The 72,089-nt window shown below is 39.3% G+C and overlaps 1 protein-coding gene across 3 annotated transcripts; it reads left to right on the top strand.

The window, feature by feature from the left end:
• The first annotated feature begins 18,166 nt into the window (after nucleotides 1-18,166).
• Nucleotides 18,167-69,500, top strand: AGTR1 (angiotensin II receptor type 1). 3 transcript variants are annotated; one of them, XM_043991727.1, is made up of 3 exons: nucleotides 18,167-18,647; nucleotides 42,026-42,090; nucleotides 66,640-69,500. In XM_043991727.1, the coding sequence occupies exon 3, from the start codon at nucleotides 66,700-66,702 to the stop codon at nucleotides 67,777-67,779; it is 1,080 nt and encodes a 359-aa protein (XP_043847662.1). In that variant the 5' UTR covers nucleotides 18,167-18,647; nucleotides 42,026-42,090; nucleotides 66,640-66,699; the 3' UTR covers nucleotides 67,780-69,500. The 3 variants fall into 3 exon arrangements, with proteins under 3 accessions (XP_043847662.1, XP_043847661.1, XP_043847663.1); XM_043991726.1 differs by lacking the exon at nucleotides 42,026-42,090 and having other exon boundaries at nucleotides 18,168-18,647; XM_043991728.1 differs by lacking the exons at nucleotides 18,167-18,647; nucleotides 42,026-42,090 and adding an exon at nucleotides 64,660-64,675.
• Nucleotides 69,501-72,089: the final 2,589 nt, after the last annotated feature.

The raw sequence follows: 72,089 nt of genomic DNA, 5'->3' as shown, positions 1-72,089 counted from the left end.
TAGGGTCAGTCCCAGCACCCAGATCCTCTCATTAAGACAGTCAGATTAAACAAATAATTACAGGCTCCTGAAGTATGATGACCACAGACAAATGAACATTGGAGTGATTTACTGATCTTTGCCCTATTCCCAGCCTCCCTTGTGATTAAGCCTCTTTGGACAAGATTAAGTCAGGGGGCAGTGGAGCCACAGCCTTGTAATGATTTTTCTCCTGAATCTTCCTTCTCTGTCATTCCAAATACTGTTGATGCCCCATTTTCCATTCCTTATTTTCTCCCTTCTGCTTCCCAAAACACAACCTGGTTTGTTAATCTTTACGTGTCTAATTGCTCTCTCCAAGCACTGGTCTCAGGCCAGATCTGCCCATTATTTTCCCCATCAATAATTATGGGACAAGGTTCACAGCTGAGAATGAAATAAAGAATCATTAAAGCAAATGGGGTGAAAATGGGCAGGTGACAATAACTCTGAGGAAGGAGAGTTTCACCCAAGACCAGACTCTTCAAACTCTTCCCCCTCCCCCAACTACATAGAAATTGTCCAAGAAAATTCACTCTCCCTTGACTTTATCAGTCTTTGATGTATTGGAGGATGAGATATCCTCTATATTAAAATACTCTAATGTACTTTCCTCAGTTCTTCCGTTGATGTATTATCATGTAAAGATTATATAACAATAATCCATAATTCCTCCTTCTATCCTAGTAGAATAATAATAGTATGTTTGAAACTGCAAGTTCATTGGTATAGGGAAATCCAGGTGGTGAAACTCCCTCCACTAACAGAGTAGCAAATGTTGTACAATTCATAGCCATACGAAGTTACCTGGGGCATCTGTGAGGCTAAATGATATGCTTTTTCTCCCAAAGTCAGGATGGATCAGAAATAGAACTGGAGCATGAACCTTCCTGACTCTGAGGTTGGTTTGCTATTCATTACACCACACTACCACCTTCTCCTCCTCCTCCTCATTTTTGTCATCATTTTCATCATAAATAAATAAATGCCTCACATTGACATAGCACTTTGAGGTTTATAAAGTATAAAACGCAATACACTTGAGGGAAAGAACATTTTCTTTCTGTCTTTAAATGTTCTGCGTGTGGCACAATAACTTGCACACAATAGGGCCTGATAAATGCTTCCAACTTGGGTTAGAGAACTTAGTAATGAAGACTGAGTTCCCTGAGATTCAGCCCACAGTCACACAGTTAGTGTTGCTGGCACTAGGTTTAACTTTCAATGGAGAATCATGGTAATGTTTCTGTAAAACTGGTGGCACATTGACTATTTCTTTGAGGATCAATGAACATTATTGAAACATCTCTATGCCCCTGAGAGGCAGAAGTACACATAAAGGAGACAAGAAGACCTAGAAATAAGTCCTGTCCAGAGTACAAACTGTCATGTAACTTATCTCTACCCTTAGAAATTCTCCACTGGACTTGGAGTCAGGATGGAAAACCAGGGTTCACTTCCACTTGTGACTTTTCCACACTAGGAATTGCTTGCACCAGTGAAATTAAAGGTCCAAACCTAAATAAATAAATACATGAAGAAAGTAAATAAATAGGTAAATAAGTGCACAAATAAATAAATGAGCCAAGTACAGCCTACCAGCATACTGAGACAATCGTCATGATGCCATTATCTAGAAATGTCAAAGAATCACACTGAATAGAGCAATTAATTCACAGAATCTCAGAATTAGAAGGAAGCATTGAGTCTACACTGAATCAGAAATGCTCTTCCAGCATAAACAGGTAAGGTTAAGTATGGATCCTTCTGCTTTTCATTCTTATAAGGCATCTTTAAAAGTCAAAATAAAAATAAAAATAAACAGAGCTCCTTAAAAACAAAAGAAAATTTCAAAATACAGCAGTGCCACAAATGGATTTGCATAGCAGTATACTTTAAAACCCATTAAAATTGCTTCCCTTTTCCCCTAGGTACAAATGTCTACTGTAATGTGTTATTAGCACAAATTGTATTTAAATTTGCTCTCTTAAAAAACCCCATGCTTTATGTTAGAAGGGGACAGTCTCTAAATGATTAACTATACATTAGTCCCATACCGATTTCAGACACTATTAAGCAATGCAAACAACATCTTGGTGGTTGAGAAATCGCCCCAACCACAACTTAGCCCACAGAATCTACTAGAATTGAAAATCACAACTGCTTTGTGCCATCTATTAAAAAAAGAAGAGGAAAAATCAGTTCGAGTTGTTAAGATAGCAAGTATGCCTTTTGAATCAAAGGGAAACAGAATGGGTTTCTTCCATAAAATTAATTTTTCCTTCAGTTTTTTTGAACTATAAAAAGGAATAAATGTGTGAAGTAACCGTGGATATTTCTGATTCAAGCATTTGGAGAAAAGCAAGTTTTCTTTAACTACAAATAAACATGTTCTTAGAGGCAACTGGACTTCCTACTTCCTTGTACTTTAAATAAGCTTATAGAGACTAGGAGAGGTTATAAGACAGAGTGGATGAAAAGCTGGCCATTGATTCATTAAGAGCTGAGTTCAAATCTTCCCTTTTACTCATTCTGACTTTGTGACTCTGAACAAGCATTTTAAACTCTAAGTGGCAAGGTAACACTGTAACTGTCAAAACAGTTCCAGATCTTCATTTCTTCCCTGAGATCACAGAAGTCCAAGCCTAGCTCCAAGAGAGACCCTCAAGCTGCTTGCATTTCACTAATTGGTACTTGAACTCTTAATAGTTGGGGCTCTCCACTCATAGCTCCATCCTCAAATGGTTCATTTTATAACAAATTACCACATATGCTTTCCTTCCATCCTCCATGCCCAAAGCACAAACACATAAATACACATGTGTATCTTAAGAAATATGTAGGGCAGCTAGATGGCGCAGTGGATAGAGCACCAGCCCTGGAGTCAGGAGTACCTGAATTCAAATCCAGCCTCAGACACTTAACACTTACTAGCTGTGTGACCCTGGGCAAGTCACTTAACCCCAATTGCCTCACTAAAAAAAAAAAAAAGAAAAAAGAAAAAGAAATGTGTAGCTACAACCTCAAAATAAATCAAAATATGATCATGGTTTTAGTGATTGTCATTTGGGATATTAAAAGTCACCTGGACCAACCTTCATTTTGCAGATGAAAAAAGGTGAAGCTTGGAAAGGTTCAGTGCAAAGTCACATAGGTAGTAAATGGAAGACATGAGATTTGAACCTGAGTCTTCTGACTCCAAATCCAGGTTGCCAGTGTCCTTCCTAAAATGTGTAACCCAAGAAGTGAACACAGTGCTCCAAATGTGGTTTGACTGGAGCAAAGTACAGTGGGATCGTTATCTCCTCATCCCTCCTCCTCTCAAGATAGCCTAAAAATAGCAGCCTTTCTGGCTCGCCATAAGGTCAGATAGAGTTTAGGGTCCACTCAGATTTCCAGGTTGTGGTTGTTTGGGAGTCATTTTGCTTTTGTTTTCAAATAAAGAAGTAACCAGCTATGACCTTCCCTCTAATCTTTTATGTGCCTATGTTTATCCCTCTTAAATTTCTTCCTAATGGGATAGCTCAGCTATGTTAAAAAAAATCTAGGGGCAGCTAGGTGGCACAATGGATAAAGCATTGGCCTTGGATTCAGGAGGACCTGAGTTCAAATCCAACCTCAAACACTTGACACTTACTAGCTCTGTGACCCTGGGCAAGTCACTTAACCCTCATTGCCCTGCAAAAAAAATATATATATATATATATAGATTCTAGTTCCATTTCTGTAACGAACTGGTCAAGCTTGGACCAGACACTTCCTCTCTCTGGGCCTTCATTTCTTCATTTAGAAAGTAAAAGAGTTAAGCTAAATCATACCAATGTCCAGTTCTGGTTTTTTAAGGAACACGTCAGAATGAAATAGTGGCAAGAGCATTGGATTTGGAATTAGAGAAGCTGAGTGCAAAGTCAGGCTCTGCTATTTGAAACCTTTGTCATCCTAGATAAGTCATTTAACATCTGTGCTCTGGTTTCCTTGTGATTTAAATGAGGAAGTGGATTTGATGATGTCTAAAGTCCTTCTAGGTCTCAAACCCATAATAATGGCTAAGTTCCCACCTTTAAAAAAAAAAGGCAAGTAGTTCATTGCGTCTTACTTTAGTCAAGTAATATTTTTTTTCCAAAATTTCCCATCATTTTGCTTTACGTAAAGATCTCATTTGGTCAGTCATACCATCTGGCTTTGGTTAATTGAGGAACACTAATTAGGTGCAGTGATACCTTGATTAATTAATCCTCTGGGGATGAAGTGCCTTCTATTCCAAGTTGGCCACATTGAGCTAACAAACAAAAAATCTTCATAAATCATGGGAAAGAGCGTTGGCGTACTGCAATGAGATTAAGAGTAACGCTTCTGCTTGGACAGTATGGTGCCGCGTGTGACAAAAATACCTTCCTTCACAGCTTTCTTCTGCCAGGCCACAATTAAAGGTAAACAGTGGCTGATCCTAGGCAGGACTGTGAAGGAAGCAGTTTGGCTTCAGGCCCGCGGGCTATGCCTTTCTGCAATGCTCCCCTCACCTCTTCCTCAGACATCTCCTCCACCTTCAACCTCTCAGGAGCCTCCTGTTTGCTAATCCTCTCCTCAGCAACAAGACACAAAAGCAGCTGATTGCAGAAGGAGCCCAGTATGATACTGGAATGGGAGTTAGGATAAACTTAGCTGTGTGACCTGAAAAAAGTCCCTTCTTTCCCGTTTTCAGTTTCCTGACTGGATCAAATGGTCCTTAGTTCCCCCTAGCTCAGACTTTACCTTGAATATGGAGATGCGTGTGGAGACATAAGGAACATGGAAAATGGAGGCATAAGATGTCAAGATTATCAATTGTCATGCGGAATGGACAGCACTTCTAACTCCCTGCATTTACAGATGAAGAAACCGAGGCTCAAAGAAATTAGGTGATTCTCCCAGGATCACATGGTAAGTCTTAGAGGCAGAATTTTTTTTCGTGTTGTTTTTGGTGGGGCAATGAGGGTTAAATGACTTGCCCAGGGTCACACAGCTAGTAAGTGTCAAGTGTCTGAGGCCGGATTTGAACTCAGGTCCTCCTGAATCCAGGGCCGGTGCTTTATCCACTGCACCACCTAGCTGACCCAGAGGCAGAATTTTAATCAAGGTTCTTTAACTGCAAAGTTAGTTCTCTTTCCACTGTGCCTCTCTAGAAGCTGCCTCTCTGGACCTGAGGTCAAATCCTGGCTCAGATACTGACTAGCTGGGGGACCCTAGGTGAGTCATGTAACTTCTCTCAGTTCCAGTTTCTTTCTCTATAAAATGACGATAATAACAGCACCTATTTCATAAAAGTGGTGGTGAGGATTGAGCGTACATATGCATTTATATATACATATATGTTATATTATATATGCACATACATATGAATACATGTATATATTTAGCTGTGACAATGATTTCATATAGCAGTATATAAAATATGTATAGATGTATATATGTGCATTTATTGTATATATGTGCACATGCATATAATATATTCTCTCCGACTGTACCTCATGCCTGGAATGCTCTTCTTCCTCACTCAATTCCACATACTAACTTCCTTCCATTGTTGTAATTCAATCTTGTGTGACTCTTTGTGATCCCATTAATTTGTACATGAGGTTTTCTTGGCAAAGATATCCTTTCTTAACAGATGAGAAACTGAGGCAAATAGGAGTTAAGTGACTTGGACTTGCCCAGGGCTACACAGTTAGTCAGTGTCTGGGGCTAGATTTGAACTCAAATCTTCCTGACTCTAAGCTTGGTGCCCTAGCCATTGCACCACCTAGCTACCCTGGCTATCTTTAGTTCCCAAGTAAAATCAATTAACAATATATTTTAGAAAATGCAAACAATGAGATTTGTTTAATGAGTCAGTGTATATTGTTTCTAGAAAAAAAAACCTGGCAGAGGAAACTATACTTTTCCATTGTGCTTCATAATGAAACTATTTTAATAATTTTCCTCACTTTTTAATTCATAGGATTATTAATGTGTTGAAAAAAAAGCTCGTATAGTTGTTAACGCTTTACTTTTTACAAGCTACCTCTGATTTAGCATTTTTAGCCCATTTAAAGTAATTTTAAATGAAAAGCTAATTTCCCTTTTCTGGGAACCATTTATGAATATTATCCTCACCATAAGATGTTTACTTTTTATGAATAATATGTTTACAAGAGATTCTATTTAAGTCAGAAGCACTGAAGAAAATAGAGAATGATGAATGGACTTCAAAGATAGTCAAGGAAATAATTATTATAATAATCATTCCAATCTTCAAGATGTGCCAAAGGGGAGATCCAGGAAATTATCAGGCAGTTAACTTAACATCAATACTGGAAAAACGGGAGAAGAAATAATGATGGAATTGATCTGGACAAGAACAATTTAATGAGCAATGAGCTGCAAGGTTTCAGGAAGACAAACCTGGGAGTTTAGAAGTATAAGTCCAAGCAGAGGGAACAAATGGTTCTTATTTTTTTTATTATCATTTAAAATATAGTAACAATAGCTACATGCAAGGCAGCATATGGATAGGTCATCAGATTTGGAATCAGGCAGACTAGGGCTTACATTCTGCCTTTAACAAAGAATATCTCTGAAAAAAGGGAAAAGGCTCTTAAAGGTTTACAGTCAGTGCCCCTGGGCAACTTTCTGTAACTATAAATTGTATTGGAGTTGCCAATTTGCATTTATGAAGGGACTTTCCATACTTAAAGTTTCCTATATGGATGAAATCAGAGTTGTGTTAAAATTGTATCTTGGTCTGGTTCCCTGACCACCTCCCCTCCTCAACCTTCTAGTCAGAGTAGTAACTTTATAAGTAACCAGTATTTTTTTTTTTGGTGAGGCAATTGGGTTAAGTGACTTGCCCAAGGTCACACAGCTAGTAAGTGTCAAGTGTCTGAGGCTGGATTTGAACTCAGGTCCTCCTGACTCCAGGGCCTGTGCTCTATCCACTGCATCACCTAGCTGCCCCTTAAGTAACCAGTATTAGAGAGGGGGGGAGCAATATCAAGAAATATAATTAGAAAGGAGAAGCTGAAGGTCACTTACAAACTACCCCAAAGATCAAAGAAGCATAATTTTTTTTTTATGATTGCATCATATATTGTTCAAAATTTACATCTTGGTAATATGTACTGAATCAGATGAACCCATCTCAGCCCTTCCATCAAGACTTCTGGTCCTGTGATATTTAAATCCCAGACAAATTCTAGACCTCCACAGTAAAGATAAGCAGAACATCAAGGTGCTGATAACTTTGAGATATAACTTTGACTTTGCATCATAAACCACCCTCAACCTTCTTCCACTCCCCAAAAGAATCCATATGGACATATGAGCGAGTTTTTCATGGAACCATATTCCCCCAAAAAATATTTTATGAACCTATGCTATAGAAGTTTCTGTATTCCATAATGTGAAAATAAAATATTTATTTGACCCAATTAATTAATATTAAGCTAGCCATATGTGGACTCTTCACACATGCTGTCTTTGTCAATACCTCCTAAAGGTGAGTGACTATATAGATTTATGACCCCCTGACAATTACCCCAAGCATAGGAAGGCTTCTTTTTTGTTTTTGTGGGGCAATGAGGGTTAAGTGACTTGCCCAGGGTCACACAGCTAGTCTTAAGTGTCTGAGACAGGATTTGAACTCAGGTCCTCCTGAATCCAGGTCTGGTGCTTTATCCACTGCGCCACCTAGCTTCCCCATGAAGGCTTCTCCTGGCAGAATGGGTACATAAGAACAATGTGTTCCAATGATATCTGCAATCTTTTTTTTTTTTTGGTTTGCTTTTTGCAGAACAGTGAGGGTAAGTGACTTGCCCAGGGTCACACAGCTAGTAAGTGTCAAGTGTCTGAGACTGGATTTGAACTCAGGTCTTCCTGAATCCAGGGCCAGTGCCTTATCCACTGCGCCACCTAGCTGCCACAATATCCGAGATCTTAATGAATCCCCTCATACTCAGCAACTATTCATTCATCCGTTTCTTGAAGACAGTCACCTTCTGAAGCATACCTATCCCACTTTTGTTCTGTTCTGATTCTTTGGAAGATGGTCTATCCAGCAAGCCTATATCTGCCCTTTTGCACCTTACAACCATCGTTCCTGGCCAAGACGAGCCAATCTAATAATTCCTCTTGCACATGACAACCCCATGACGTTATTTTCACATTACAGAATACAGTGGATTCTATGGCATAGTTTCACAAAATATGAAACCTCATGTTCAGCAAAAGAGACATAAACTTGTTGTGTGATCCTGGGCAAGTCACTTAACCCTCATTGCCCCAACCAAAATAAAAAAGAGAGAGAGAGAAATAAAAATATCAAGGATCATCCTTGCCCTCTAATATCTCCCATTAATTGGGGGCACCTCTGCACTGATCAGAGACCTTTTGCCTTTGTTGGATAATAAAAGAGGATAAGTAAGGATTGGGGACAGTTATGGATATTGTAAAGGCTGACTGAGCCCTAGAACTATAGGCCAAGTAAATTCCTAACGTCACAGCCTTTTGAGTAGACATACAGAGTCTGCGATGTTTGAATGAACCTTTTGATGATAGAGAAGAGGTTGCTAACTTCCCCTTCCTACCAAGCACAACTCCATCCTACTATTTTTCCTGATGCACAATTTTCATATCTGCCCTCAAAACCAATCCTTTCTGTTCTCCCACCTCTACATGTTTAACTATTTTATGTGAAACTTTCTTTTTAAAAATAGAAAATTTAAAAATTGAGTTTATCTTATGCAGCAACGGTAAATAGGTTTCAGAATGTGATGCATTACTTCACTATTATTACTGCTTATGTGGTTGTTCACTGCTTTATGAAAAATTATCAATTAAGGATTTTATTGTCTCTGAAATTTTTTCAATGCTTTCCTAAGATTTACTTAGATCTTTAGCTTTTATTAGAAGGGGGAATCATTCCATTACTGTATGAATCATTCTAAAGCTACCTATTAGGGATTTTATTTTCTCTAAAAAAAAATTTCTCCCTTTCCCAAGTCTTTCCTATATCTGCATTAAATCAGATTCTTTACCTTTTCTTTGAAGGGTTATTTCAACTATTCTATTTGGTATAATGGAGAGAGTGCTAATTTCAGAGTAAGGAAGGCCTGAGTTCAAAGCTCGCCTTGGAAATTTACTAGCCTTTGGACCCTGTGTTTATGATATTACCTTTCCCAGCATCAGTTTTTTCAACCAAAAAATGAAAATAGTAACAACACCTACATCAAAGATTATTGTAAAGATTAAATGAGATAGTGTGTGTACGTATGTATATATATATATATATATATATATATATCAGAAATGTTAAAGCACAATATAAATGCTAGTTATTACTAGATTTAAAACTAATTCTACTATTAACTTATTTCTTCAGGTATTCTCCTATTAGAGATTTTAGGCATTTACCCATTAGAGAATACTTTAATATTTATCAATGCTTTCCCAAGATTTCTTTCCGGTCAGATTATCTTTAGCTTTTGGTAAAAAGGGAAATAAGTCCAGTGCTTTATTTAATGCACCTTCAGCTTTTCAATCTAATATCCTCTTTAGATTTAAGATTAATCATATAACTATCCTTTATTACCTTCATTTTTTACATGTCTTCTTTATGTTTTCCTAAGATATCTCTTTCCTCAAAATCCTGCCTTATGCAAATCTTGGCTTTTGCCTCTCCTTTTCACTTGGCATGTTCTAGTTGGTGTTATGGTGATCTTCCTTGGAAGACCAAGATCTTAGAGGGCAGGAGCTATGTGGTTATCTTTAATATTTCTTTTATTGTCCAAGACAATCTCAAAGGACTATTGATGAAACATACTATCCACCTCCAAAGAAAGAACTGATATTGATGGAACAGCCTGAAGCATGCTCTTTTTCACTTTCTTTCATTTTTTTCTTTTAATCAAGTTTTCTTGTACAAAATTACAACTATGGTGATGTTTTACATTATCATACATGTGTAACCCCTATCTGGTTGTTTGCTGCCTCAGGGAGGGGGGAGGGCAATGAGGGAAAGAGGGATAAAAATTGGAACCCCAAACTATAAAATAAAATGTTTATTATAAAAAATATTTTTTCTATAAAAATCCTTCATTGAATTTAATAAACACTAAATAAATGCTTATTGAATTGATTTGCTCCTAAAATCTGATTTGTTTTTTTTTAAATCTTCTTTTCACCTCTATATAACTAATATTTAAATAATCCTCAGTTTACTATTTTCTTTAAGGAGAAACCAGTGCATACCACACTATTTTAGGTTTTTTGAAAATATTTTATGGTTCTTTTCACCTTCTGCACTTTTTAGAATATATTCAAAGATCCCAGGGCTCTGTTAATCTGTACAGTTATGGACATGATCATCCCACACCTCTAAGAATTAAGATGATGGGAAACAGAACAAACTGTCTAATTTACAGCTATTTCTGTACAATGATTGTAAGTTGTCCAAAAATGTTATCATTGACAAATAGGAAGATGTAGGGGGTGCGGGAGCAGGAAGACAGCTGCTTATGCTATTACATTACCTTCTAATAATATTCTGTGAAATCAAGGAATAATAATATACTAGTTGGATGTTATTTTAAAGGTGACTCAGATTCCGAAGTCCACATAATTTATCATCCTCAGTTCCTCACTTTCACTCATCCCCCATAGCCAATCAGCCATCAGATCTTGCTATTTCTATCTCCACAGATCTTTCACATGTATCTCCTCTCCATTCATGTAGACACCACTCTAGTTCTTGTCCTTATCACCTCTTTCTTTCCTGGTATTTCAATAGTCTTTTAACCTCCACATACTCACCAAAGTAATCTTCTTAAAGAGTAGGTCCGACCAAGCCACTCCCCTGTTCAAATAGTCTCTAATGGCTTTCTGTTACCTTTGTCTTTGTCGGATGTGTAATTTCATTGGTGTGAGGGACTATCTTCTCAGGCAATGGAGATCTATTGCCACTGCCCTGTATGGTTAAGTGATTCCACAAGGGTAGCACAGCTGGTGAGTGTTCAAGGTGGGATTTGAACTCAGGTCTTCCTGACTCTAAAACCTGCTTTTCATTTCTTTTTCCACGATCCATTTTACATGATCTCTAGAATCAAATGCAAATTTCTCTGTCTGACATTTAACCCTTTTCAGAAGCTTGCCCCTCTGGTGTCCCTATGCATTGCTTCCCTTCAAATACTCTGTTGTCTGCTCTTCCTGATCTAGTTGTTCTTCCTCACACATGACATGACATTCCATATCCTATCCCTGGGCCTTTGCACTGGCTATATCCCAAACCTGGAATGTTCTCCCCTCTCCTCATCTTCAGCTCTAGTTTCTGGCTTCTTTCAACTCAACTGAAACACTATTTTCTTCAAGAAGAATTCCTGGTCCCCTCAGCCACTAGCGCCTTTCCACTCAGAGTTGTATCTGCTTTGTATAGGATTTGTATGTACTTAGAAATGTTCGCATTGGCTTCCCCAACATAATGTAAGCTCTCTGAGGGTAGGGACTAGTTCATTTTGGCTTGATATATACCCCCAGGTCCCAGATCATATGCTTGTTTCTCAATTGATTGGGCTATTTCTACATCCTGACCTACCATTTATGATGCTTAAAACTATAAGTTTGGGGAAAATTAGTTGGGGTTTCTAATATAGTTGTTACTTATAAATTAGAAGCTTTAGCACTAGTTTGGGGCACTAAGCATTTATTAAAGTGTGTTAGATATTAGTAAAGACAGAGCACATTGGCTCTGAAAGATAGGAAAGCCTAACTAGGATCTAGGGAAGAGAATAGAGCTCAGCCTGGTCTTCTTCTTCCTCCAAGTCCTCTGCCACCAAGAGTGCATTCAAGAGAGCCTGACTGAGAGTAGCTGTGTGGGGAAGCTTTTTCTGGGTCTGGAGGAGAGGCAGTCCTTACACACTGCTTCAAGCTAATTGGTTAGCATCCACCAAATCCATTGGTTCACTGGACTTGAGGGTGGCTCCAGTGTTGAGGTCACAGTTCACACCCTCTAGAAGGCCAGGCAGGTGTGGTTTTAATTGAATTCACTTTAAGTGAGTTAATCAGTGAAGTCAGTCAATCCAATCAACCTTGATCCAATCAATCCCCTCAGCTGGGGCCTTTGGGCATTCCCAAAACCCTATTATTTTCTCACACATTTCTGTGCCTCTGCAGAGACCATTCTGGACAGAACAAAACTGTGTAGAACAGATGAATTCAGGTTCATTTTCACATACCTGTCAATCAATTTTTAAAATCTGTTGCCTAGTATAATGTAAATTCCTAGAGGGTAAAAACTGTCTGACCTTGATTTTGATATCCCCAGCACTTGGACAGCACTTGGGTACATAGTAGGCACTTGATAAATATTTATTGATTGATTGTCCTTTTGATAAGATATACTATACCAAACATCTATCTATCTATCTCTTTATCTCTCTATAAATATATATGTGTGTGTGTGTGTGTGTGTGTGTGTGTGTGTGTGTGTGTGTATATATATATATATATATGGCAATTGGGGTTAAGTGACTTGCCCAGGATCACACAGCTAGTAATAGTCAAGTGTCTGAGGCTGGATTTGAACTCAGGTCCTCCTGACTCCAGGGCCAGTGCTCTATCCACGGAGCCACCTAGCTGCCCCTAATATTTTTACCTCATGGGGGGGGGCATTGCAATGAGGGTTAAGTGACTTGCCCAGGGTCACACAGCTAATAAGTGTCAAGTGTCTGAGACTGGATTTGAACTCAGGTCTTCCTGAATCCAGGGCCATTGCTTTATCCACTGTGCCCCCTAGCTGCCCCTATATATTTTCTTAAAATAATAAATGTATTTGAATACTTGTACAATGCTAAATACAACTTGACATTCAAATTTTATAACTGGCAAACCGTGCCAACCATCTTTCCCACCTAGTCATATCCAAGGTGGATCTGCCCAGAAAGCCACTTGACTGCCCTCCATGGTGGACAGTTGACAATGTCCAACTGGCCAAGGAAGTGATTCATCCTAGCTAATTAATTGGTTTTGTTTGTTTATTTGTTGCTAAAGAACTCAAGCTGGCTGCATTTGGCCCCAGGTCAGATAACTGGAGCTTGGCCCTGGGTCAGGGTGTGTACTAGATGCCTAGGCTCTAGCCTGAGAGCTAAAAAGACACTTTTTAGTTGGATTCACAAGCAATTCTGATCATAGGGTTACAAGGACAGATAGTGACTAGGCTTAGGCTAAATGGGGATTCAAAGGTGAAGTAATAGGTCCATAACACAGAGATAAACAAAACTGGGTAAAAACACTGAACTGCCAAGCAGGATGACAGTCTTCCCCACACTATCTCCACTACTCAGCTTTATGAACAGCAGCTGCTCTTGAAGGCAGTAACAGATAGTGGGACAAGGGATAATTGGGGAAGACAGCTGCCTGCAACATACTATAGTATAAATTTGTTTTTAATTTTTATTTATTTATTTATTGCGGGGCAACAAGGGTTAAGTGACATGCCCAGGGTCACACAGCTAGTAAGTGTCAAATGTCTTAGCCTGGCTTTGAACTCAGGTCCTCCTGAATCCAGGGCTGGTGCTTTATCCACTGCGCCACCTAGCTGCCCACCTAATGGGCGATTAGATGCCACAATGGATAGAGCACTGGGCCTGGAGTTGGAAAGACCTACGTTCAAATCCAGCCTCACACACTAGCTGTATGACATGACCCTGGATAGCTTAACCTATGCTTGCCTTAGTTTCCTTATCTGTAAAATGGGGATGATGATATGTCTATAAACAAACAATTAGGCCAGTTTGACTTTCAGCCATTAGAATATGAACTCCTTGAGGGCAGGGACTGTTCTTTGCCTTTCTTTGTATTCCAGTGTTTAGCACAGTGGCTGGCATGTAGTAAGTGCTTAATAAATGCTTATTGCCTGACTTGAATGGAGAATGCATGGAAGAAGAAACAGGAAATGAAACTAGAAAGGTATGTTGAAGCCAGATAGCAATGAACCTTCAAAATCAGGCAGAAGTTTTCACATTTAATCCTAGAGGTAATGGGAGTGGAGGATTGGGGAGAGGTACTTACATTTTTTAGGGCTAGGGGAGCATTGTGGTCAGACCTATGTTGTAGGAATCAATCAATAAGCAAGCATTTATTAAGGACCTTTGGGGGACAGATGGTAGAGGAAAGAAACTAGAAGCAAGGAGACCAACTAGGAGGCCTAAACAAGAGTATAGATTGTGTGGCTGGAGAGAAATAATGAGGGATATAGTAGAAGTAGAATTGATAAGACTTGGTGACCAATAGAATATGGTGGAGATGCTAAAAGAGATGAAAGAGTCAATGAGATATCCAAAGTCACAAGCCTGGGTGAGTGGAAGAATGGTGCTACATTTGACAGAGTTAGGAAAGTTTGGATGGCAGATGGGTTTGAGAAAAATAGATTGCATTCTATTTTGAAAATGATGAATTTGGGAATCTCATGTCCCTCAAGCAATTGATAATGTAGAACTGAGGAGAGAGACAGCCATTGAATCTACAGGAGCTGATGAGATTACCAAGGAAGAGATTATACAATGAGAAAAGAGCTTGCCTGTACCACTTCTTGGGGTAAAGATATCCATAAACTAATGCAGGACAAATGTCACAAACTAGAATGTGGTGTTATCTGTGTGTGATCACACTTTCCCCCTATATAATTCATTATTACTAAATTTATCTTTTAAAAAAAGGGGGGAGCATTTACTGCTGGTAGAGTTGTGAACTGATCTAACCATCTGGAGAACAATTTGGAACTATGCCCAAAGGACAATCAAATTGCAGATCCTTTGATCCCATAATACCGCTACTAGTTCTGTATCCCAAAGAAATCATTAAAAAAGGCAAAAGGACCTTCATGTACAAACATATTTATAGCAGCTCTTTTTATGATGGCAAATAATTGGGCATTGAAGGGATGTCCATCAGTTAGGGAATTGTTGAACAAGTTGTGGTATATGATTGTGATAGAACATTATTGTGCTATAAGAAATGTCAAGCAGGAAAGACTTACATAAACTGATACAAAGTAAAGTGAGCAGAACCAGGAGAGCACTGTACATAGTAGCATCATTATTGTACAGTGAAAAACTGTGAATGACAGCTATTCTCACCTGATCCAAGACAATTCCAAAGGACTCATGCTAGAAAATACTATCTACATCCAGAGAAAGAACTGATGTAGTCTGAATGCAGATCAAAGCATACTATTTTCTTTACTTTTGTGGGTTTTTTTCCTTTTGGTCTGTTTTTTCTTTTACAACATGACTAATATGGAAATATGTTTTACCTGATTGCATATATAGAATCTCTATCAAATTGCTTGCCATTTTAGGGTGGGGTGAGAAAAGAGAGGGAGAAAGAAAATTTGTAAGTAAAAATAAATTTTTAAATGAATGTTTAAAATCATCTTTATATGTAATTGGAAAAAATAAAATATTATTTTAAAATAAATAAAATTAGTCTGGGTAAAAAAATGGGGGGGTATTAAATTAAATTTAAATATTTCAGACAGAAAAAAATGTCCACTATCATGGATGATGTCTAGAATGACTACTCTTACACTTATCACATTATTACTCCCATTGTTGTTATGTGTTTATGGTTATGAATTACCTTGACCAAAAGCCTATAAACATTGAAAATAGAGATCATATATTATTCCTCTTTGTATCTCTTAGCACCAAATTAGGCATTCAATATAGTGGGGGATGACTTGGAATGAACTTATTTCTAAATGCATGAATTTCAAACATGAATTGCTAAAGCACAATTAGATGATCATAAAGTTTTCCCCAAAATATGGGCCTTACTTGGAAGACCCACAGAGGTTGGTGGACAGGCCTGAATAACAGGGAGAAGTCATTATATTTCATCTTACTAACATGTCATAATGAGTTGATGCAATAGAAAAATCAACTATTTGAAAAGTCCTATTTCTCTGGCTAATGTTTCTATTGATTTCTTGGAATTTCCTTCTCATCTGCATATTTTCTGGCAGCATAATATCATTAACTGTGAGACCCCACCCTTTTGGGAGGGCTCACCCATCATAACTCAGGATCTAACTGAAAAACATCCTTCTTCAGTAATACTGTCATTGGAACAGAAATGAACTAGAATCCAGGGTTCACTATAACGAGGAATTGGTAGCACCAGTGTCAGAGTAGTGAACGAGTCTGGCTGTTTATTTTGGTAGTCACATTACCCCGCTGAGAATATAACCTGACCTAATCGGCTTCCAGAAAGATATTGGGTGACATGGGACCAAACCCTATGAAGCCATGAAGCAATCCTTAAGAAGAGTTGAACTGAAAAAACCTGACCAAATAAACAAATAAACAAAATGTCAGCATCCAGTGTTGCACTCCTGATGGAGAAAAACAAATATTCAGAGAGGAAGCTATTCTATAAGGGGGAAAACGGAGGAAAAAAAAATCTTTTCAAATCTCTTACTTTCCCAGAAAACTTTGGTGTTCTTGGTTGCTGGGAAGCGTGGGAAGTGGAAAGGCAAGACCTGGTTAGGAAGGTTGTTTGTTTAAAATTTACAATAATACTTAGAAATGGGATACTTAGGGCTGGATACTTAGCACCAGGAAAGCAGCACGGTTTTCTAGAAAGAGCCCAAGGCTCTTCCTTGTAGGAAGAAAACCAAAGATCTAACATTATACAAATTTAGATCTGGAACTTTAGAAATCCAAATACACTCCTGTTCCAGGTTAGGAAAACAAGTCCCAGAGAAGGGAAAAGACTTCCCCAAGGTCACAGAAATCTATATTTATTTATGCTCATGTTGTTTCCTCTGATAAATCCTAAATTGCTGGAGGGCAGAAAAGTTGGTTTTATCTTTTAATGGCTGGTGCAAAGAAATCACTTATTAAATGCTTATTGTTTGAATAGTAAGTAGAATGCTGGTTTTCAGACATCGAACCAGTGTTCATTGCATTGTACCACACCACTGCTTCTCAGATCTATTACTTGGAGAGACAGAGAAGCCTCCTAACAGGGCCTATCAAATAAGAGCAATTCTTCCATGCCCTCCAAGCCCAGTACACAGCATTTCCTCAGTCCTTCACAGCTATGGAAATACATCAAACAGCAGACTGGTGGGAGTGGGAAATATTGTAAAGTATCCCAGAATCATTTTTAAAGTGTATTGAATTCCCTGATTTAAAGTGCCACGTATAAATAATGCTAAAAACCCCATTCAAAGCCTCTAGCATTTTCAATTTTTCTAAGAATACAGGAAAATATAAGTCTGCAACACAGAGGTTTTTACATTAGTCTCTTGTAGCTATCATTTTTTTTAAACTTCCAGCTCAAGAATCTTTTGATAGCTTACCCTTGTTTCTAAATGCTTCAGGTCTCTAGAGATGCCCAACATCTATTCTTGGGGAATTAGAAAATTAATTTGGCCCTACTTTTTAATAACTTGGGAGGAGGTAATCTCTTTTGATTCCCCCCCCCCAACATCAATTAGCACTTTGCCTGGGTTTATCTTTTATTAATTTCTATTATCAAAGAGATTGACTGGACCTGGATGCCCATTAGTACACAAAACTCACTCGATCAATTCAAGTTGGCATCTTCTCTGCACCTTAGTGTCATAATTGATTTCCTAAAGGACTAGGAGGTTAAAGGACGACCCCAGGGTCAGTCAGCCAGTACATGAAAAATACTGAATTTAAAATAGGTGCTCCTAGGTTCTAATTTTTAATAATAATTTCTATGTCCAAGGTGATAATGTGCGGGTACAGTGCCCAAGGGGAATAAAATTAACCGGCCGCTCCAATCTCACACTTAGAAAAGAAAATCATCAATGCAGCCTGGCTTAAAGAGAGGAAGGGAACAGAAGGTCCCAGCTCTAGTCCGGAAAGTTTCGGCTAAATATTGGGAGGGAACCTCTAGAGACACGGTGTACCATAGACATCCCCAGCAGTCCCCGTTAGATGACCCCGCCAGGTTGGCGGATGTGATTAGATGAAGCGCTGATTAATGAGGTGGCTCGGTGCTGCGATCGCCTTCTGGGATGGTCCTGGAGGGGCTCCGGGAGGAGGTGGGAAGGGGGAAGGGAGGAGGCAGTAATCCTAAAGCAAACCCGAGCCGCGCCCCTGGGAAGCCGGCAGCGCTCCACAGCTACGCCCCTCTCTATAAAGGGATGCAGCAGTGGCCGCCTTGACAGCCCCTGCCCAGAAGTACTTCTAGATCAGGCAAGGCAGGGCTGGGCTGGACTGGGCAGCGTGGAGCGGAGGGGAGCGGAGCCACCCCTGCCCCTGGTCGGTCCCAGGCAATGATCGATGGCGGGGAGCAGCCTCCTCTGCCCCGCGCCCGTGTGAGGGGGCGAGCCCAGAATCCCTGCTGCTCATTGCACAACCACAGCTGGCAACTAAGCAGCCCGAGCCTCTGCCACCGCCACCGCCGCGCGGGACCCCTGGAGCCCTGGAGTTTGTCCCTTCGCTCCCCGAGAGTTACTTTGCAGGGAGCGATCTGTCCCAGAGAGAATAACTGACAAGCCGCGGGCGCCCGGGGCAGTGAGTGGAGCCCAGCCCCGAGCAGGGGCATTGCCAAAGCTCCCACTTGGTTTCCTGTCTCAGAGCCAGGTAAGGAAGGTGTGGGGTGGGATCGTTTGCCCTTGGATTGCTTCTCGTTACGCCCATTTACCCTTAAGGAGAGGAAAACCAAAACTTACTCTGGGTTTTAGAAACAAAGTTGCTATTATTTTTTTTAAAAATCATCAACTATGTAATAAGACTGAAAGGAAAAAGACAAAAAGTGTGGCAGAAACTGGGCGTCGAGGGCTGAAGCTGTTTCTCCCACCACCCCCTCCTCTCAGCTAATTCCTGTTGTCTAACCTCACCCTCTGAGCCCTTCATTTTTTGCTTTGGAATAACAGGGCAGTCATGTTTTGCTACCTCAGAGAAGGACTTCTTAACCTGGACAGACTGGTAGAGTTCAAGGGGACCATGAACTTGGATGAGGAGAAAAAAATAACATCTTATTTTCACTAAATCTCAATCTGAAATTGAGCATTTCCTTTCATTATTTAAAAACCCTATTCTTAGAAGTTCAGACATAGCCTTCACTAGATCACACAAAAGTGGTTAAGAATCTCTTCTCTAGAGGGAAGCTGTAGATCAATTTCCCTCCTCACCCCCACAAGCTTCTAACTTTTAACTTGCTAATATTCCACAGAGCTGGATATGAAAGATATGCATTTTATTTCTCACTGGGGGCCACACGGTTACAATCAATCAACATGTACTTACTAAACACCTATCATGTACCATGCACTGTGCTATAAAAATATAATTTGTATACTTCTTACCTGGATTACACTTTTCCATCCTTGGGTTGGTCTTTTATTCTCTCAATTTACAGGCAGGTCATTAGCATACCTAAGGCATTTATTTATTTTTTTGTTTCTTTGTTTTTAAAGCTGGGTCTCCCCCATCTCTCTTAGGCTATTTTTGTAGGCCAGATCCCACAACTGATAAGCCTGGGAGCTTTGCTCTGTTTCTGATCTGGGCAACCAACTTGATCTCAGGGGCTCAATGTATTAATGCCAATTTAAGGTGACCACCTGATTGACAATAATCCACTGATGCTTAAGACTCTTGAACCCAAGAGATGTGCTAGCCTCAGTTTCCCTGATAGCTGAGATCACCCCTATTGTGCCCAGCCCAAGGCTGACTATTGGCAAGAACTGGTCACTTACCCAGGCTTAATATGGTAGCCCTTGTCTCTGCTCTGCCTAACTCTCCCACCAATCTTTCACTCTTTAGCCAGATTTTAACACCCACCAGAGTTGTGGGTTTAGATCTTAATTCCCTTTACCTATTTATTGAAAGAGTATGGCACGGTGTAAAGAATGATGGATTTGAAGACAGAAACCAAACTCTCCCTGTGTAACCTTGGACAAGTCTCTTCGCCTCCTTCAGCTACATTTTTTTTAAAAAAGGAGTGGGAGCAGAATGCCTCCAAAGTCCCATTGGCTCCAAATCTGTGGCTCTTACAAGGAAAAGGGGCTCAAATTTCCTTTGTTTCCCCCACATTTCTGGGCCTCATCCCACTTACTTGGGCTACATTCCTCACCTATCTAGGGTTCCTCATCGGTAGAGTCACCCACAGAGTCTTCTACTGCTTACCTTCAGGAATATTCACAGCTTTTTGGCAGCTGGTGGTAGTTAGCTCTTGACCTAGATTTTGTACCGCCAGAGTTGAAATCCAGCCTCAGATTCTTTCTAGCTGTGTGACCCTGGGAAAGCCACTTAACCTCTGTCTACCTCAGTTTCCTCATCTGTAAAGTGGAGATAATAATGCACCTATGTCCCAAGGTTGTTGTGAGTCTTAAATGAGATATTTGTGGTTTAAAAAGAAAAGCACTTAGCAACGTACCTTACACATAGTAGGTACCATATAAATGTTTATTCTCCTCTTTTGTCCCCTCCCCAACTTCCTGGCAACAACAAGCTTTATCTCTTCCTGATAGAGATCAACAGCCTCTGTGCGTTTGCTCTCAAAATTACTCTCAGCAACATCAGCTAACAAAGTTTCAAGGTCTATGCAGTCAGTTGGTTCTTCCTGGGAATCTCTAGACTCACATTTCTCTGAACGCTATCAGGATAAATCAGTTCTCCAGATGCCCTTGCTATAGAGAGAGCTTGATAGTAATCCCCAGCTCCACCTAAATGCCTTCTTATCCTGTCTGACATCATATAGATTTATTTTCTCTAATGACTTGCGAATTTACCTTAAATGTAATGATTAGAAACGCTCTGTGTATCTATTTTTCCCACATAGGAATGGCTGGTTGTGTTTATTTGGTAATGAAATATTTCAGTATTCTATTTTCCTCCGGGACTATCGCTTGGGGTTTGGCTGTATTTTCCTTTTAAAGTTGTTTTGGGGCAAGATATTGACAGAAGAAATAAGGCATGAAGTTTCTCCCATTCTGACATACTCACTTGTTTCTCCCTTTTGCCTCCATTAGTCTGGTGACTCCCATGAAACTCTGTAGGTGTTTCATCTTCAAGATGTCAGGTTTAGTTATTTACATACACTTTGGTCTTTAGATCCCCAGGTCTTAAGTCACCATATATCAACCTCATTTATAAGGCAGAATGTATATATCGCCTCCAATGATGCAGATTATAACCATCCATCATAGGATCTCAGATGTTAGAGCTGCACGGACAACTGAGTCCAAACCTCTATTTTGTAGATGAGAAACCTAAGGCACAGAGAGGTAGGTAGAGTGACTTGTCCAGTGTCACACAGCTAAGTATCTAAAGCAGAATTTGAACCCAGATTTTCCTGACTCAGAATCTAATGCCCTATCCATTACACCAGGATTTCCCAACCTGGGATATCCATACTCTAAAGGCATCTGAGAAGCTTGTATTGGGGAGGGGGTTAAGGAATTAATTAACCTATTTTATTTCTTTGTGCATATAGATTGAAAATCTTTTCCTTTCACATCAAATCTCCAATAATTTATTTTATTTCATACTAAATGGGGATTTTCCAAAAGCCAAGGGCTACAGGAATCTTTGTCTTATACTTTTCTACCTCTCAACCCATGTACATCTGCCCATCCTATGTAACTGTAGTCTACATCATCCATAAATTCACTGCTGGGGGCCCTCCTTGAGTTCTCTGTGCCCACTCAGATGTTTTCTTGATTTGGCTTTCTAGATAAGGAGTTCTTAACTTGGAATCCTACAGATAGATTTCAGAAGGTCAGTGAACTTGGATGGGAATTAAATTACATATTTATTTTCAATAACCCCCAACTGAAATATAGCATTTCTTTCAGTTATTTAAAAAAATATTATGCTAAAAGGGGATCCATAGGCTTTACCATACTGTCCAAGGGGTCTGTGCAAAAAAAGGGGGAAGTCTTGATCTAAATACTTGTCCATACCTATCCCTTTAATCAATCTTAACCCACCCACCCCCACTTTTAAGTCTTCACTTGCTTAAAAGGACTGTTCGTTTGATGCAGAATCATTGCCTCATGTTATCCAATAAACTTCTTAAAGTTCCATCATTGTAAGCTCTGGTTCAGTCACCTCTTTTTTATTTTGTTTTCTGAGACACCATCCTACCTTTCTGTATTTTCTCTATTCACATCATCAGTGGCCTATATTTCTGGTTCGACACCCATCTGGTCTTACGTTGACTAAGCCATGTCCTCTACCTTGACAAATGTTGCTGCTGCACATTTAAAAAAAAAAAAAAAACAACTTGCTTCTTTGGAAAGCTTAAAACTTATTTCTGTTATTGCCTGTCCCTATGGCTTCACACTATGGCTTTCTTGTACCAGCTTTCTGTATCTCAGCTCTAAGTTTTTGTGGTGAGAAAAGAGTCTCTTTAAAAGAATTTTCATTTATCCACTTGTTTATGGATTTACCAAGTTTCTGGACCCTCTTTCCTCAATGCTACATGATTCTTGGTATTTCACTTCCAAATAGGAAGAAAAATGTTTCCTAATGGCTGAAACCTAATATATAATATCTCTTCCATCCTTTACACCCATATGCATACAGCATATGAAGGAGATTGAAGGTGAAGAGGGCAAAGAGAGGAGGAGATCGTGAAGAGACAAGAAAAGAAAAGAAATTTGAACCTATTGAATTGGTGACAGATAAAATAGTTGCCAAGGGAGGCATTTGAAATACTTGGTTAAGATGAATGTTATCAATAAAATGCCCACATAATTTACTTTTTTGAACCCTATCAAAGTGGGAAACTGAGAGATAGCTATATTTTGCTTTCAAATCTATTTCTCCCAGATACAGATAGTAAGGCGTAAGACATATTTTGATTGTTCTAAGTTCATTTCTCTGTTAATGTTCTTATTGTCTGGTTGCCAGAAATAAGTCCTTGTCCACATGGTACGTAGTTATATGAATACCTATCTCTTTTCTCTTTGCCTGCCCATTGTGCCCATTGCTGATGACCTCCAAGGACTCTCTCAAAGTGGGGATTCTTTTTTTTTTTTTTTTTTTACGGGGCAATGGGGGTTAAGTGACTTGCCCAGGGTCACACAGCCAGTAAGTGTCAAATGTCTGAGGCCGGATTTGAACTCAGGTACTCCTGAATCCAGGGCCGGTGCTTTATCCACTGCGCCACCTAGCCGCCCCCCAAAGTGGGGATTCTTAACAGGGGGTCCTTAGGAAGGGTAAGAATATAGATTTCAGGGGGTCTATGAACTGGTATAGGAAAAAGTATACCTTTTTTTCACTAACCTCTAATTGAACTTTAGTATTGAAATTTAGCATTTATTTCTATTTGAATATACACCATAAAAATGTTATGTTAGCAGTGCTATAATCAATCTCCTTTTTAATCCTATGCATTTCATTTTATGTATTTACAAACATTCTGAGAAGTGGTCCATATATTTCACAAGATTGCCAAAGGGAACCACATCATGGACACCTGTCTCAAAGTGGTCTTTTTTTTTTTAATCCTACAGGGTCTTCATTTATTTAAATTGTTTAAGTCAGAGGTGTTTAACCTAGCATCCATAAACACTTAGATTTAAGCAGATCCATTAGCTTGGATAGAAAAAAGTTACATTAAAGGCAGATTTATCAGGCAAGCCCTGACTGAAAAAGATGTGAACTGGCCTTGTAACCTTCACAAAATCTCTATGGGTATTCTTGGCCAGTAACTTTATTCTGAGAAGGTGACTACAGGTTCCACTAGATTGCCAAAGGGGTCCATGGCACAAAAGAGATAAAGAACTCCTGATTTAAGTTAAAGTTGTCTCAGACAGACAGACAGAACAGAACAGAAACAGAGATATTGATAGAGACAGAGACAGAGAGAGACAAACAGAGAAAGAGATCGTGTCTCTGGCCAAGAGGACCCATAGAGATTTTGTGAAGGTTCCAAGGCCAGTTCACATCTATTTCAGTCAGGGCTTGCCTGATAAATCTGCCTGTAAACTCATGGCCATATGAAAAAGCTGCCTTGCTATCACATTAGAAGAAGACATAGGAAAATTTCAAGGAAAGTTAGCAAAAGTCACTGAGCTGCAAGGTTGTCAGTTCACTGTTTTTGAAAGACTCTCAAGGTGAGCCTTCAAGAAGCCTTTAATGTTGGCTAAAATCTTCTTTGCATATGAGTCCACTTTTTAGGGTTGTGTTCCTTTTATCATTTTATTTCTCCGTCAGACTGGGGCCACAAATAGCATTTTCTTCCAGTTCTGCATCCAGCCTGGCATTTTTTGTTGTTTTTGTTCTTGTGTTCTGGTCTCTCCTTTTCTATAGAATCTGAATTTCACTTTACTTCTATAAATTAGCTTCTAATATTTAGACCTTCAAAACATAGGAAGTGCTTATCAGAATCGGAGCTGGAGTCGCAAGGATCCACTCAAAGACCACTGTCATTATTGACTGATCTTTAAAAAAAGAGAAGAACCCAGTAAAGAAACTTGATATGTGTATGTGTGTATGGGTTCTTCTCTTTTCTTTAAATCATCGTGAAGTCACAAGGAATTTCACAAGCTTAGTTGCTCATTCAGTATCAAATTCAACTTGACAGTTGGGAATACCAATAATTTTTTAAAGTGTTTATATTTCTTCTTTTTACAAAGGAATGACTCCTAAGCCTTAGTTGTTATTATTACAATAATATCCAAGTACATTCTCTTTTTATTTTTTGTCCATTTCATTCAATGGTAGATTTTCACGCAAAATAATTCCCATTTGAAGTCAAACAGTCACTGAAAAACCAATGAAGGTCTCAGAGAACAGACAATGGCATATCTTCCCCTTGATAAGAGAAAGTCAGGAGACTAGAGGAATAGAATGTTACAAATATTGTCAGATGCGGTTACTCTATTAGATGATTTTGTTTAATTGTGTGTTTTTTCCTTTATCACAAGGAGGAGCTCTATTTGAATAGGAGATGAAGTTATTAAGACAAAGATAAAAGATATCAATAAAATTAATTTTAGGAAAAAAACAACTTTTTCATAGCAAAGCTCTTTTCTTATGTTTGCCACACTTCTTATTAGAATGTAACTGTGCCTCTTTGAAAACTTCATTTTACTTTAAAGTAACAGCTTAATTCTAACACGTTTTGCTCCATAAACAGGGAGGAGAGAGCAACTTCTTTTAAAGAAATAAACGTATGTAACTGATTGTCCTTTTGCTAGTAACACTTTTGCATACAAAAAATAGGTTTTTATCCGTTGTTTTGTTGGCTTCCTATAACTTGACACTATGGGATATGTGTGAGATGCCGGCATTCTCCTCCTTACCTCATTGGCTATAGATCTCAACTTTTAGTTCAAAGCCTTGATCACAAACATAAAGTAGCCTAATATTGAAAACTGAAGCTTCAGCAAACTGTTTTAGGGCGGGGACTTGTAAAATCCACTTGAATCTACATTTCTATAGCAAGCTAACTACTTGAGCTGTTCAGAAGCCATGTGTCACCACTGGAAATAATGCTCTGTGTTTGTTTCCTGCATTACATTTAAAGTTTGTGGGGAGTTTATGTAGGTAATTCCCTCCCCACCCCCCAAAAAAACTGACAAATGAAGAAGAGTTTTAGTGACTTGAGTGATAAATGGAAAAAGCAAGTTGAGAGGAATATGCAGATGAGTTTTCTCAAATTGGACTGACAGTGATTATTAAAAGTGATCTTTAGAACTTTTCTTTGGATATTTAATCCTTCATTTTAAATCCTTTTTAAAATAATCTCATTACATTTCTTCCTATTCTGTCAGATAATTTAAAATGTCCATCACGGTCCACAAGTGGTCATTGAATTCCTAGTAAATGTTGGGTGTGGTGCTAAGCATTGTGGACACAAAAATCCAAATGCTATGACTCTTTGAGGAGTTTAAAATAGTTCGCAAAACAAAATATGTTTTTATGTCCATCTAGTATCCATTATTATTTTCTATAACTTCTATTCAATAAGAGTGTTTGACGCCCTGTATCATCAGGGATATAAGTATTATGCATATTGATATGGATTAATTTCATTTAAATTGATATGTAAACATATATGGAGATACTCTCACACACACACATATATACACACATATACATATCAAGTTTCGTTACTGGGTTCTTCTCTGTGCATAAGTAGACATTTTAAAAAATCTATTTTTTAAAATTAGAAACAGTTTCTTACTAGTCAGTCCTCTGAGTAAATGGCAGCCCCCATTTAAGGAATACCCAAGCACTTAGCTATTTATATCTACCCATAAAGACACATCTCCATGCACCCAATTTCCTGTGGTTTTTATAGGGTACATCGGTATAGGATGGGAGACAGGCAGCATGTCTGTTGTCCAAACAGTAGTGTGGCTAAATTAAAAAAACCCTTCTCTACAAGTTGGTCACAGAAAGAGAAATCCAGGCATGGAAACTTATGAAGCTCCTATGTTATGATCTTGAAGGGCTTTTATCTAAATCAAGGATCCTCATGCTGAAACAATCAGATCCAACAAGGCTTGGATCCACACCTTGATGCAGAGTAGAAGTTTTGTTTTGTTTTGTTTTGTGGGGGATTCAAGTCCCATATAAGCTCAGGAGGCTGAAATATTCCTGAGTCCCTAAGGGTAACCAGGATAGACTCAGGAAAGAAGGAGGGACACTCAAAGGAAATCAAGTGTTAGCTCTCCTCTTATCACTCATGTTTTCTGCTGCTTAGATCCAAATCCATAGATGGACAAGCTGGAACAGGACCAGATTTTGTTCTGAAGGTTGAAAACCCAACCGAACAAGCCTAACCCCCTGCTAATCAATCTAAGATAATAGATTATGGAAGAAGAAGAAGGTACTGGGAGTGAGGGTTCTTATAGTTCATGATGAAGATGAAATTTAAAGTGTAAATATATAACAGTCAACAAGCACTTATTAAGCACTTACTGTGTACTTGGTACTGTGCACTAGAGAGATACAAAGCGATTCTTACCCTCATGGAACTTACATTCTAATTGTTGAAGAGAGGGAGAGAACAAGAAGTACATAGTAAATATATACATGATAATTATAAGGTGAATAAATACAAATATATATGTATACACATACATAGTAGTTAAATATAAACTAGTTTAGAAGAGAGGGCACTAATAGTTAGAGGGATTCAGGGAAAGTTTTCTTCAGAAGATAGTACTTAGACCTCATCTTAGAAGGAAGAGAGGGACTCTGGGAGGCTGAGGTAAGGAGGGGGTGCATGCCAGGCATGTGAGACAGCAGGACAAAGGAAGAGACAGGAAAGAGATGGCATGTCCTGTGCTTGAGGAAAAGAAAGAGGGCTGGTTTGGGTCCACCTATGTTTCACTTTTTTTGGGTTGTGTGTTGTTTTTTTTTGGTGAGGCAATTAGGGTTAAGTGACTTGCCCAGGGTCACACAGCTAGTAAGTATCAAGTGTCTGAGGCCAGATTTGAACTCAGGTCTTCCTGAATCCAGGGCTGGTGCTTTATCCACTGCCACCTAGCTGCCCCTATGTTTTACTTCTGACCCTGTGTCCTGCCAATTACACAAAAACCTTGAGGGTGGCTATCATGGCTTATGAGGACTAAAGCACAAGTGATCATCTCTGCCAGGACTTCCAAAAATGGATTCTAGCTCTCAAATCTTCTCTCTCTAGTCAGCTATGTTAAGAGAGGCAGAATAGTGTAATAATGGCTAACTCTTCTATAGCGCTTACCATATGCTAGGCACAATGCTAATATGCATTTTACAATTGTGATCTCATTTGATACTCACAATCACCCTGGGAAGTAAGTAGGCAAGTCAGCTAATCTCTCTTACCTTCATCTGTAAAAATGGGACCAGTTATAGCACCTATCTCCCAGCATTGTGCTGAGGCTCAAATAAGATAATGGATATGCAGGACTTTGCAGACCTTCATATACTCCATTTGTTATCAAATTACCCATTTTATCATCACACTTCTTTTTTAAACGTTAATGTCTTGTCATTTGTTGCTGATGCATTACATAGGCTTTCAAGATCTATGAGGTACCAAAATTAGAATGTTCTATTGAGTTACCTTTCACTAATGTCCAAATCCTTTCTATTCAAATTATGTCTTTATCCACAGAGTATTTAATCTGGTGATGTCTCCCCAGTCCTTAAAGTAGTGGCAGTGTGACAATTATCTAAGGGTGGAAAAGCATGTTAAGTGACTCCTGAGTAATAACTATTTAGTCACCCGGTGCCCTTTAGCCTACTTAGGCAATTAAATAGATAGGAAAGAGGGGCATACACCCAGCACACTCTGAAATCATCACCAAGGGCCTCAGGTCCTAGCTTGAATACATTTTATGATGTGTGGCATGCTATAAGTCAGTCTTGTTCTTCTAGAAGGTCATTCTAGAAAAGACTCATTGTAACTATCTGCAGCGTTACATGGCAGAACTAACTACCTTCTAAGTGAAACTGATGCATGATGAAGTTCTTTGGGTCATTAATAAATAAATCACTGGAGAAGGGTACAAATCAGATTTTCTTTTTTTTTTTTTTTAGTGAGGCAATTGCGGTTAAGTGACTTGCCCAGGGTCACACGGCTAGTAAGTATCAAGCATCTGAGGCCAGATTTGAACTCAGGTACTCCTGACTCCAGGGCCGGTACTCGCTAGCTGCCCCAGATATACACTTTAATGAATATTGTCCCCTAACAAATAATGCCATAATGAAATTTCAGTATATGTTGCAAATGTAACTGCCCCATAATCCTTTAGGCAATTTCTTCCTTTATTTTTAAAATAATAATGGGGCTATATATAATGGAATTATATATTCAGGTTGTATGTTGCAGCAGAGTTTTAGCATCTCCTGGATTCAGAGGACCTGGATCTGAATTATTATTTTTCCACTTAATTTCTGTGAGACTTTCAGCAAAATATTTAATTATTTTTGGGTCTCACTATCCTCATTCATGAGTTTAAGGGGTTGGATTTGATGGCCTCTGAGGTGTCTTCCAGCTCTCTGTCTAGGATTCCATGATGTCTTGGTGGAAAATAATGTTTCAGTAGCAAAAATGTAGTAGATGCTACCTAGGGTTAATGGCAATCTTGCAGCCCATTGGCCTAAGCCATTGATGTCTACCCAAAAGTTGCAAGACAAACTTGATTATTAGGGAAGGCAAAGCTATTTGAGGTCAGACTTTAGTAAAAATTTAAAGGGATAGGGTTGAGCTTGTACCTCATTCAGAAATCGATTCTGCTTCATAAGTAGATCAAAGGGCATAGGATCATCAAGTGACAAATACACAAGAATCCCTTTACATACCTTTTCCTTTCCTAGTTATTCTCCCCCAAGGGTACAGTCATCACCTTCTGGACTGGGAGGAATCATTGGACAATAATAATGCATGTAGAGTGGATGTATCAGAAGCTCGCTTAAGGGATCATTTTTCATCCAATATAACATGAAAGCAGTTTGCCGTAGTAGAGCGAGGCATCAAAGTTCAAATCAAAAAGATCAAATCTGATCAAAAAGATCAGAGTTCAAATCCTCCTTCTGTTCTAGTTTGTCACAGCATTCCACTGACCATGGACAAGTAATCTAACCTTTCATTCCTTCCAGACAACCCTATAAGACTGAAATACAGGTGAATGGTCAATCAGCATCAATTAAGAGAGTTCCCACATTGGGATTTCATACACTAATGAAATCAGGTTCAGACTTTTTAAAAAATCATATTTTGTAGATTTGAAAGCACATAAAGTTTTTCTGTGAATTTTTCTCACACAACTCTTATTCAGAATATCAGAGAACCTTAAGCAGAATTCTATCAAACATTGGGCTAAAAAATTAAATGTCAATCTGTGACTCTATTCCTTGGCTTATAGTCATTATGGCAGACAAGACTAATGTTTTTAAATTATACTATATTATTTTCACCAGATGCAGTATGCCTCTCATAGCATTTTTCCCATCTAAGTTGTAACATTTTGTCCATAAAGTATAATGAAAGCCAGGTCTTTTTTTTTTTTTTTTTTGGTGAGGCAATTGGGGTTAAGTGACTTGCCCAGGGTCACATAGCCAGTAAGTGTTAAGTGTCTGAGGCCGGATTTGAACTTGGGTCCTCCTGCCTCCAGGGCCGGTGCTCTATTCACTATGCCATCTAGCTGCCCCGAAAGCCAGGTCTCTTTAGCCAGTCAACAAAATCTCACTCATTCTAATGGAGTGGTTCCCAACATTTTATTTTTAAATTTCATTTTAATTCATTTTTGTTTGTTTTTAGACAACATTTTCCAAATATATGTCTTTTCCCTATCCAGTAACCTATAGTGAAAGGGGGAGGGACTAGACTGGACCAGTGATTTCATTGGGATATTGAATTCTCAAGTGAAAGGACTCCCTCCATCACTATATCAGCACCTTCTGTGTAACTCAAAAGAAAATAATAATGATAATAATAATAAAGAAAAGGAGAGGTAATAGTTTATCAAACCAGTCAATGCTCAGCCTGATAGTATGTATATGCAATGTTCATGCCTATCATCCTTTACCTTTTCAAAGAAGGGAGAGAGAGAGATACCTTTTTCCTCATCTTTTCATCAGTGATGAGTTTGATCATTTTAATTACACAGCATTCATTGTGGCACTTCTTCTGTTTTTCCATTTACATTGCTGTGGTTCTTGTGTATATTATTTTCTTAGTGTGGGCTCTCTTTTTTCCCCTCATAAACAAATCGTCTAATCCCAAGCTTGAGAACAGTTACACCATTAGCATCTAATTGGTTGAGAAAACAGTTAATGACCAAAAAAAGACTGAATTCTATGATGCTTTTCAAGGTTTTTCTGTTTACTCATCATGGCAGCACACACATACCATCTGAAAAAATAGAAATGCACGTGTGTGATATTATTAAATCTATATCAGATATATTTATTTATTTGTGGATTTTCAAATCCTTTGCAAAATCTGTGGTCCCTCGGGGATCCAAAGGATCAAGATGGGGACTGTACTGTTGACACATTACTAGAGGAATAAGTTATACGAAGTCAGAAAATATTGTCTTTGAATTTACTTTTGATGTTACTTTTCTATGTTCATATTGTATTCCCCAATTGAATGGAAGTGACTTGAGAGCAGCCTACATTTATTTTTGCCTTTTGTATTCCCAAGGTATAGCATATTGCCTGGCATAGTAGAAATATAATAAATGCTTATTGAATGACTCAAAGCACAGAATTTTGTTTTTCTGCTGATAGATAAAAGAACTCAGTGTTAAATAAATAACTATCTGGAAAATGGGGGGGCGGGGAAAACTAGGTGGTTGACATAGGGTTTTCTCTTTAGAAAATGAATATGTTCACCATCTATCCTTCCACCAACACAAATAGGTTGGGGCAACAAGCATTTATTATTACAGATAATAAGTAGAAATAAGATGGGACAACAAATATTTGTTGCTCTTTGCCAAGCACTGGGTACATAAAGATAAAACGAAACCGACTTCTTGCCTTCAAGGAGTTTGTACAAGGCAAATAGCAAGAACCTTGGAACTTTTGTCCTTCTAACTGATATTCTGCCTACAGCAAACTTCAAAACATCAAAGATAACATCAGTTAGCTAGGATGCTTTTCTCTCCAGAATTATAAAAAACCTTTATAATCAGTTTGGAGAATTCATCTACTTTCAATATACCTGCATTTTTAGGGGGCAGCTAGGTGGTGCAGTGGATAAAACATCAGCCCTGGATTCAGGAGGACCTGAGTTCAAATCTGGCCTCAGGTACTTGACACTTACTAGCTCTATGACCCTAGACAAGTCACAAGCCTCATTGCCCCGAAAATAAAGTATATATACATACATATATATGTGTGTGTGTGTATATATATATATGGATCTTTGATAGATAAGCAAACTTTGAGTAGTTTTTTCAAAAAGGAATGCATACTGACATGGTTACTAAAGCATCCTGGGGCATTTTTAGAACTGACCTTACTTACTAACTATCCTGGAAGTTGACTTGGAAGACCATCCAAAATTTTGACTTTGGTTGTTGACCGCTGTAGGACTCTGAGCCCTAGCTGATTACCACAGTGCTGTTGATTTAATCCAGGGTGATGCAATTCAAAGGGTTTAGCTCATAAAGCCAAAGGACCTCTGTTGAAATCCGTTTACAGCAAATGAGGAAGATCCTGCTAATATATTTTAACAGAACAGATGAAATGTTCTCCGTCGCAGTACAGACTATATTTTTATATATCCCCTTGGTTTTTAGGGGGTGGGGAAGGGACATGCCCCTTCAAAGAGGTGGCAAGTTCATGGATTTCTTAACAGAAGCCTAACCTATTTAACAAATCTTGTTTCCTTTCACAACTTGATTTTTCCTCATAAAGTCTACTCCCTTTGGAGGTAGGGGGAGGAGGGAGGAGAAAACTCAGATGGGAGGAAAAGGAAGGATTAAAATCTCTGATTTCATTGTTGTGAGGAACTCTTGACATGGAAATTCCCTCCATTGATTGAGAGATTAAGGGACTTGATACATGTCAGAGCTAATATGTATCAGAGGCAGAATTTGAACCTCTGAGGCTGTTTCTTTTTTTTTTTTTTGGTGAGGCAATTGGGGCTAAGTGACTTGCCTAGGGTCACACAGCTAGTAAGTGTCAAGTGTCTGAGGCTGGCTTTGAACTCAGGTCCTCCTGACTCCAGGGCCGGTGCTCTATCCACTGCACCACCTAGCTGCCCCTGTTTCTTTACCTATTTATACAAGATTTCCTGATACATTCTCTCTAAGGATTGGGAAAGCTAGGTGGCACCATAGTGCTGGGCCTAAATTCCCGAAAGACTCATCTTCATGAGTTCAAATCTGGCCTCAGACCACTTACTAGCTTTGTGACCTTGAGCAAATCACTTCACCCTGTTTGTCTCTATTTCCTCATCTGTAACATGAGCTGGAGAAGGAAATGGTAAATGACTTCAGTACCTTTGCAAAAAAAAAAAAAAAGAGTCATGAAAAGTCCAACACAGCTCAAAAACAACAAATCTCTCTGGCTTGTATCTTTTACCCCACCTATGTATATGTATTCATATATAAACTAATACTAGGGTTTTGTATCTGATGTATCCTCCAGTAGATCGTTTTTGCTTTTTGTTTTTGTTTTTTAGTTTTGCTTTTGTTTTGAAGTCAAAACTTCTTGCTTTTTAAAAATGATCAAAATATGTGACTTTGAGGAAAACATTTGGGTCTCAGTTTCCTTATGTATTGTAACGATTGGAATGACGCCACCTGCTGGAGACTTACTGTAGAAGAGTTCCACCCATGAAGCGAAGGTCTTTGAGGGCAAGACCAGGAGTCTTTTCTTTGGAAAAGGAAGTGATGCGGGCGAGTGGGAGGAGGAAGGAAGAGACTAGCGCTCAGTCTCGCTCTCTTTCCTTTGGACTCTGGTGGAGAGCGGAGCTAGAAATGTGCTCTCCCTTTAATAGATAGGAATCTAGGCCTTTCTCTCTCTCTTTACTAAATTCTTATTCTCCTTAATAAATGCTTAAAAGTCTAACTCTTGCTAAAGCTTATAATTTATTGGCGACCACTCATTAGATATTTTAGACAGTTCAGCTAGAATTTTAGCCCTTAACAGTATAAAACAGAGGTCGAAGCAGAAGGTGACCCTTGAGTTCCCTTCCAGCTTTTAATCTGTGCTGTTCTTTTCAGGCTTGTAGAAAACTTAATGGGAGGGGGAAGCTAGGTGGTACAGTGTATAGAGCACCAGCCCTGGATTCAGGAGGACCTGAGTTCAAATCCGGCCTCAGACACTTGACTCTTACTAGCTGTGTGACTCTGGGCAAGTCACTTAACCCTCATTGCCCGGAGGAAAAAAACATGGGAAAAGATACAGATTTACATCTGTCTCGATATCTTTTGTGACACATATTTCAATATTGTTTATAGGCAAGGCAAGGAAGAATTTAGCATAATTTTAAGGCGTTGCTCATTTGTTTCACTCATTCTTGCTTTTATTTCAAACTACAAACTTAGATATGAATATGAAAATATTATTATAGTTGGATGATACTTTGAATTTATATAATGCCTTAAAGGTGGCAAAATCCTTTCTGCTTTTATCATTTGATTAGATATGCAGAGAGCTCCCTTCCAACTAGTATTGATTTGACTGATGTATTGCTTAGTATCATGAAAGGAACAATGGATTTGGAATCAGGGGACCTGGGTTTGAAGCCCATCCTTGCCACTTATTAACTTTGAGACTTCAAACCCGTCAAGCCAGTGCTCCACCCTTTGGCTTCCTCCTTTGTAAAATGAATTTTGACTAGGTGATCTCCAGAGACCCTTCTATTTCTGAATCTTGCGATCTTAGATTTCTACTTTTAAAGGATTTTCAAAATTTAAAATACATTTGCATTATTTTGTTCAGGGTTCCATTTTCCCTCTATGACATAATGGAGAAACAGTCCCCATTATCATCTCTACTACTATACATAATAGTGGTTTAATTTAATCATCAGCTATTTTTGTTTTGTTTCGTTGGGGGTTTTTTCAGGGCAATGAGGGTTAAGTGACTTGCCCAGGGTCACACAGCTAGCAAGTGTCAAGTGTCTGAGGCCGGATTTGAACTCAGGTCCTCCTGAATCCAGGGCCGGTGCTTTACCACTGCGCCATCTAGCTGCCCCCAATCATCAGCTATTTTTAACTAACAAAATTCCTCTTTTTTTTTTCCTCATGTGCCATTGTTGAAGTTCTTGGTCACCATATTTACACCAATATGATCCCATTAATAAAATGTCAACCTCAATTACTTTTCAGTCACTCATACCTAGTGGTTCAATTACATTTGGTTCCTGGACTAATGGTTGTGTGTTATTCAAGACAAGAAATTAAAAATAAATTTATCTCTGAGTCACTGAAGCATTAAGGGTTTGAAATATCTAAATAATTAGCTGAAGGGGGAAGGATGTGTGTGAATTCTTTTTCTTCCAGTCTCTGGACCCATCATCTAATGGATTACTCTGTAACTTTTTCAGTGTCAAAGTGTGACTAGGCATAGAAAAAAGATCTTAGAATGATGGGCATTTTTGTATGTGACTTGTAACATCCTATAGATGGGAGTGCAGAGCAAATTCTAGCAAATTCACCTAATGGGAAAACATATTTTTGTTGTTGTTCTATAAACAGCCCATTCTAAATAACCTATAAATATAATAAAAGTGCTTTGACAGGGCTGCCACGCTTAATATATCTGTGCTCTAATGGGTAGATAGATTGCTAGATTTGGAGTCAAGAATATCTACATTTGAATCCCGCTTCACTCACTACCATTGCGTCCCTAGGTAATAACTTTCCCCAGCTTCCTCACAAGGCTGGTGTGAGTATTCCCTGAGGCACTAGGTGGCACCATAGTGCATAGAGCTTAGGACCCAGAGTCTGGGAGGCTACTTCAATTTTAGCCTCAAACACTTAGATGATGGGTGACCCTGGGAAAGTTACTTACCTTCTGTCTATCTCAGTTTCTTCATTTATAAAATGGGGATAAGAAGAGTACCTACCTTACAGGGTTATTACAAAGATATAATGAGATGATGTTTGTATAGTGCTTTCTAAACCTAAAAGCATTTACCATATGCTAGGCACCAAGAATTCAAAGACAAACATGAGACAGTTCCTCCCTGCCTTTAAGGAACTGAACATTCTGCCTGGGGAGACATCAGATACAAAGACGAGGAAGACACAAGTTAGGTGACTTGCCTAGGGTCACACAGCTAGAAAGGGCCTGAGCTGGATTGAACTCAAGTTTTCCTTACTCCAGGTCCAGTGCTATATCTAGCTATTATAATGATCAAAATGAGCTAATCCATGTTAAAAGTCTTGTACACATTGAAACACTATATAAATAACAACTAGCATTACTGCTGTTGCCATTACACATCTTGTTGTGTGTGAGACTGATTCTAAACATTTGCTATGCATATTTAAAGAATTAGAAATCTTCAAAGAACTCCTGGCTTCCAAGTTAAGAAGTACTTTGTTGGGAACTTTTATATTGTGGAAGAGTAAGTATCATCACTTCCTAATAGCCAAGTGGTCCCTTTAAATTCGTATTAAGGCTTTACTACAAGAACATCCTGGCCTCTGAACCCACTAATTGCTAGATGGTCTGGCACATGTCACAACAGGAGATAGAGTTAATCTTCAGGGCATGTAAAAAATTAATGCATGTTTCTGGTCCTTTGGCTCTTGCCCAGAAATTGAAAAAATTCTAAAGCCGTCCCTCAGAGCTTCATCAGCTTCTGAATGGCAATCTCACCACCGTTATCCCACAAGTAAACATTCTAAACAGGACCCATGTGGCTAAGAACTAGGAGAGTGTAGATCACAGAAAACTCTGCCCCTGTTCTGTCATTTCCCACTCTTTGTGACCATTTGGAGTTTTCTTGGCAAAGATACTGGAGTGGTCTGCCATTTCCTTCTCCAGCTTGTTTTACAGATGAGGAAATGGAGATAAACAGGGTAAAATGACTTTCCCAGGGGCAGCTAGGTGGCGCAGTGGATAGAGCACCAGCCCTAGAGCCAGGAGGACCTGAGTTCAAATCCGACCTCAGACACTTAACACTTACTAGCTGTGTGACCCTGGACAAGTCACTTAATCCCAATTGCCTCACTAAAAAAAAAAAAAAATGACTTTCCCAGGGTCACATAGCTAGCAAGTGTCTAAGGTCTGATTTGAACTCAGGAAGATGTCTTCCTGACTCCAGAACCAGTACTCTATCCACTGAACCACCTAGCTTCCCCCCCCCCTCCCCCTGCCCCCACCAAAGAACTGAATAAATATAAATTAAATAATAATAATAAAGTAACAAAATAACTGAATTCAGTTTTTTGACTGGGCACATTTGAAGGTAAATAAGGCAGCCCTAGGCAGACTTTAGAAAGAAATTAAACTTTGTTTCTGAGGCCTCTAATTGTTTGACAAATATGTATTTAATGTGTACCATATACTTGGCACTGGATATTCAAAGAGAAAAATGAGGCGCTCTCTCTCTCTCTCTCTCTCTCTCTCTCTCTCTCTGCCAGTAAGGAACTGAACATTCTGCTGGGGGAGGGTTAGATGACTTGCCCAGGGTCACACACCTAGTAAGGGTCTGAGGCTGGATTTGAACTCAAGTCTTTCTTCCTTACTCCAGATCCAGAGCTCTATTCATTTCACCATTCAACTGGAAGGTAACCTCAGAAAGAAAAGTCCTACCACTAAGAGGGCAAGAAAATATTGAGAAAGACCACCTGTAGAACATGTGATCTGAACCAAGTCATGAAGAAAGTCAGGGTGGGGGCAGCTAGGTGGCACAGTAGCACCGGCCCTGAAGTCAGGAGGACCTGAGTTCAAATTCAGCCTCAGCCACTTGACACTTACTAGCTGTGTGACCCTGGGCAAGTCACTTAACCCCAATTGCCTCACAAGAAAGAAAGAAAGAAAGAAAGAAAGAAAGAAAGAAAGAAAGAAAGGAAGGAAGGAAGGAAGGAAGGAAGGAAGGAAGGAAGGAAGGAAGGAAGGAAGGAAGGAAGGAAGGAAGGAAGGAAGGAAGGAAGGAAGGAAGGAAGGAAGAAAGAAAGAAAGAAAGAAAGAAAGAAAGAAAGAAAGAAAGAAAGAAAGAAAGAAAGAAAGCCAGGGAAGCTTTGAGGCATTTATTAAGTGCTTACTAGATGACAAGCTAGCATTATGCTAAGGACTGGATCAAGACTATCCTTTCTCTAATCCATCCTCCACTCATGTGGAAAAAACAGTCTTCCTAAGACATAGGTCTGACCATATCCAGCTCCTTGCTTTGAAACTATCAGTCGCTTTTCATCGTCTTTAGGATAAAATGTAAACTTCTGACCTTGGTATTTATGATGCTCCAAAAGCCAGTGCTCCCCAACCTTTTCAGCCTTGATTTCATTTTGCTTCCTTCATCATCTGTACATTCTAGTCAAACTGAATTATAAGCTATAGCCCAAACTTAAGTGCTCCAGGTGTGCATTTCAGAGACTCCTCCCAGAATCCCTATCTTCCTTCGAGTCTCAGCTCAGGTGATGCCACTCAGGAAATTTGTGGTAGCTTGTTTATAACTTCTGTCTTTTCATCCATTGTAGTGGTAAAGGTGAAAGGAAACAACTTTAGTTTATTGTAAAAATTAGAAAATTACATTTTCAGATCATCACCAAGCAACTTGTCATAGGTTTTTTTTTTCTTTTAAACCTCAGATATTCTATTGTTGCAAATCTCTAGGGAAGGCAGTTCCACAGCCTTCCTTGACAGCCCATTCTAATATTAAAGAACCCTAAAGCTAAATAGAAAGATTCATCACCGAGGAAATTTTTTATTTGATGTATGTAATTAGTTTTAGTTAACTTTATTAATAAAATGTCGCAAATCAATTAGGTTTGCAATAATCAGAAGATGAGGGCCCAAGAGGTGTTATAGCTCTCACAACAGGGAAAGATGGAATTCCGTTTAGTTGGGTAGCAGATGTAATTAGATTTGATCTGAGGGATGCCACTGGTCTGAACTCATCACTCTCTATCCTTGGGCACATTACCCAGTCTAAGTGGGTACTTACAAGGGTTAGATGCCGTTAAATAGTGAGACTTAAATTTTGGACTTCTTTCTTACAGTGTTTTACAAAGGATGCTCTTTACACTAAAATAATTATTTCATGCCATAAATTTTTCACTTCCCTCTCCAACATGAAACAAATGCTCCCCTCAGTTGGATGCTTTATTTCATTAAGGGACTTGGGGGAGGGGAGATACATGTAAAGTCTCTATTCTCCTTTAGACAGACCATGAGCATAAGCTAATGTAGACATCTCTCCACATGCACACTTGATCCAGGGGTCCACGTGCTGGATTTGAAGGCAGCAGACCTGGGATATGATCCCTACTCCATCACTAATATCTGTGGAACTTTGGGCAAGTGGGGGTGTCAGTTTCTTCATCTGTTAAGTGGAGTTGACCCTCTGAAGTCCTTTCCAACTCTTAACATTTTATCCTGAAAGTACATAGAGGTACTCCATAAGCAGAAGTGTGCTGGTTAATGTTTAACAATCAGCTTTCTAGAGGGAAAATATATGCTTGGTACACCTTTAAATTAATCTGTATTATTAACATCCACACTATCCTGTTCTTACGGCAACAAAACAATAAACCAAGCCCTAATTTGTAGCATTTGCCCATTTCTTTTCCAAGGTATAAATCCTCACACTAAATATTTAACAGTTGGCTCTCACAAGGCAGTTTGAGCTGGTTCCATCAAATCCCTGCCTAAGCTCCCATTCAAAGTACATACATCCAAAGGGCTTTTCTTCTCTTGAGCCTAAACACTGGCAAAATTTTGGCATATTTCTTACTGAATGAATAACTCCCCCTGACTTTGCAGACCTAGTAACAGAAGGATTTTCAGGGCTTTGGGAGTACAACTAATGCACTATAGTTGTTGCTGTTGTTGTTGTTGTCGTTCAGCCATTTCAGTCGTGTCTGACTCTCTGTGATCCCCTAAAGGGTTTTCTTGACAGGGATACAAAAATGGTTTTCCATGTCCTTCTCCAGCTCATTTTATAGATGAGGAAACTGAGACAAAAAGGGTAGAGTGACTTGCCCAGGGTCATACAACTAGTAAGTGCCTGAGGCCAGATTTGAACTCAGGAAGATGAGTTTTCCTAACTCCAGACGTGAACTGCACTACTCAGATGCTTTATGATACCCCCTACCTATGTGGAATAGATATAACTTAATGTCAGAGGGTTTAGAGGATGATCAAATGAGTAAAAATCTCTGCCCCAGTAAAGTGCTATATAAATATAATCTTTTTTTATTGTGACAATTATTATAACTTGGTGCATTGAAACAGCCCAATTTCAGGGAATGAAAGGAGAAAAAGGATGTCCAAAAAAGCTGAAGAGGTTTGACATTTAGCTGTCTTGAAAACATAGTGGCCCTAGAGGAGACATGGATCTCAGATTTAAAAGCTATAGATCTGAACTGGGCATATAAAAACAGGCACTTGGGTTTTTTATGACAGCAATACAAGTTGACTTGGTTTAGAACCCTCAGCCTTCCCCACAAATATTCTATGCCTCACTGACTTTCTGTCTCCATGTCCCCAACAACAGAATTCCTCATCCATAAAAGATCCACCAATGAAATGGTAGCTAGAGACCATTTGATTTTTTTCCCTGGGTTTTAGTGAGGTTTTTTCTTCAACAAATATTTTGAATATTAGAGCCAGAAGGGAACTTAGTCTTGTCCATCTTGTCCAGTGCCTCCGTTAAGGATGGCTGAGTCCCATAGAGATGAAATGACCTGGGTCCCATATTCTATAGTTGTCTATAGCTGAAAACTTCCCCAGTAAAAATTATCAGAGGAAAGACCTCTTAGAACTTCACTGAAGGTAAAATCAGTTCTTGGATCTACCCATCATCCAAATGAAATCTGTTTAAGTCTAACCAAAGGAAAATGTTAAGTGTGGCCGTCATTTCTCAGTATAATGGGAAAAGAGTAGTGAATTTGGAGTCAGAAGATGCAAGTAGAAATGAAGGCTTTGTTACTTAACTGTCTCTGACCTCGAATAAGTTGCTTCTCTTCCATAGTTTTCTCATCTTTAGAAATTATCTACTTTTTAATCTAGTTGGAATAGATAGCTGTCTCTTACACCTCTAATAATGACTGAAGTGCGCAGGCTAGCCAATTTGTTCGTTGCACATAAGGACATTATGATAGTGGGAATACTTCAAATGCAACTTAAAAAAAATTATTCTGAGGAACAATAGGAACGTTTTTGTAGGGTCGGGTGTCTCTCCCCCCAAACCCCTACGCTGTCTTCCTTTTCTACTAATTGTCAAGATTTTCTAATGAGGAAAAGGAAATCCAGGCGTATTTAACAATCTGTGTTTGCAGGTTGGAAACCAGAAAATGAAGACTAATAGTTTCTCTCCTGCTAATTTGATTTCTGCCTCTTTTCTTGTGCCAGGCTAGGCAAGGGGCCCTTAGTTACTGTTTCCTGCAGATGGAGACAGGAATAAGAGGAGCTGCTGGGCTGGTAGGTCTCCCTCCCAAAAGGAGGCCAGCTGGCTCATGGGGCTCAATTAGAGACAGCCCCAACTGCAAGAAATAGAAAGTAATTGGGAGCACAATGAGAACAACCCCACTTCCCATACGCCAACAAGGCAGCGACCCAACCCTTCGGAAGATGGCTGGTGTAGGCAGCTATTAGAAAACTGTTGACTCTTCCACATATTCTGCCTGATTTGGGCCACTGAAAGTTTTGAGAACCATGTTCCAGATCAGTCTAAATTGAGGTCAGTAAATTCCTAATGGAACCTAAGTCATATGTAATCTTCTATAGTAAGCACAGTTGCATTACAGGCATAACAGGCTTTCCTGGGAAGCAGGGCTACCCTGGACAAAATGAAATGGGGGTAGACTATGCCTTCAATCCCATCCTTTTTCATCATCCTTCTGGATCTCTTTCCTCTCTTTCTTCTCTTCTTCCCTCACTCCTTTTCTTTTCTCCCCTTACCCCATAGTCTAACTTGCCTGGTTCTTAACTAGCAATTACATTGGAGAGCCCTATAATTAACCAATTCATAATTAACCAATTCAGACTAACTCCTTAATGACTACTGAGGCTTAATGACCTGCCCCTCCCAGGATTATTTGCATTTTAAAGCAAACATTGCTTCCTAAACTAAAAGAATGTATCTAATGGTGGAACCTCAGGCATTGAGACAGAAGGAAGGGGAAGATGTTGCTTTTGACTTTCTGAGCATCCCTCCAATCACTGCCATGCATAAGGTCATCTGGAAAACAAAAAGTAACCCTTTGAGAGAAATGTGCCACAAGAAAAGCTCAGGATTTTCAGCTACGTGCTATTAGAAAAGAGGTTTTTTCTCTCTTGTGCTAAGACCAAAAGAAGTTGGCCTCTGATAGACTGGGGCTTAAAACCAGCCAGGTCCCCTTCTCTCTTTCTCCTGTGATTCCTCCCTATTTTTACAGGACAGAAGAATAGGGAAGGAACTAAATCTCCTAAAGTCAGTGGAGAAGGAAAACAACTAATCATGGTAAGGTCCTAATGAAAATAACATTTTAACCGAAAGAAATGATCATAAAATTCCTTTGGATCGCTCATAGAATTGAGAGCTATAAGGAATTCCAGAGCTCACTAAGACCAACCTGCTTATTCTGTATTTAGCCTCCGAATCTACTTGGTCTCCTGACTCCCAACCCAATCCATTCTTCTACGGCCCTCATACACATTAAAAAACACCTGAACAATAACCAATTAGCTTCGGTGATATGGGCTTGGGCACGTTAAATAGCAGTAAGGGAGTAATACTGTTTACAGCAGGGATAAAAATTTAATTCTGGTCCCTTGTAGCCCAGCAAAACTCTAAAGTTGGTCCAAACTAGATTAAAATACAATTGAGAAAAGTTTACCAAAATAAACAAAGATGCAAGACAACATAGGTGATGTTAATTTGTGGCTTTCTAAGCCAATATGCAGTGGCAGGGATCCCTTTCTATTTGAGAGTGACACCATTGATATATATGATCATAAATGAATGATGAAACTTAGGGAAATTCTAAGCTTTCTGAGAGCCTATGTGATATTCCACAATCAGTCAACAAGTATTTATTAATCATTTACTATGTGCCAAATATTGTGCCATGCAACCATAGTCTTCCACCTTGGAAAAGTAGGCAAGGAAGTAATTTCCTTATTGAAATGCAACCAATCAGAAACAAAGATAGAAGGGGAAAAGCAGAAAGCTGACCTCATGTAAATCAGGACATCCTGGGTCTCCCTCCCTTATAGATTTGTCCAATTGTATCAAGCAGAAAAGCAGTGGAGAACATTTCTAAAATTGGACAAGATTCCTGTCTCTCAGCACTGTGTAAAAAGATTGAATTTCCTTTGGATTACATAGGACAACACTGGCAAGGGAGCTGGGACAGGCTGGGTTTCTCTCCCGGTGAAATATTAGCTTTGGAAATGAAGCCAGCTCATCTGCTAAATGGCACTTGTAAATTGTCCTGTTTTACTAAAAGCGTCAGACTTTGCAAGCTGCCCTCGATCCACTTGTCTTCCTGGAGGTATTGCCGGCAGAAACATCTCGCAATGCCTTCTAACCAAAGAGAGAAACCTTTTAATTTTACACCTTACCTGGCAACAAACGGGGCTGGAGCCACTTACAGGGACTATGAGAGTTTATGAAATCATATGGCAGGCTCTGGCATAAGACTCAGACTCTGACAGCCTTAATGTCTAATAATTTTAGCATTACATTTACCTGTGAGAAGGAAGACATTTATGATCGAGTCCAGCCTAGGGGAAATTACTTGATCAGGGGGACATAGTGTAGACTGAAAGCCAAGAAAGAGACTTTGAAGACAGACATCTGGTCTCATCCCTTTATTTTACACTGCAAATGGAGGCCCAGAGAGTTGAAGTGACTTTGCCCAGTGTCACACTGCTAGTAATGTCCGAGAAGGCATTTGACTTATAGTCTTACTGACTCCAAGTCCATTTGGAGGCCTCAAATAAGCTGAGCTTTGAACAAAACCCCCGGTCTGACTGCATCATTGCCTGGAAAAGTCATTGCAGTATAGTGGATAGGGCAGTAGACCTGAAGCTGGGTGGACCTGGATTCCAATCCCACCTCAGATTAGTTGCACAGCACTGAGAGCTAGTCACTTAAATTCTTTGTGCCTTGGTTTCCTCATCTGTAAAATGGGTGAGTTGACCTAGATGGCACGTAAGGCTTTTTCTGGTTCTAAGTCTATGACCTTGTTCAAGAAAATCCAGTGTAGGGGGCAGCTAGGTGGCGCAGTGGATAGAGCACCGGCCCTGGATTCAGGAGTACCTGAGTTCAAATCCAATCTCAGACACTTGAAACTTACTAACTGTGTGACCCTGGGCAAGTACTTAACCCCAATTGCCTCACTAAAAAAAAAAGAAAGAAAGAAAGAAAGAAAAGAAAAAGAAAATCCAGTGTTTCCCTGTTACCTCTAAGATCAAATACAAACGCTTCTCTGATTTCAGTTCTCTCACAGCCTGACTCCAATCTGCCTTTTCCTTCATTATATATTCTTCTCCTTCACACTCTACAATCCAGATGAACTGGCCTTCTCATTCTCCCCTTCTATGGGAGCCCTTCCCCCATACTGAGAATTCACATTCTCCTCACTTTAGTCTCTTAAGAGCCCTCATTTCCTTGAAAGGTTGATTCAAGCAGTATTTCCTACATGAAATCCTCCCTAATCCCCATCAGCGGTCAGTCCCCCTCCCCATTTAACTTGGGTTTATTTCATATATATTTACTTATACATGCAATGTCCCCCCAATATATTTCTAGAGACTGTTCCATTTTTTTTGTCCTTGTATTCCCAGTACCTAGTACAGTGCCTTGAAGATAATAAATACTTGTCAATTAAACCTAGATCTTCTGACTCCAAGTGCAGAGTTCTTTCCACTGCCTCAAGGAATCCTCTCTATTTGCTAGCTTCCCTACAGCCTTTGACTTTTTGCTGGAATCTCTTTCTAGAAACTGGATCCTCCATATTCTAATTTGAGCCAGACTGGGGCAGACCATGTGACCTTAAAGGGACTGGCCCTTCAAGGACAGACCAACAGAGGGTGAAATCTCTTTGGCTGACAGGTTCCCTCTCTTCTAGCCCCATTGTTCTAGTAGAGGCTAACTGTTGCCGGATACTCATTCACAGACTAAAGTAATCAGAATATAAGTGCTGTTAAGATCGCCACTGAGGTCTAAATAGATGTATGTAAAAGGTCAACTGCGCCCTCTAGTGGTACATATGCTAAGCTGCCTTGACAAAGTCCCAGAAAGTCCTACTATTTCAGAGAACCATGGGATCTCAAAATCTCAGAGCTAGAAAGGACCTCAGAAGCCATTCTTGGCAAGCTAGTATCTGCACATGAATCTATCTACAACATTCAAGAATGTTCTAAGTAACATGCATATAGACTCTCCCTCAAACACCCTAACCAGTCAGTTCCTTAATCTACTTAGTTCCCATGACCCCACAGTCACACACAAAGAAGATCAGACCCTTGAGCTTGCCATCACCTGCAAATGGACCACATTCAAGAATTCTGAAAGTGCCTTCTCTGGCCATAATATACTGACTTCTCATCTTGCTCTCTGTCTTCCCTTATAAAACCTTACTTTGCACAATGACCTCCAATCTCTTGACCCCTCAATTCTTTCCCAGGCCATCTCCCTTGCACTAATCACTCTCTCTTCTTTTCCCCATCTTGACCTCTTTATGAACCAATTCAGCTCAACACTGGCTTCCTTTCTTGAATTCCTAGTCCCTTTATCATTTCTCCAATTCCGTCTCGCACAAAGCCTAAACTTGCTTTATTCCCACATTTCACCTTCTTCTCTCCTTCCCTCCTTTCCTCTTATCCATATGCTGCTGAAGGAAGATGGAGAAAATCATACAACCATTATTACTAGCTCCACCACAAATTTATATTATACATCTTCAATTCATCCTCACTGTTGCTAAGCAATCATTGTTGTTTAGTGGTTTTTCAATTGTGTCCAACTCTCTGTGACCCCATTTGCAGTTTTCTTGGCAAAGATACTGGAGTGGCTTGCCATTTCCTTCTCCAGCTCATTTTACAGATGAGGAAAACAGATTTGAGTGACTTGCCCAGGCAGTAAGTAACTGGGGCTGGATTTGAACTCAAAAAGATGAGTCTTCCTGACTCCATACCTGACACCCTAACCACTTTTCCACCTGGCTGCTTTGACAACCCTTCTACACCTCCTTTATCAATTCACTGTCCCACTCTCTACAGTGGCTCTTACAAGCCTTTCTATCCCTCCCTCCCTAAACATCTCATGGCTCCACCTTTCCTCACCCTCTCAGTTAAGAATTCTGCCTCATACTTTACAGAAAAAAAATAAGGACATTTACCATGGACTCCCTCTTCTCCATTCATCTTCATCTCATGTCATCCATGTGCCTTCTGCTACTTTGTCCTCCTTCACCCCTGAAAATGAAAAAAAAAAGTTTAAAAACTACTTCATCGAGGGGGAAAAAAGCAACATCACAGAATTTCAGAGCTGAATGGGCCTTCAGGGGCTATCTAGTCCAACTACTAGATGAAAGGAATCCTCACTATAATGTACCCAACAAGTGGTGATCCAGCCTCTTCTATATTCTAATTTGATAAGTGTTCCTTTCATTTTTTATCTTTATTATAAATTTCATGTTTTCAATTAACAAGTATTTGTTGCTCTCTCATCACCACCTTCCCCAATATATATTTTCAAAGAAGATAAACAGGCAATTTTCAAAACTATGAATAGCCACATTTTTAAAACACGCCGAATCACTTATAATTAGGGAAATGCAAATTAAAGCAACTGTGGGATTGCTTTTCCTTTTTTTTCAAGTGTTGAATATTGACCAGAAGACTTAGGAGAGCCTGGCAGCTGAAAGTAGAAGGCACAGCCTGGAGATCAAGGTGGTAGTTAGAATGAAAGTAGATGATGGGGGAGGAAGGAAGGGAAACTGGCTATACTTGAATTCTCTCAAGCAAGCAATTCAGAGATGGACAAAGACTTCAAGTCCTGATCTCCACTGAACTAGAGAGGGTATTCAGGATTAACCATTTATGGCCCCAAATATACATGTATCTGACTGGGTTAAAACTTTTTAAATCAAATATCTGAATTTTTATTAATTTTTGATTAAATATCTCCAAATGATACATGTTTGGATCTCTAAAAGAAGGTTCTATTACATGAGTAGCTAGATTAGGCACTGGTTTGTCACTGATTTGAAGATCACCACCCTTCCCTGTACTCAAACCTCTACCAGCCTGCCACTGTGTATCATGATTCACTCCTTTGAGCTAAGGTAACACCTCACGCAAGTCTGTGTTAATAACATACATGTGTTTGTGTTAATAAAATACATGTGCTTGTGTTTTCTCTGCTGGGAGACTATCTCTGAGTTGAGCATAAAGTCTTCCCAGCACTAAAGCAGACTCATTTATGAGACTAACCAGCCGTACTAGAGAACCTGCTAGATAATAGGATTCTGGTAGAAAATGGGAAGGACATGGATATTTTGGTGTGATGTGAGGAATTGGGAAAGATCTAATGCCTGGAGCCAGCATGCTGTTTAAACAGGATTCCTAGTATGAAGGGGATTTTTTAGCAGGAAGATGGAGGGGAAATGAGAGCATTAGGCACCAGAATTAGGGACAAAAGAGGCATATTAAAATAAGAAGCTATGATGTTAAACTTAGCCTCCTTCCTGGTTTTGCCTAGAACCAACTTTGACTAATGTGTTTAGTCTCTAAAATTACATCAGGCTTTTAAAAAGCAAGATTTTTTAAAGGGGATCATTTTTAATCCAATCTAAAATAAATTGGAAGAGAAAAATTTATAGCACTTCAACAATAGCAAAACAAACACAAAACCCTGCTAAATAGTAAAATGAATGTCTGTATTATGTAAACCTAGAATTAACTAAAATTAACTTTCAGTTTTTTTTCTTTTGTTACCATTAAGAAAAAAATCTATATAATTAATAAATTACACAGAAGCCTTAAATCACACTAAAAAAACTACAATATGTAGGCGTCCGTATTTTTCACTTGCAATTTCAAAGAAAACATTTATCAATGCACAAATACATTTTTCTTCATTTGCCTGGGAGAATTCGGGGAGAAAATAGTCTATTCTAGCAAAAATAATACAAGAAACGGCGAATACATTTCTGGTATCTATTTCATGACTGACCATTGATTTATAGGTTATAAGAGTCTGAATGGAGAAATGTCCAGCAATAAAAGAAACTTGAAGTAAAAGGAGACCCAAGCAAGCTTCCTTCCTAAAGGCAGCTTTCCTATATCATTCTCACCAAGTTCCGTAAGAGTGTCATACTTTTTTGTGCCTTAAAGAGATTTTTTTTTAAATTTTAAAATGTCTAATTATATTTTCAGTTTGAAGGCTGGCACAAATGCGAAGTTGGTTGGCTGGGAATGTTTTAAAAATAGGTAATACAGACCTCTAGTGGCTGAAATAGATAATTTGAAAGGGGAAAAAAAAGCTATATATTCCTTGCTTCTGATTTTAAAAGAAATGACTTTTACATTGAAAAGAGAATTTTTGTTTTCAAAATAAATGCATTAGAAAGAAAATTCCTTTAATTAATTTTTTCCGTTTCATACTTTTAGAACAGTGGCTTTACTTATCTGGGAATAGAGGCAGATTTCCCCAGCAGCCTCATCAATCTTATTCTTCAGTTTGGAGGGCAGGAGGGGAAGAGGATAAGAATCTATTTTGATTGAGAGGGTTTTCTTGGGGTTGGACATTATGTATATGCTTGTAACCTTATGGTTCAAGGTAGCGCCTACATTATCAAATTAGACTATATGAGTATGCACATACATATATAATTACAATGTGAATTGAGAACAAAAATCAACAGTTCAAGCTAGAAAATATTCAAACTTACTTTTCAAGAGAAATCTATTATAATTCATTTAGCTGGAGAAATTCCTAATCTCGGTTTAAAATTTGAAAACCGGAGTCCTGACACATATCATAGAGTTGTCTTAAACATCCTACAGACTTCCATGGTCTGGTTTCCTATTACAAAACAAGAACAAAAACAGAACCCAGCTTGGTAAACTGTGTCCAGAGAGGAGTATACATATTATCATTGTGGCCCAGGATGGGCAGTAATTTATTGTCTCTGTTCAGGCATGACTTAGATGAAATAATTAATTATGTACGGTACTTAATGAAGTACAAGTAATTAGTCTAACTAGCTCATGCCTGCATAGACTAAATAAACACACAGTCTCAAAGAAATACATACCCTTGTGATTTTGTGATTCTTCCCTTTGCCCCCCCAAAAGCCACCTGCTAAGTTGGAACTGTAATGTGTCTCAAGCTAGAGGTGTATTTTTACCTGTTTCCCCTTTTTCTTTTTAAATGTTAATTTCATTATCTGTTAAACAGCTTTCATCCTACTATTTCTACAGGCCAACTTCCTCTATTAATGTTTGTAATGTGTTTTTTTCAATTTCACAGTCCCATTACTGACACAAAATGGCTGTGTCACCCTGGGCAGATCATTTAACCCCTCCAAGCTCTAGGCAATTTTCTAAGACTAGGAGTTGTAGAGAAGATGGAAAACTGTGCTGATAGACTGAATTTCCTCACTTGAAAAGTCCTGTGCCAATGAAAGCACAAGTCCAGTTTCAATGCTTATTCCTTCAAGAATGTTATGAAAATTGCCTGATATAGTTGCGGAATGCCTTTAACTCCTCCAACTACAAATGAGATTTGTGTGGAAAGGGGATACTGCTAGTAATCACACTCTGTGTTCAGCTGTAGTGACAAAGACTCTGTGCTGTCTGTGGATGAAGGAAGACTACAGGTATTACTTTGCCCAAGAGAAATCAGAGCATTTTGTCCTAGCAACAACACTTCAGAGGTCAGGCAGGGTGTTTGCCATTAGGTGACCCAAAAGAAGCAATTATAGATGCACATCCTTTGTTAGATGCAGGCAATTAGTAATAACGGAGATAGAAGGTGTGAGTTCAAACCCTGCCTGAGACAGTTGCTGGCTGTGGGACTCTGGGCAAGGCTCTGTCTGCCTCAGTTACCTCATCTATAAAATGGGAATTCTAATAGCACCTACCTCCAGGGGTGGTTGGGGAGATAAAATGAGATAATTTTTGTAAAGAATTCTGCAAACCTTAAAAGGTCTATAAATGTGAGCTGTTACTGTGTGGTCTGGAAGGGACCTTTAGAAATGATTGATTCTCTTAGTCTTACAAATGAGGAAAATGAGGCCCCGAGAATTTTGGCCAATTCACACAGCTCATAAGTGACGTACCCTTAGTCTCTTCCCTCCTAGGCCAATGTTCTTTCCACTAAATGAGATAAAGACCCACAGACTCTGAGGGTGAAGGTGTTGCTAAGAGAGAAGGAAGGTCCAGTAAGTAGAAAGAACAATGTATTTAGAGGCAGAGGACCTGAGTGCAAATTTGGACCCAGTCATAGGCTAATAGACCTCAGAGGTCATTTAATCCAGTCTCCCTCATTTTACAGAGGAAAAAATGAAGGCCTCAAAAGATTAAGCCACAGGGGTGGTAAAAAGAAGAAACCAGATTTGAACCCATGTCCTCCATGCAAATCCAGTGGGCCTCACTGTACCCCATTTACTTAATCTCTCTAGACCTCAGCCTTATCATCTATAAAATAAAGGGATTGGCTGTGATGAGAGGTGTTAACCACTCTGTGGCCTTAGTGCTCTGGAGTGGGCTTAAACCAGATTAAAATAAAACTGAGGAAAAACACGATAAAAGATAGCTAGTATTATATTTTAAAACTAAGTCCACATGTGGCCTTAGGTTTCTAGATAAGTGGCCCCAACTTCTATTTGAGTTTGACACCATTGGACTAGGGAAGTCCCTTTTATTTTCTAGATCAATAAACCTGTGATTGAGATTTCTTTCCTAAAAATCCTCCCTCAAAAAGAAGGTATTTAACTTCTCCCTGTGTAGTAGGACCATTAAAGCACTTTATAAATGCTAGCTGTTGTTATATTATGTATGGAGACAGCTATTATTATATTATGTTACATTATTATTCCCTTTTAAACACAATTTCCTTCCCAGGAGCCTTCTGGCTAAGATTGAGAGCTGGAAGGAAGGTACCTTAGAGAGCATTTGGTTCAGATCCTTAAAATGAAGAACTTAAGGCCCAAAGAATGATTTGCCCGAGGTCACAGAGGTTACAATGGGATTCAGACTTCGTGCTGTTTCACTTCCACAGCTTCCCTTGATCTGAGAAGTCATTTCTAAACCCAGAGCCTTCCTGTTGGAGAAGAGTCTGTCCCATGTACCTGTTAGCCTTCATGAAGCATTAGCTGACATCACCATCCCCCAATTCTCCCTGGCATCTCTGAATCTGCTTGGGCCCAAGGTATACATGGATGACACCACTCCATCTCAACCTTCTACCCTTATGGGATTACCTCAACTCTGCCACAATCCCCCAATGGAATAACTCCAATAATGCTCCCAAGTGCATTTGCAAAATAATTTTAGGTTTGTCCCTGAAACCACAATTTCCTATTGCCATTTATTCCCCCAAACTAAAAATCCCCATATCCACTTAGGAAATAGGAAACATCAAGCCCTTCAGAGGAAAAGAAAACTTTAAATCTCAGTTATAAGTGTTTTCATGGAGCCCCACTTTTCATAATCAAGGTATTATGTATGAAAATCACAGCAAACCCAATCCCATCTACCTACACTTTTGACCAAATGTCAGGGATGATTGCTTGTTTGCTGGACTGGGAATAATGAGGCTTTAATGATTACACAGTAAAATTTACAAAGCTCTCTACGTAGGTTATCTCTATGGATCCTTACAACAATTCTGTCAAGGGGGGATTTATAGGTTTTTTGTCTATTTTACAAATAAGGAAACCCAGAGCTCATAGATACCAAATGAAGCCATGCTATTAGTAAGCATCAGGGTCAGGATTCAAACTCAGGGGTCTCTCAACTCAAAGTCCAGTACCTTTTTCTATGACGTAGGGGTGTATCTCAATGGTAAAGGAGCATGAGGGTGAACTTACTTCACTAATAATCAGTTCTAGTACCCAGGAAATTTTACTAGAACCCAGAGGACTGCATATCATTGGATCATTGATAGTAACAAGCCCAGGATTAAAGAATTAGTAAATGACTGCAGCAAGACACCTGACACCAAACCCAGTGCTCGCTGGCTCACTTGCGGGCTCGCTCTCTCTCTCTCTCTCTCTCTCTCTCTCTCTCTCTCTCTCTCTCTCTCTCTCTCTCTCTCTCTCTCTCTCTCTCTTCCCCCGCCTCCCTCACTCCATCTCTCTCTCTCTTTTGTTCTCTCTCTCTCTCTCCTCTTCCACTATTCAAACCAAGTGCTCCTCTACTCAGTGAGAAATACTTTGTGTATGCTCATACATCCTGTCAGTCTCATTCAATCAATCTGTTTTCTCTACCACCATAGCTACTTTGCCTATTGATTACTGAAAAGGGGGGAATAAATAATAATCAGATGTTCCACACAACCCCTACTTCCTTCCTTCCTTCCTCTGATGTCTCCAAAGATTCAAACCCCGGTCCTACCACTTATTAGCTGTATGGCCTTGGCAAAATCATTAAATTTCCCTAGCACTCAGTTTCCTCTTCTGCAAAATAAAGGGTTGGACTGAACCATCTCTAAGCTCCCTTGCAGGTCAAGATGTATGTCCCTAGCCCCACAACAACAGCAACCACAACAAAAGATATCGTTGTGTTAGCTCACCTCTGCTTATTTTCACTGCATCCATTTTAGCTCCTAATCTTATTTAAAGAAACATTTCATTCTTTAATGAACTTTGTCACCTGAGAATATTTTCTCTGTACAAGGATGAGTGTCTCGTGCATTGTCATCATAAACAGATTCAAAGGTAGTGCTACTAAGGAGAGGGCAGCAGGGAGTTTTGCAAAATAATTAAAGAAGAAACAACATAACGTAGGGGAAAGGACCTGGTACTGAGGTCTGTTTATGGAATCTAGAATTGGAAGGGAGCTTGGGGATGATCTGACCTAATCCCCCTTTCAGTTTATGTTTTTCAAGTTCAAACCTTTATGGGCATTCCCACCTCGATAAATCCCTGTAATGAGGAAGAACATTTCTTCATCTATAACTGATATTCTTAGAGAATAGAAAGCTAGATGATGACAGAGGACTGGGCCTAGAATCAGGGAAACCTGAGTTCAAATCCTGATTTAGACACTTATTTGCTATGTGACTTTGGGCAAGTCATTTCATCTCTTTCTGCCTCAGTTTTCTCATCTATGAAATAGATAGAATAATATCATCTACGGTGGTTGTGAGAATCAAATGACAAATTTATAAATTGCTTTGTAACCTTAAAGCATTATATAAATGGTAGTTCTCATTAACAATATTATTATCATCACTATACCTCCTCCTCCTTTTTTTCCTCCTCCTCCTCCTCCTCCTCCTCCTCCTCCTCCTCCTATTTAGAGTTGCCACGGAACTAAGAGGTTGAGTGAAATGCCCAAGATTGCACAATTAGCAAGGGCTTGGACTCAGAAAAACATCTTCATGAGTTTAAATCTGACCTCAGACATTTACTAGCCATGTGACTCTGAGTAAGTCACTTAGACCTGTTTGCCTTAGTTTCCTCATCTGTAAAATAAGCAGAAAAAGAAATGGCAAACTGCTTCAGTAGCTTTGCAAGAAAACCATATTGCCTCAGACAGTTAACATTTACTAGCTGTGTGACCCTGGGCAAGTCACTTAACCCTCATTGCCTGCAAAAACAAACAAACAAAAAAGAAAGAAAGAAAGAAAACCTCAAATGGGGTTGCAAAGAGTTGAATATGATTGAAACAGAACAATAACAAAAAAGCATCAATGGCTGGATTTGAATCCAGGTCTGCCCAACTCCAAGGCCTGCCCTCTATCTCACTATAACCTCTTAAAGGTCAAATATTTTTTTGTTGGGGTTAAATAACCCTTTTTTGAGCTGGCCTGGGAACCTAGCCACAGTGTATGAACTTGTTTCTATTTTGGAAAATGCACTACACAAGTAAAAAAAAATATGGAAACCTGAATCAGGATAACTTCACTCCCCTGTTTCTGGAGGAGAGAAAGAGAGACAGAGACAGACAGACAGAAAGACAGAGACACACACACACACACACACACACACACACACACACACACACTGACAGATACAGAGACAGGGGAAGGGAGAGACATAGTGGCAGAGAAGACAGAGACAGCGAGAAAGAAGACAGAAACAGAGACAGAGAGAGAACACTTACCTTCCAGAGTTCCAAGAACTTCTGCTCCTCTTCTTCATTGATTCTTTTGAATGTGGAGGTATAAAAAGGATCTGATTGGGTGTCTGAGTATTGGGGAGTATATGCAAACAGGGTGATACAGTGCATGAGCCCTGGACTGGGATTTAGGAAAAAGAGGTCCTAGACCCTTTTCTACCACTCATCAGTTGTATGACCTTGGGCAAGTCACACTTGGCCTGCAGAAAAGAAAAAGAGTAGAGAAGTATGTTCTAACTCATCTCTCCCAACCACAGCCCCAAGTTCTTGTCCACTGACGCTGTCCACCCAGAAACAGTGAGAATGGAACCGCCCCCCCAATGAAGGCCATAAATTGTGGGAAAGCTTGTATATATAAAGGAGGGGATTAAGTTTTATGATATCTGCAAACTATACGATCTGCTTATAGAAAGGGATATAGGCCATCCAATGGCTTATTCTGTTACAGCAACCACTGAAACAAGACTCTTATGAAAATAGATTTATTCTGTGTATGGGAGTTTCCTCAGATAACTATATGTGTTGTCAGAAGCCTTGTAATGTTGCTATGATAAAGGTCACATGAACTTTAAAAGTCTGCCTACAATAGAATAGGCATAGAAGTGTGGGACTCAGTTTTCCTCTACTAAATTTTTATAGAATCATAAAATATTAAATATTAAATAATAATAATAAAATATAAAAATAAAATATTCAGAGTGTTCTTGTCAGCAAGAATGTAGGGCTGTTGTATTAGAAAGGATAGGAGCAGCTAGGTGGCGCAGTGGATAGAGCTCCAGCCCTGGATTCAGGAGGACCTGATTTCAAATCCGGTCTCAGACACTTAACACATACTAGCTATGTGATCCTGGGCAAGTCACTTAGCCCCAATTGCCTCACCAAAAAATATTTTTTAAAAAGAAAGAAAGAAAGGATAGAAGGGACCTCACTAGCCATCTAATTCAAAGTGCTTCTTTTTCAGATAAGGAAACAGAGGCCCCAGACTCTAAATGATTTGCCTCAAACCGTATAGATAGTCAATGTCAGAAGTTGGGTTGGAGCCCAGGTCTTTTAACATAAGAGCACTGCAGTATTCTTCCAGCTATCCCAAACTGCCTCATGATAGTATTTATTGTTGTTGAGTTGTTCTCACTTGTATCTGACTCTTCATGACCCTATTTGGAGTTTTCTTGGCAAAGATATTGGAGTGTTTTGCCTTTTTCTTCTCCAGCTCATTTTACAGATGAGGAAACTGAGGTAAACAGACTTAAATGACTTGCCCAGTGTCTCAGCTCTTGTGTCTGAGGTCGGATTTGAATTCAGGAAGATGAATCTTACTGACTCTGGGGCAGGCACTTTATCCACTGCACCACTTATCTGTTGTTCCTGGATAAATGAGTTTATTCCAAGGGAAGCTGGGTTGTATTAGAAGGGAGGCAGATTGTATTTGTGTCTTTGTGAATACTTCTTGATGCTAGACAATGTTTCCCATCTAATCCAGTGAGAAGAACTGTATTACCAAGATTTTCTGATACAGTCTGATACAGGCTCATCACTGGGCGAGCCACAGATAAATGATATTTTTGGTAACAGTAACTCTTTAAGACCAACTGCTGGGGCAGCTAGGTGGCACAGTAGATAGAGCACCGGCCCTGGAGTCAGGAGTACCTGAGTTCAAATCCGGCCTCAGATGCTTGACACTTACTATCTGTGTGACCCTGGGCAAGTCACTTAACCCCAATTGCCTCACCCCCCCCAAAAAAAAAGACCAATTGCTAAGTCATCAGAGGAGCTGTGGTCTGCATTGGTAGAATAAATAATGCCACCGATGTAGAAACCCTGGAGGGTTGACTTTTTTGTCTTAGCACAGTGCATGGCACATAGTAAGTATTTTGTCTATGCTGAGTAATTGATTAAAGTACTGAAGTAATCGGAGGTGAATGAAGGCCCCTCTGGGACTTCTGCCTTTCTATGGGCCCCCGCCAATGCACTGTATTGCATTATAATACTTAGAAATGCACAACATTTGAGAAGCACTCTCTGCAGAGGAAAATAGAGGTCAGGAAAAGCCTAAGAGACTTAGTTAGGGCCCTCAATTCTTGGTCTCATTTAATCAGAACACATGCATGGTCTCCCACACTTCCTAGTGGACTTTTTTTTCTATTAGTACAACTCTTTGAGAGAGGTTCAGAATGACTCCATAAAACTCTCTAAACAAGTCATTTGAAAAATTTTTTTCTGTTAAATGCCAATCTGTTACAATTCCTTTCTGAAGAATTGTTAAGTGGCTTACACACTCTGGGCCTTTGTTTCCTTATTTGTCAAATGACAATGTTGGGCTTGATGAGGCCTAAGGTCTCTTTTGACTCTAGAGCCTCTGATTTTCTAGAGTGTGTCTCATTCTGTGATTCTACAATAGCTCCAGAAACACCAGATACACAGAACCTGGGCTGGAGAAGCAGTCTGGTAGAATAAGCAATCAAATGAGGAATAGGCCTGGGGAACTGGAAGCCTCATGTTCCATTCCCAGATCTCTTGGTTACTCCTGTCTTACCCCAGCTGGTTTAATTCAGTCTCCCTTTTCCATTCCTAGTTCTCCCCTAGACAGCAGTTAAGCAGCATTTTTATTTAGTGCATTAAGTAGCACAAGCATTTGACAAGCCAAAAGATAACCTCATGTGAAAGTCAAAAGATAACTGCAAATTTTTCTAGCCATTAAAAAGCTGAGCTTCTTTATCATCAGCAAGGCCTACCCTGAGTGGTTTAGACCATAGGCCATAGAGCTGGAAGAGGTGTTAGAAATCACCTCATCTAGCCCCTCACCATACTCCCCTGTTGCACAGGTCCGGTAATTGAGACCAGACTTATCTGAGGTCACATGCGTGACCAAAACAGAAATGGAACCCAGGACCTTGACTCCAGATGCAATAGTTTTCCCCCTATGTCACACTGATAATAAATATCTCAGTTGAGAGAAGATAAAGGAGGCCTAGAATCAGTTGTGTGCTGGTAAATGTTTAATAAACATCTCTCAAAAAAAAGAAACGAAAAGAAAAATGAGCCCACAACACACTTTTAAGTTTCATCTTAAGTTTGACATTCTCTCCATCACTTTGTTAAGCTTAAACAAAACAATAAACCTTGATGTGTAGCATTTGCCGATTCCCAAGGTATAAATGTTCACACTGAAAATTTAACTATGACTGGAAGGAGCTGACTCCATCACAACCCTAGAAAGTCAGGGAGGGTTCCCAAGAAGCTGGGTCTTAAAACGATGGACTGGGTTTGGGATAAGATGAGGAGTCTAAAGCTTAGACGGGTGGCAAACGATGTAGTAATAGAGTTAGATCCTCCATTGGTTGACAACTTAGGATCTTGCAATGTAGAGATCGTCTAGTTCAACCCCCTTCACTCTATAGTTAAGTAAACCATGTCACAGAGAACAGAGGTGATTCACCTCAGGTCATTCAGATGTAAGGAGCAATATCATGGCCTCTGATACAAAATACAGTGCTCTTTTATTCATACTTCAAATGTCTCTCCTCCACTAAGCCCTACCAGTCATTTAACCTACACAGGCCTCACTTTGCTCATCTGTGTAATAAGACAGTTGAGCTATATAATTTCTAAGCCTCCTTACAGCTCTAAACCCTATATATAGTCCCATGAACTATCCAGCTAGTGAAAGGTTCTGAGAGTTGGAATATACTTCAGAGGTTATCTAATCTAACCTGTAACCAAAAGGAATGCCCATTAAGACAAATCCAATAAGGGGCTGTTCATCTTCTGTCTAAAAACATGCACTGAAGAATGCAACACCTCTGAGGTGGTCGCCATTCTACTCTCATTGGGACAGTTCTAATTGTTAGGAAGTTGATCCTAAATTTGCCTCTCTCTAGCTTTCTTCCGCCCCTCCTTCCTCCTGGTTTTGCCTTCTTGGGCCAATAAAAATAAGCCTTTCACATAAAAGCCCTTCAAATACTTTCAATTCAATTCCATAAACGATTAGGAAGCCCCATACTATCTGCCAAACACCAAGGCAACAAAAAGAGGTAAAAGACAAACCCTGCCCTTCATGGTGCTTACTTCACTCCTACCCAACCTCCAACTTTCCAGTCTTTTTCTGGAAAATAAGGCATCCACTTCCTGAATGGTTTTTGGTAAGTTCCCACTTGTCTCACAGGGTTTGTTTGGTTTTTTGGTTTGTTTGTTTTTTGGGGTTTTTTTTACACCATCGTGCACAATGTAGAGATGACAAGAACAGGTACATAAATGAGGATGAGAGGAGGGAAAACACAAAACAAAACTCACTGTTCCTAGCAGCCCTCCCCCTCTTTTGCTGGAACAGAGCAACAGTGGAGATTTTGAAACTGGAAAGGGTCACAGAACACTTTGTGCCAAAATACTTGTTTATAAAACTGGAGCGTGTTAGATAAATTGGCTCAGTAGACTTCTCATTTGACATTTCTGTGGGCTACAGGAAAACTCTATCAAATATTCTAGAGTGGGGTCCCTCATTCTTTCCTTGTGTCTGCTTTATTAAGGTGGGCTTGTTACTTTGAGGGCAAGAATAACGTTTGGCTCAGTAGCTGGAAGAACAAGGGAATTAAACTAATAGAGAAGAAGGGGAGGAAATTGATTACTGAATAGTTCAGGAAAAATGGAGGTCAACAGAGACTGTTGTGGGTTTTAACAGCTCTGTTGCTAGTGATAATATATACATACATATGTGTGTATATGTACATATATACATACATATTTACATATATATACATATATTCATATATATACATAAATTCAGTGAATGTGAGAGTGATGGCAAAAGGAGAAATAGATATTAAATGGGAACCCAGGAGAAAGCAGCAACTGGGGCAGAGAACAGAATGTTCAAAAACATTCCCTGCCTGTCCTCAAGTATTTGTTGCTGTATGAGAAATACATTGCTTCACTGTCCAAAAAAAAAAAAAAAATTCGTGGCCACTTAGAGGAAGAGAGGAAGAATTCCTCATTCCTCTCCTTTTTATATTCAGGAGGAGAATAGAGGATCCTGCCACCAGACAGGGAAGTAAATGAGGTGCCCTGTCAGGCAGCTACCCATTCTTTTGGCTTTACCCTGATCAGACAGAGGACCAAAATGAGGAATATATTTTAATTTCAAATCTGATGTGTGACATCTGGTAACTCATTTATCGCTAATGAAGTTTTCACAGGAAGCAGCAGTCCTCCGTACCTCGTCTTGTTTTTCAGTTGCCAGTGTTGTTTACCTTTTTATGGGCCCAGAATCCATGTCTCTTGCTGCAGGTAGTTTAATTAGAAAGCACACAAGTCCGACTGAGGAAATGACTGGAGTGGCAAATAATAGCATGAAGAAGGGGCCGAGCCCTTCATTATAATCAACGGCTTATTATTACCATTGTTGCTTGTAGTTTATGTTTTAAGGATTTAGGGCAATGGTGCCACTCTTTCTTTCTCCTGTTGTACCATCTTCTCCACTCCTCTGAGGGTTCCTTTCTCCTTCCTTATCTCAACCAACATCATGATTCCCCTTCTGTCCCCATAAAAGTCAAAATCCATTCATTCTCAGAGATGATCTGATATAGGTCATTTTTTTACTTTTACTGTGAGTTTAATTCAGTGTTAAATCAAAAGAGCAACAGGGAAGACATCATCAGAGAGATGTGTGACTGGAAAAAAACAATTGGCTCATCCCATGGTGAGAATGAAGAAGAGGTTAAGAAAACTGAGGAGAGAGCTTTTCATGTCAGGTAGAGAATTAATGAAAGCATATAGACATAAGTTACATTGAATGGGCAAACATGGTTGGATTTGGGTATGCATTCTTGAAGGGGAAATCTGATTACAAAACTGAAATTACAAATGTTTGCCCCTGGAGCCAAAGCCTTGATTGCCCTATCTTAGTTACAGCCCTGACCAAATGATTGAGTTTGTAAATACATTGGAGTATTGGAGTGACCTTTCCCAAAGATCATTTCACTTGCATGAAGGCTTTGCTTCAGTCCTGGAAAGTCCTCATCACCATTAATGGAACTGGAGCATCATCAAGAATCTATAGCTAGTACTTTTTTTGGATAATTGGGGGAACCTTCCCCATTACTCTTGAAATTATACTCTATCAACAGCCATTGGCTCTGGATATGGATTAGGAAGGAGTAAGAGTGGATCCTTTAAAACTGATTCTCCAAAACTATCTTTGCTTGCCATGCCGTCCTGACATAAAAGTGAGAATGACAGTGTCTTGTTGGTTGTACTTCAACGCATCCAGGATAATTCTGGTGGTTTGCCTTTTTTATGCCCCCAGATCTTTCACTTAGATGCTAACTTTCTCAATGTAAGAGGTAAAAGTTGTGACTTCTAAGGTTTTAACATTAAACTATCATGTAATTTCTCGAATGAGTTTGTGTTATTTTCTTTCAATTTAGCAAACAACTGCTCTTTCAGCATGCAACTATCCTTTCAAGTCTTCAGAGAATTGGGCTTATTTCCATATATACTTCGATTTTAATGTTTTACAATTTTTGGTGACCACCTCTTTTACCAAGTCCATTTTATCTTCAGAACAACTCTCTGAGGGGGTGAGGGAGTGAAGAGGTAGCTACAGGTGGTAATGTTCCCATATTAGTTAATAATTTCTAGTTTGAAGGAGAATGGGCACATACAGAGCGGTTTATCCTTGTCTATTTCTTAAGAATAGAATAAAGCTTAAGACCCCTGTGTACTAAATCTCATCCAACCATTTCTCCTGCTTCTCAGGGCCTGATTTGTACAGTGAATAAACAATGTCATAAGTACAATCCTATAATCAAAGTCATTAGAACACATTTTCCTAAAACAAAATTCCCTCTAGCCTTCAAAATCATTAATAAGGATAAAATGAAAAGTAAAATTTTTTGGAGGCTACTCTAGCCTCTCAGCTCAGGATTAATGTATAAGAGAAAGGATAGACCTTGGATTTGGAATCTGGGAGGACCTGGGTTCAAATGCACATGCTGCAACTTCTTATCCGTGAGAGACCAGGAAAATCTATTAAAATCTGAAAACCTCCATTTACTTCTCTGTAAAATGGGCCCCATTCGGATCTCATTCCTGTGATCTTGTTCTTTTGTTTTTAAAGACAAACTGTACAAGTGCCATTTTCACTTTAGAAAGTCTAGTTTTCCATACTATGTCTAGAGAACACAGCACTGTGCTAAACACGCCACTGTGATGTCCTTTTTCTATGGGAAGAGGTCCCAGGTAGGAAACGTGTCCAGTGTCACACAGCTGGTAACAGAGGCTAGACCCCAGGCATCCTCATTTCTGCCCCATTGCCCATTTACAAGAACAGCATGCTAAAGAGTGTCCCTATGGTATTAGAGGGATTAGAACCAACATGTGGACTAAATACAGAGTCTCTCCCTTTACAAGTGAAAATACCTTCCTGGTCTAGAGAGAAGATAAACATAATCATAAATATAATAATTTCAAATGCCTCATATAAAACAATAAGAATATTATCCTAATTTTTGAATGGTGTACTTCAGGTTATTAACAAGTACCTGCCTAATAAATGTCCCCTGTATATCCCTTATTGGAGAAATTGGAAGTAGGTGAATAGATATTTGTTCCAAATTGAACCTTAGAGCTGGTGGTCTTTCTTAGCGATTTCCCCTAAATATTTTAGGATTTTGTGCTTCCCAAACAAAAGATAACAGCTACTATTCCAAGACTACACCACTTACAGAGATTCTTCAAGCCCAAGAATGCAACCAAGCTGTAAAGGAAGCCCTGGGTGTCAGATTAATCATTGGAATGGAGTTCTTGGGCTGACAGAAATGCTAAATGGTCTGAATGTTACCATAACTCTAGTATGGGGACTCTGAGGAGAGAGAATGAAGAATTTGGGAATGTACCAGATCAAGGATCTCATTTCTATCAACTTCTTTTAGCTCAACTGATATATTTCTTGTGAGATGTCCTAGGTTCCCATCTTAGCCTACCTACATTTATCCTTATTCTTGTTGTTTTACACACACAAACACACATACAGAAATCCTTCCGCCGCCTTCTCAATTTAGCAAAACATGAATGTTTCACACTCAAACCAAGACTTTAAAGATGCTGTAGAGGCATGTTAAACTCAATATGCCTTTCTTACCCCTATAGAAACATAGTTGACTTTTCCTTTTGAAGAAAAGAAAAAATGGTAACAAAAATAACTGAGAGTTTGGAGGAGTAAGGAGAATTAGAGGAGGGAGGAAATTTCATGTGGGCGTAGGGGTTGGGGGAGGAGAGGAGGCATCCATAACAATTGAGGTGCTTAAACTATAATTTACAATAAGTAGGAGTTACTGGAATTGAGAGGAATTTAATTGTAGTCATTGACAAAAGTTTTGTACTACATTTAATTAGATATTCCAGTCTTGATATAATTCCTAAGAAGCTGAAATTTGGTGTTGACTTTTCACTGCAATTCATCAGCATAACTTCTAAAGCTGAAGAAAAATAAGGCTTTAGTAAAATTGCTCATGGAAAAGATTTTCTTGTGAGTTCTTCTGTCTGTTTGATATCTCTTGGGTCATGGCCAAAGGTGGTTTGGAGAAAGGAGAACAGAGAGCCTAGAAAAACACTCCCTTTCTCTTCACCTCCCTCCCAACCAATAGTACTAAGCATAAGGTGAGCTAAGATAGCAAGCCCAGTGCTACAGAGAACTTTACTCCCATTTTACAACTGAAGAAAGTGAAGCCCAAACTGATTCATTAGCTTCCACAGGGTCACATAGCTAGAGAGTGCTGGAAATGGAGTCCTTGACTCCAAGGCCAGCATTGTATCCACTGGACCACACTGCTTATTAAATCCAGATTGCATGGAATCAGTGAGACATTAATGACTACAAAAAACCATGCAGACTAGATCTATGCAAGGGCTGGTATGTGACATTCTCTTTCCCTCTGTAAAATGACAGGATTACACTTAGATGATTTCTCAAGACCCCTTCCATATGACTCTCTTCTCTTCATAGTTAGATTGTATTCAGCCTTTGTTGTTTGCCAGGCATTGGTCTAAATGCTAAAGGTATCTTCAGCAAGCCCCTGCCCTCAAGAAGCTTACATTCCAATGAAGATATAAAGAGGAACTGACAAGAGGAAAGAGCTTGAAAGGAGATGTCCAAGACACATAATGGAGACCTGGAACCTAGCAACATAAAGCTGACATGGGGCTAATTTAGGATGTTAGGATAAATTAGGACATAACAGGGAGTCAAGGGACTATTAAAGTTTAGCTTGGCCAACTAAATATCAGGATGGATACACCTAGGAAGCAAGAGAAGATAAAATTCTATAGCAGGAAAGGCAGTTAGGCATGGCTTCTACCTGAGCTAGCAGACATAACTCCAGAGGTCAGGATTATCATTCCAAAGGAAAACTCCCCCTGACTCTCAGGATTCTTTCCCCACCCCATCCCCCAAAAGGAACTTTCATTGTCAGGTGGTCACCCCCATCTATCCTCTATAAAAGCTTTGATGGGGCAGCTAGGTAGTGTAGTGGATAGAGCACTGGCCCTGGATTCAAGAGGTCCTGAGTTCAAATCCAGCCTCAGAAACTTGACACTTACTAGCTGTGTGACCCTGGACAAGTCACTTAACCCCAATTTCTCCCCCTCAAAAAAAAAAGCTTTTACCTTCCTTCTGTTCTGGGAGGAAGATGTCTCTAAGCCATCTCCTCCCCTTGAGGCTAAGTCTTTGGATTCTTTCTTGGTCACTTTCTCTAGTGCCCAATAAAGGACAATTTTAATTCTAATTGGATTGTGTTTGAGAGTGTAATTCTTTACAGAGGAATACCTAGGGACCCCCATGCCATTTTCCCCCATGACAAGACCAAAGCTAGTCAATCTTGGCCCAAAGATGAACTAGCCCCTGCCCTCATTTTTGTTTTTCTTCATCCTATTTATTGCTCTATATGACTTTTCAGTGGACCATATGAAAAGTCCAACTCAAAGGCAAATGCCTTACTAGTATGGCACATTTGTTCTAGGATTGTGTAAAGGAAAAAAATGATAGCTAATCATTCCAAAATATAATTACTTGGACTTTTAAAGTTTCCCATTTATTATTATAAGAAATGTGGGATAGTTTTTTCCCTTTAGATTGCAAACTCATTAAAAAGGAGCTTGTAATGAACAATTTAATTAGATTGGTTTTAGCTTGCCTATAAGCTAAAGAAGGTATTAATATTCTAATCAAAAGTCTTGGGGAAATTTTTCCTTTTTTTAAATGAGAAAGTTTTCTGTGTATTTTGTTTACTTTTAAAAATCCTGGGAAACCTTAAGAGAATTCAAGATAACCTCATAAGGAAAAATTACATCACTAAGAGTCACTCCGCACTGTTTGCAGCAGGCTGACAATTCTCACCTGATATATCGTACATTTATTCAGCTGCTTAGAATCACATTTTCCCCCATAACTTTGAAGGGATGAAACTGTGATATTTTTAGTCTCTGAGTTGCAACAGGAGAAGCTAGAGGATGGGGTTACAATTTTAGGAACCTTATTTTATGTATCTCTTATTTGTCACTGGTGTCCATTCTGACAAATTATCAGTCTATTTTTAAAATTCATTTTTATGATAAAAAATCTGAATGGGGGTGGGAAAGTACAAAATAAAGAGTCATATTTTTGGTCCCTTTCCTTGTCTGAAGGGATGGAGGTACAAAGGAGGGGAAGCTATGGAAGTCCACAAAAACATGCTGAGGAAGAGTCTGCCCACATGGTAATGGTTGGTTATCTACATGGGTTCTTAACCTGGGGACCATGAATTTGTTTTTTAAAAAATATTTTGATAACTGTATTGTAATATTACTAGTTTCCTCTGTAATATCTCGTATTTTATTTTATGCATTCAAAAACCTCATTCATTCATAAATTTGAATGAACTGCCATGATTTTTTTTAAATGTTAAGAACCCCTGGCTATGCATAGCCCAGAAAGGAAGCAAAACTAGGACAACAATAGTGACATCTATTCTCACAGGCAGGGGTCTGGAGGGGGGTGGGGTATAAACAGACCTTGGGGGGGCTCTCCAATGGGATCAGGGACTTAGAGTTGAAAGTTTAGAGATCATTTATAACCAAAACCCCCAAAGTCAAGAGACTTACCCAAGGTCACAGACTGTGACAGAGCTAGGATTCAAATCCAGGTTCTCTTGTATCAGCACTAAACTGTGCTGTCTTCCATTGATCAGAGGAGAAGCAACTGATGAGTACAGTAAGGGAATCCCTCTTTATTGCTCTCCTAACCTTTCTCTTCATGGATTCTACTTTCTACTTTGGTCCCTTACTCTCCAATCTCAAATCATATTTCCACCTCCACCCCATCTGGACCCCCTTGATATTTCATAGAATTGGGGCTTTGCCCTTTGGACTGTTGTCCAGATGGTTCTTTCATCCCTACAACCAGAGGCATGACACTTAGACAATATCCATACATTCTTCTGCAGGATTTTTTAGTCTTTCACTCAGTTACAATTAATTATATGAATATCCTGTCCTCTTCCCCTTCTCTACCACAACCCAGCCCCAATCCAGAAGTGGGGATTTGAGTCAATGAGGAGTAAGCACATCTCTGGCAGCTCCCTAGGTTCATTTATGGATCCAAACCTGTAATGATATTGGTGTACAGAGTTTCCTAAAAGGGGACTTTCTGTCTATGCATGTCCACATCTGCTTTGTAACTCATATGTAGTCTTACAGAACTATCTGGGACACTGAAAGGTTAAGTGACTTGTCCAGGGTCACATAGCCAGTATGTTGCAGAAGCAAGATTTGAACCCAGGTTGTCTTGATTCCAGCTCCAACTCTCTCATTCAACCACCTTTTCAGTCGTCTCAGTCATGTATGATTCTTCATGACCCCATCTGGGGTTTTCTTGGCAAAGATAATGGAGTGGTTTGCCATTTCGTTCTCCAGATCATTTTACAGATGAAGAAACTGAGACAGGCAGGCTTAAGTGGCTTTCCCAAGGTCATACAGCTAGTGTCTGAGGCCAAATTTATATTCAGGAAAAGGAGTCTTCCTGACTCCAATTCTGGCACTCTGTCCACCATACCACACTAACATGTCATAAGGGAATAGTTTTACCTCAGTAGCATCTCCCTAGCTTTAGCAGAGTGCTAGGAACATAATAAACATGCTCCTCACTTACTTGATTTTTTTCAAAGTGATGATCTGCTTAAACCACAACTCAACACAGAATAATGAAGCAACAGAATCAGTCTAAACAGTGAGGTGTGACTAGAAAGGAGGAGGCTAATTACATGAATAAATTAGTCTCCTCACCTCATGCCCTTGGTGTTGCATTTTTTGTTGTTCTTTGTCCATCATTCTTAAAGAGGACCATGTTATCAGGGAAGTGATTCCATGACTTGCAATGAATTGGATTTAAGGTAGGAAAGGCTGTGCAAAGTCACCAACACCAATACTCCATCACAGATGGGTAATTCTTATCTCCCCTCCGTCTCTCCACCCTCTCCCTCCCCGCTTCCAAAATAATAATAATAATAATAATAATAATAATAACCAAACCTGTGCCCATTTAAGAGAAACAAAGTTTGATTTGTACAAGGCTTAGTACTGAGCCTCAGTTTCTTCATTTGTAAAAAAGGGGCAACAATATCGAAACTTCAAGTAAACATGAAATATTAGTCATTAATCTCTTTTCTCTTCTTTTTTTCTCAAGATGAAATTGGCATAGCACCTGAAACTGATCTCCCCCCGCCCCGCCACCCAGAAGATCAAAATGAATCTCAATTCTTCCACTGAAGAGACTATTAAAAGAATCCAAGATGACTGTCCCAAATCAGGAAGACATAGCTATATATTTATCATGGTTCCCACTTTATACAGCATCATCTTTGTTGTGGGAATCTTTGGCAATAGCTTGGTGGTGATTGTCATTTACTTCTACATGAAACTGAAGACAGTAGCCAGCGTTTTTCTAATGAATTTGGCTCTGGCTGACTTGTGCTTCTTAATGACTTTGCCCCTCTGGGCTGTCTACACTGCTATGGAATACCGCTGGCCCTTTGGAAACTGCTTGTGTAAGATCGCGTCTGCCGGCATCAGTTTTAACCTCTATGCTAGTGTATTCCTTCTCACCTCCCTGAGCATCGACCGCTACCTGGCTATCGTCCACCCGATGAAGTCTCGCCTTCGGCGCACCATGCTGATGGCCAAAGTGACATGCATAGTGATTTGGCTGCTCGCCGGCTTGGCCAGCCTACCTGTTGTAATCCACCGCAATGTCTTTTTCATCGAGAATACAAATATCACCGTCTGTGCTTTTTATTACAAAACCCACAACTCCACCCTCCTGGTGGGACTGGGCCTAAGCAAAAACATCTTGGGTTTTTTGATTCCTTTTCTGGTGATTCTGACAAGCTATACCCTGATTTGGAAGACCCTGAAAAAGGCTTATGAGATTCAGAAAAACAGGCCAAGAAATGATGACATTTTCAAGATCATAATGGCGATCGTCCTATTCTTTTTCTTTTCCTGGATTCCACACCAGATATTCACGTTTCTAGATGTGCTGATCCAGCTGGGCATCATAAAGGATTGCAAAACCATAGATATTGTGGATACAGCAATGCCCATAACCATCTGCATAGCCTATTTTAACAACTGCCTGAATCCCCTCTTTTATGGCTTTTTGGGAAAGAAGTTTAAGAAATATTTTCTTCAGCTCCTGAAATATATACCACCCAGTTTCAGGTCTCATTCCACGCTAACGACAAAAATGAGCTCTCTTTCCTATCGGACATCAGATAACTTAAGCGTATCTGCTAAAAAGTCAGTTGCATGTTTTGAGGTTGAGTGATAGGCTTGAAATATGGTACTGGAGTGATCATATGAGCAAGGGTTTACATCCATGCTTGGATAGTACTCTGCATCTTTATCAAACATTGGCACTTTTCCCAACTCTGATAAAAACATACATGTTGATTGGTGTGAACAGCCTTCCCAAACCTCTGAACAAATTTCTTCATTCCTTCTACAACAAATAGAAACAAACTTGAAAGACATCATGGCGTGGAGGATAGAACAGTGGACTTGGTGTTAAAAAAAGACCTTGGGTTCTAATCCTGCCTTAGTCATTTACTACCTGGCCATGGGAAAATCATTTGACCTTTCTGAGCTTCTGGTTCCTCATCCAAAAAAAGAGATAGATGGACAAGATGGAAGGTCCCTTCCATCTCTCAGTCTTTGACCCAGTGAAACTTAAACCTTCTCCAGACAAACTGAACACCATTTTCCAGAAAGATCAGATTGTAGAACGATGTCAGAATATGTGTCAACCATGCACTGACTTTTCAAAATTCTGGTGGCAAAGTAAGATCCTGCTCCATCTCCTTTTCTTATATTCTTTTGGGGTCCCCTCCCCATACTTCCTTTATTATTATAGGGAACTTTTATTATGAAAACTCCCTCTACCAGTGTAGATGAGCAATTTGTCTGTAACTCGAGTGTTTGAGAGTTCCCTGGAAACACTTAGAACTCTGACACTCTGAAGTGTCAGAGACCCTGCTTTCTCTCTCTCTATCAACTGTACTACCCAAAGAATGCAAATGAGACCTAGAATAGGCTATGGGGGCTTGGAAACACCCAAGCAGGAGAGGAGAGCAGTGCCACACTCAGTTTCCAACGTGTGGTATTTGGGTTCCTGTTTGGGTTAAATAGCATCTATAGTTGATTTGTAAAGGGAATGCCAAATTTTCTTTTCAAGGCTCAGAAATCTTTTGTGAAGCTCAGCTGGTGTGTCTAGTAGATTTGGCACTGCCAATGCAATTCTAGCTAAACTATATCTTTGTGTAAAAATGTGTTACAGTGTTCGTGTATAAAAGGTAAACTACTCATGTGTATTAAAGTATTACTCTGGTCCTGAACAGAAAGTGTGTTCCCGATAATACTTGTTTTCTTTTGTATCTGAAAATAAAAATGAGAAATCTGTCCCTTCTGGCAGAAATCCCATGTCCCTTTCAAAAACTAGATGTTCTGTCTGCATACTTAACTGTTTGCTGTTGTTTAGGTAAAATATGACAAAACTATAAACTACCATAAAATGAAATGATTTTATTTTCATGTATTTTATCTTTATTATTTTAATATATTCATCTTTGGAGTTAAACACAACTGTGAATAAGTATGTACATAATTTACACTTAATTATATCCATATTAATAGAGCTTATTGGTAACTTGGCAACTGCCATATATATGCTTTCGTGTGAATGTGTATAAACATATATGTACTTATGCACACATACATGTGCCATCATTGGAAAGCTTCAGCCAATAGCTGGTTATTTACACTGGAAAATAAGAGCACCAACATATACCTTCCTGAATATTCTAAATACTTTTCATGTAACACTTAAAACCATCTTATAGTGTTAAAATGTTAAATTTCTCTCCTATTCAGGTTGCTTCTTTATGTTTGTTTTCCTAAAAAACAACTTACAACAATGGCATCTTGTGACCAAATATTGGAACATATCTTTTGATTTCTTTAATAAAAAAAAATAGTCAACGACCAACTCAACTCTGTTGCCTTGTTTTCTTTCAACCAGAATCAGTCATCACTGATAGAAAAATAAATCAACTTTATCCCACCTTAGAATGCGAATGTATCTACATTAAATCACATGGGATTAGTTGGTGACATTTCCCATTTTTGTTCACACTGCTACTTTAATATATATTGGTCTAAGAAATTTCTAATCTTTAGTACCTTCTGACATGTCATTTACCACCGAGCCATACAGGTCATGGTAGACTGTTTAAAATGTGCTTCCTGTTGTTAGCACATCTCATTTTGAGTATTTCATCATTTTTCTGAAGGCAGGTCAGACCAAAAATAGCCTTATCGATTTTGGGCAATGGGATGAATGACGAAAAGGCAATATAGAGTATGTGTAAATAGATCTGGCCTTCATTCTTCAATATCTGAGGCTTCTTAAAAACCATACAACCACTTATTTAACTTTTTTCTATTAAAAATGACTAAGGGGGGCAGTTAGGTGGCACAGTGGATAGAGCACCGGCCCTGAAGTCAGGAGGACCTGAGTTCAAATCCGGCCTCAAACACTTGATACTTACTAGCTGTGTGACCCTGGGCAAGTCACTTAACCCCAATTGCCTCACCAAAAAAAATTACTAAGGAACTTTTATGTAGGGGTATATATGTACATTAAAAAATCATGAGTCAACAATATTGTGGTGAAAAAGCTCATATTGGAAGGGAAGGGAATAAGCATTTATTAAGCACCTACTATGTGCAAAGCACTATGTTAAGCACCTTACAGATACTAGATCATCTGCACACCAACCCCATGAGGTGCTGCTATTATTATCCCCACTTACAGTTCAGGATACTGAGGCAGATCATGACTAAGTGACTTCCCAGGAGCCAGAAAGGCCTAGACTCAAGCCCTGCCTCTGATACATACTGGGTCTATGACAGGGCAAATCACTTAACCTCTCAGTGATCTAAAAAAAAAAACCTCTTTAATAATAAAAATTGCAGAAAAGGGTCTAACCTACATTTGTAGAGGGATTTTCCTCACCCAGGATTTCACTTAATCAGTTAAATCATAGGTCTAATTCCTGAATAACTGGTTTTATTCATCATTGATTATACAATGCAGAACTATTGCCAAGGAATTCAAGTATTGGAGTTTATGACATTGGGTACTTTTTCCTCCTTCCCCTCTGGGGGAAATGGTATTGATTAAATCTTAATTATTTGTTCTTGACAGTGAAATTCCAAGAAAGGCTTAATATTCAAATTCCTCTTGATTTCCCAAAATGGTTTATTGAATCATTATGAGGAACCATAATGTATCACTTTCTGAAAGAATGGAAATGTAAATTGTCTCTTAATTTTTTTTTTAATTAAGAGTCAGGGGGCAGCTAGATGGAGCAGTGGTTAAAGCACCGGCCCTGGATTCAGGAGTACCTGAGTTCAAATCCGGCCTCAGACACTTAACACTTACTAGCTGTGTGACCCTGGGCAAGTCACTTAACCCCCATTGCCCCGCAAAAAAAAAAAAAAAAACAAAAACAAAAAACAAAGAGTCAACTGAATAAATTGATTTGTATTTCTTCTTTAGTGGGTTTTGGGAGATAAGAGAAAGAGAATGGGAATCAGGATCTGTGATTTCATGTGTGTAGACAATTCCCAGTGCGGAAACTCTCTCCACCAACACAGAAGAGACAATTCATCTGAATATTAGTCATAGAGAAGTTGCCTGGGGAAATTGTAAAGTAACTTGTCTGTGATCACACAGCCAACATATGTTAGAGCTTCAACTTGGGTCTTCTTAACTGTAAAACCAGCCTTCTGTTTTTTGGGGTTTTTTTTCTTGGCGTACTTAAAAGTTTCTGTAACCAGGAATGGGAGCTAAAAAAGAATTGGACATTATGATCTCAAATGAAAGTCAAGATGCAGGTACCAATGAAGCCTATTGGCCTATCATGATAAATTCAGAAATAAGTGTCATATGAGGCATTCTGGGGCAGCTAGATGGCTCATTGGATAGAGTGTCAGGCTTGGAAGCAGGAAGACTCATCTTCCTGAGTTCAAATCTGTCCTCAGACATGTACTAGCTGTGGGACATGGGCAAGTCTGTTTGCTTCAGTTTCCTCATCTATAAAATGAGCTAGAGAAGGAAATGGCAAACCACTCCAGCATCTTTGCCAAGAAAACCCCAAATGGGGCTCACAAAGAGTGAGACATGACTGAAAAATGACTGAACAACAAAAAGGCATTCTGGAATAATTGCCATATGAGTGCTATAAGTAATCAGTGTCACAGGAGATGAGGTGAAACAGAAATTCTCCAAAGGAGTTTTCAAGAAGGACTTTATGGATAAAGCTGGGCTTTGTAGGGGATAGTGTAGAGAGGATTTCTGTTCTGCTATGTGTTGGAGTAGGTGGCACTCTCTGAGGTCACTCCCAAATGATTGTCTTTGATTCAATACTTTCCAAATGCCTATAACTTTTAAAATAGAACTATAGATTTTTACAGCAAGAAAGATACACAGAATACTTATGAAACCAGTAAAATATTTCAATATTTTAATAGCCAACATGTTCACCAACAGTGTTTGATTATTACCTCTATATAAAT

The sequence above is a fragment of the Dromiciops gliroides genome, chromosome 3 (assembly GCF_019393635.1).
Source record: "Dromiciops gliroides isolate mDroGli1 chromosome 3, mDroGli1.pri, whole genome shotgun sequence".
NCBI lineage: Eukaryota > Metazoa > Chordata > Mammalia > Microbiotheria > Microbiotheriidae > Dromiciops > Dromiciops gliroides.
Note: the sequence above shows the minus strand (reverse complement) of the source record. Positions and strands in the feature narration are given on the sequence as shown.

Excerpts from the sequence above, each read along its gene's own strand:
- AGTR1 (XM_043991727.1), top strand. The coding sequence starts at position 66,700 with ATGAATCTCAATTCTTCCACTGAAGAGACTATTAAAAGAATCCAAGAT.